Source organism: Pygocentrus nattereri, chromosome 24 (genome assembly GCF_015220715.1).
Source record: "Pygocentrus nattereri isolate fPygNat1 chromosome 24, fPygNat1.pri, whole genome shotgun sequence".
Lineage (NCBI taxonomy): Eukaryota > Metazoa > Chordata > Actinopteri > Characiformes > Serrasalmidae > Pygocentrus > Pygocentrus nattereri.
The window spans coordinates 14,999,926-15,072,014 of NC_051234.1; the positions used below are offsets into that span (position 1 = coordinate 14,999,926).

The 72,089-nt window shown below is 40.4% G+C and overlaps 1 protein-coding gene across 4 annotated transcripts; it reads left to right on the forward strand.

Annotated features, from left to right (window-relative positions):
* The first annotated feature begins 4,503 nt into the window (after positions 1–4,503).
* On the forward strand, positions 4,504–54,710 carry LOC108414855 (receptor activity-modifying protein 3-like). Of its 4 annotated transcripts, none has more exons than XM_017687761.2 (5): positions 4,504–4,811; positions 11,916–11,975; positions 31,756–31,785; positions 34,311–34,467; positions 52,646–54,710. In XM_017687761.2, the coding sequence occupies exons 1-5, from the start codon at positions 4,760–4,762 to the stop codon at positions 52,899–52,901; spliced, it is 555 nt and encodes a 184-aa protein (XP_017543250.1). In that variant the 5' UTR covers positions 4,504–4,759; the 3' UTR covers positions 52,902–54,710. The 4 variants fall into 4 exon arrangements, with proteins under 4 accessions (XP_017543250.1, XP_037390077.1, XP_017543251.1 ...); XM_037534180.1 differs by lacking the exon at positions 11,916–11,975 and adding an exon at positions 31,892–32,078; XM_037534181.1 differs by lacking the exon at positions 4,504–4,811 and adding an exon at positions 31,892–32,078 and having other exon boundaries at positions 11,937–11,975.
* The last annotated feature ends 17,379 nt before the right edge of the window (positions 54,711–72,089 follow it).

The following is a 72,089-nucleotide window of genomic DNA, read 5'->3' on the forward strand; positions in this document are numbered from 1 at the left end:
TCTACCACAGTGCACAGTGTCTCTGGCGTAGTTGGGATAACAGTTCTCCACTGATCTTGCCCTCATAAGGATGATCAAAAACCAACTTAAATTCCTTAACGAATTAATTATAAGACATGCGATGTAGGCTCATCATGGGGAAGCACCCCATTCCAGAGCTTTATCAGCTAACTGGGATACAACAAACAAAATCTTAGTGCTTAATCTCGGTGCTTAAAGAATTATATATAAAAAAAATAAAATAAAAAATGCAGGTAAAAAGGTAAAAATCCTTGACATTTATTAGGGTTGCCTCCAAAATTGGGTTTACTAACAGGGAATGCGGACATTGAATCTTCTGTGGTGGTGGGATGAGTGGAGCTCGTAGTTGGTTCAGCAAAGCTCATCTTCTGTAGTTGGCCCATCAGTCCTTTCACGCTAGCCACCAGTTGAGCCAACAGAGCTTGTTGATCCGATTGTTGGTGGGCTAGTGACTCCAGGGACTGAGTCACTCCAGACAAAATGTGTTGATGCCCGCCTAGCAGTTGTCCTTGTTCAGTGAGAGCCTTTTTTTCTTTTGTGTGTGTGTGTGTGTATATGTGTGTGTGTGTGTGTGTGCAAGAGGTACCTCAAGCACTGTAAATACCTTCATCTGTTATAGCAAAAAGAATTTCAATCAATCAATCAACCTTTATTTTGACTCGGAAGTACATTGAGGGCAACCCTCATTTTCAATGTAGCCGAGCATTTACAAAAACAGGGATTGACATGACAAAAAAAACAATAACTACAATTAATCGTTTTAAATTAAAAGAACATATAAAATAACAGTGAATAAAAGATAAAAGTAGGTAAAAAATAGAACTTGAGATTTTAAATGGTAAGAAATTAAGATCAAAAATAGATAAGAAATTAGTAAAGTAATAGTACAATATCACAAATGAAAAAAAAAGTAATCATAAAAACTTAAAATAAAATGAGAGGAAATAAATAAATAGATAAAAAAACTAAGGAGAACTAATACAAAAATAAAAGTTACGAATAAATATAATTAAGTAAATTATATATATATATATATATATATATATATATATATATATAAAATTTAGAAATCAAAGTTAGGGCCCACCTTCCTTGATAAGCCAAACATTGCAATATTGTGTCTTGGTTCTAGAGACACTTGCCAAACCCTCTACACCCGAATCTGAAACACTTTAATAACATCATAAACCACTGAACTAAGCAAAAAATGGAATTTCACTGTGGGTAGTGAGAACTGCCCAATGCATCACAGGTGCCCAGTTACCAGCCATTGACAACATTTTACATAAGCGCTGCCTTGAGTGCGAGGAACATCATCAAGGATGTTTCTCATCCAAACCATGGACTTTTCACCTCCTCCCATCTGGCAGGCATTACAGAAGTCTCCGGTCCCGCACCAGCAGGTTCAGGAAATTATATAATATATATATTATTAACGTATATTATATTATCTATTATATTATCTACACACACACACACACACACTATCTATATCTAACATGTATGTGTGTGTGTATATATATATATATATATATATATATATATATATATATATATATATATATACATACATACACACTTTTTTTTAACTGTCCCACGATACTGTTCCTCTGCACTTTATGTGTAAATAATATTGTATTTTGTAAATCTGGTTAGATGCAAACTGCATTTCATTGGCTCTGTACCTGTATTATGTACAATGACAATGTATTATCTAATTCAATCTAATTAGCCTTAAAATGACTGCATTAAAATTTCCATTACAATATTGGTCAGAAAAATCACAATTGGCTATTATAACCAAACCCTTTTAGCTGTACAACAAGCATACCCATCATGAAAACTCAAATGACCAAACTATTACATTTAAACAAAATAGTTAGGGTAAAAACTGTGGGTAAACAAATGTATGTATAATTGAGCACAAATATAGCTGAAAACAAGAATGATGGATAATAAAGACTGTGTAAGCACAGGGCAGGCTATAGTCCATCCAGTGCCCAAGTCACTTCATCTGGTAGGAAGCCAAGACCAGTTGCACAGATTCAGTCAGGTTTGTTGGGGAAGGTGACATTTAAAATGTACAGTGCTCTGAATCTACAGGTGTAACAAGTTAAGGTAGAGTTGGTTAGGCAGATAGAATCAGCTTTCACAGTTGAGCCTCAACACAGTTAATATGCTTGAACATAATGTAATCTTTTGGATGGAATATTGTAATTATTTCAAGAATCTTGATTTTGTTTAAACAGACAGATGGATACATTAATAAACATATCAAAGCAATGCTTAATGAAAAAATCTTTTATTTTTTTATTACTCCAATAATGCTACTTTACATTATCACCCTTGTGGGATGTTAAGAGCAGATTGTTTTTATATATTGCTGCATTTCTAGTTCAAATACATTTTGTAAGACAGTCTAACATTTTACCTTTGTATATTCCAGTTTTACAGTGACTTAGTTCATAAAACATTTAGCCTGACCAGATACTCTTAATCTCATATTCAACTTAGATTATATTAATATATGTTAATATATTAACATGACAGGGCGGCACAGTGGCGTGGTGGGTAGCACTATCGCCTCACAGTGAGGAGGGCCTGGGTTCGATTCCCCGACCGGGCGGCCAGGGTCCTCTCTGTGTGGAGTTTGCATGTTCTCCCCGTGTCTACTGGGTTTCCTCCGGGTTCTCCGGTTTCCTCCCACAGTCCAAAGACATGCAGTCAGGCCGATTGGACATGCTAAATTACCCCTAGGTGTGTGAGTGACTGTCTGTCTGCCCTGCGATGGACTGGCGACCTGTCCAGGGTGTATTCTGCCTTCCGCCTGAAGACTGCTGGGATAGGCTCCAGCATCCCCCCGCGACCCTGACGGAGAAGCGGCTTGGAAAATGGGTGGATGGATGGATATTAACATGACATTTTCACGAAACACATCATGAGACAAGTTGGAACAGAAAGTAGTGGCATAATTAAAAACTTAATGAAAAACTATGAATCCAATGGTTTTGACACAATATTTCACATTGTGAAAATGAACTGCATTAAATCCAATACAACAGAACTAATTATACTCTCTTTGTAATCAACCATGCAACTAAGTAATGATTTAAGTACTAATGATGTTGATGACATATTCATAAAAGCATATTGTGACAAGATTTATCACGTCGAGACAATCATATTGCCCTGCTCTAATCTCAGCTACATCAGTTAATTAACCTGCTGCTAACAACCTTTCTTCCACCTCTCTCGTTCATGAGCCTGGATCATGTTAAACATGAAGTTGTTCAAATATCTGAATTTGCGCTGTTCTAGCTTTCCTACGTGCACAAATGTCATCTACACTTGTCTCCTCTTCTCGAGTATGCCCGAATGTTTCCTTGAACCAGACATGTTATATTAAATTTCTCAACAACAAAATGTGTCAGGAATTCGGGCTCAGTGTCACAAATTCAGGTTCAGAATCACCAATTCATTTTCAGGTTCTAGTGACACTGATTGAACTCCATAATGGTCAATAATGACAGAAAGAAATCAGCTTGCAATGGCTACATCTTACAAATGCAATAGTTTTCAGCACAGAAAATTTCTGCTTAATTATCATTACGTCTATCATTATTTAAGTATCCTGCTTAAATATGTATTGCAACATGCAAATCAGACTGAAAATTTCAGTTATTGCAGTGGGAGCTGCCGTTGTAAAATATCTTAAATGAGCTACTGTTATGCCAACATAACCACAAGAGAGCGCTCTAAGACAAATATACGCTGGCATGTGCAGGCTAGAGTGATGATCACCTTCTAATATGCTCTGACACATGCCATTCATCAAAAGAACACTGATCCAGTTCACCTGCATATGTATTTGGACTGTGGCCTAATGTTTGTCACCATTAATTATTTAGCTGCCATGTGGGAACCCAGAATTCTCATAGGAAGTTCAGTAATGCGGTTGATTGAAATCGAATATTATATGTATTATTAATGTAAATTTACGTTTATTCCAATCAGATCACCTGGAACAGATTCTGCAGAAGATGCATACATCACATAGCCTCAGGAAAATCTGTGCCTATTTTTTATTAATATTTAAATTAGACTTATGCTGAAGAGAAATATCACATAGTTTTCTACTCAACCTCTGGTATACGTCAATCGGTTATAATCCCAGCTTCAATATTTCGTCGCTTCCCCTAAGAACATGATACACTAGCACCTTGTATAAGAAAAATGTCATCCTTATACAAATCAACGTTAGTAGAAAATGGCAAATCCGTGTATGACAACGCTATCACAGTACTTGACGTCACACTGAAAAGATATGCGAATGCGCACATATTTTTACTAGCAACAAGGCAGAAGTTGTTTAATCTGTCATTTTCCTATTTTGGAAGTGAATGAGTTAGCGTGTGGGTGGGAGAGGGGTGTGGGGGAGTTGGGGGCGGTTGCAGAACAAGCAGAAACAGAAGTTAACCTACCAGAGGCCAGTGTTTGTCTCGCGTAAGCTTAGGGAGGACGCTTAACATCGGGTAATATTCGCAGCCTATCCACCACTTTTCCTCAGTGTCAGTGAATACTCTCAAACCTGGGCATTCGGTTGAGCCGGCGAAACTGGAACAAACTATCCTGTACGAGTTCTCATGACTGGGCATGACTTATGTTTCTCTTCAGATTTTTATCGTCAAGCTGAGATTTTATCCAGCGAATCCAACCTAGGACTCGTAATTTCTTCGAAATGGATGCTAATCATTTAAAACTACTGAATTTTTTTGCAGCGGGAATTTTAGGTAAGTAAAATAAGGTGCATTGTTTTGACAACACTGAGTATTCACACAGGTCTAATTTGGTGACTGGAAATGTCTTATCTTTACAGTTGCCTTATTCGTAATGAAAACGTTCATCAGTTTGTCTGTAATTAGGGTTTATGCTACTGCATTATTAAAGGCTAAAATAATTCGCTGAAAATATAAGTGAAAAAAAAACTTATTGCCTTTAGTGAACACATCTGGAGGTGAAGCCTGCAGCTCATCTAAGCTACGGGGCTCCAGTGAAGCAGGGGTAATTCAGTACTCGTAGCCAGCGAAACATCTTATTTTCGGCTTCATACACCTGTGTTGCGCAAATAATCTGCAGAAGTAAACGGAATAATAACTCGTAGGTGAATTAATACTACGTCAGCAAAGCCTGTTTAGAGAAGAATAGCAGTTTTTACCGTCCTATACCCATTAGCGGATGTTGCAGCTACGTTGACGTCACTTTCTATTCCAGCAGTTTAAGGAGACCGTTTGTGAATATAAGATAAGTGCACATACTCGTTCCTCAGAGACCTCACAGCAATAGCCTTTACTCACAATAACTAATATAATGGCTAATGTAAAATGATATGCGCAGGATATTTTTCTAACTAATAAATCAATAACACGGCACAAAAGATTAGAGCATGAATGTCTCTGGTATTATTACATTAATAATAATCGAAAAAGAAATATTTTTTTTTCATACACTGCTCAAAAAAATAAAGGGAACACTCAAATAACACATCCTAGATCTGAATGAATGAAATATTCGCATTGAATACTTTGTTCTGTAGACATTTGAATGTGCTGACAACAAAATCACACATAAATCATCAATGGAAATCAAATTTATTAACCAATGGAGGCCTGAGTTTGGAGTCACAAACAAAATTAAAGTGGAAAAACACACTACAGGCTGATCCAACTTTGATGTAATGTCCTTAAAACAAGTCAAAATGGCCTCCACGTGCCTGTATGACCTCCCTACAACGCCTGGGCATGCTCCTGATGAGGTGGCGGATGGTCTCCTGAGGGATCTCCTCCCAGACCTGGACTAAAGCATCCGCCAACTCCTGGACAGTCTGTGGTGCAACGTGGTGTTGGTGGATGGAGCGAGACATGATGTCCCAGATGTGCTCAATCGGATTCAGGTCTGGGGAATGGGAGGGCCAGTCCATAGCTTCAATGCCTTCATCTTGCAGGAACTGCTGACACACTCCAGTCACATGACGTCTAGCATTGTCCTGCATTAGGAGGAACCCAGGGCCAAGCGCACCAGCATATGGTCTTACAAGTGGTCTGAGGATCTCATCTCGGTACCTAATGGCAGTCAGGCTACCTCTGGTGAGCACATGGAGGGCTGTGTGGCCCTCCAAAGAAATGCCACCCCACACCATTACTGACCCACTGACAAACCGGTCATGCTGAAGGATGTTGCAGGCAGCAGATCGCTCTCCACGGCATCTCCAGACTCTGTCATGTCTGTCACATGTGCTCAGTGTGAACCTGCTTTCATCTGTGAAGAGCACAGGGCGCCAGAGGCGAATTTGCCAATCCTGGTGTTCTCTGGCAAATGCCAAGCGTCCTGCACGGTGTTGGTCTGTGAGAACAACCCCTATCTGTTGGCGTTGGGCCCTCATACCATCCTCATGTCAGTTTCTAACCGTTTGTGCAGACACATGCACATTTGTGGCCTGCTGGAGGTCATTTTGCAGGGCTCTGGCAGTGCTCCTCCTGTTCCTCCTTGCACAAAGGCGGAGGTAGCGGTCCTGCTGCTGGGTTGTTGCCCTCCTACGGCCTCCTCCACGTCTCCTGGTGTACTGGCCTGTCTCCTGGTAGTGCCTCCAGCCTCTGGACACTATGCTGACAGACACAGCAAACCTTCTTGCCACAGCTCGCATTGATGTGCCATCCTGGATGAGCTGCACTCCCTGAGCCACTTGTGTGGGTTGTAGAGTCCGTCTCATGCTACCACGAGTGTGAAAGCACCACCAACATTCTAAAGTGACCAAAATATCAGCCAGAAAGCAGAAAGGTACTGAGAAGTGGTCTGTGGTCCCCAACTGCAGAACCACTCCTTTATTGAGCGTGTCTTGCTAATTGCCAATAATTTCCACCTGTTGTCTATTCCATTTGCACAACAGCATGTGAAATTGATTGTCAATCAGTGTTGCTTCCTAAGTGGACAGTTTGATTTCACAGCAGTTTGATTTACTTGGAGTTATATTGTGTTGTTTAAGTGTTCCCTTTATTTTTTTTGAGCGGTGTATATATTTTTTTTAATTCTAAATATTTTATTATAGCTTTTCATGGGACAACACTATAGAAATGAAACTTGGATATAACTTAAAGTAGTCAGTATACAGCTTGTCTATCAGTATAGATTTACTGTTCTCTGAAAGTTACTCAACACACAGCCATTAATATCAAAATAGCTGGCAACACAAGTGAGTACACCTCACAGTGAACATGTTCAAATTGTGCTCAAAGTGTCAATATTTTGTGTGACCACCATCATTATCTAGCACTACCTTAACCCTCTTGGGCATGGAATTCACCAGAGCTGCACAGGAATCCTCTTCCTGCACAGATTAGATATTTCAGTCTTGCAAAGTTAGTTTGAGAGCTAGCTATTTATAGTAATTTTGAGTGTCAGTAACTCAGTGACTAGCCAGCTGTGGTCCTAAGTGAGATTGTTTTCAAACCAACCATTTTTTTCACTGAAAAGAAGAAGTCGATGTGGGCTGTGTGGGTGTGTGTGTGTGTGTGTGTGTGTGTGTGTGTGTGTGCGCCTTTACCAGTGTAAAATAAAAATGTAAGGCTAGGCTTTAGCTGTTTTTCATATCAGCTATGAAACATTCATATTCATATCATCATATGGAACAACAACAGTCTAGAGTTGTACAAGTAGCTCAAATATCATTTAAATATATTAAAATAAATAGCACTTGCAGGTATTTTTTAACTGTAAACAACACTATGGTTAATTCAGTCATGTAATTTACCACATATTAGGTTACTAAGTACCACTGACTGTCAGCATTCTAATATGAGCATTCTGATCACGGGTGTTAATGTACCTTGATAAATTATAGGCATTTCTGAGGACTGTGCTGTGGATATGTAGGGACATTTATTTGTCACTATTAACATCACCTAATAATGACTAAATCCCTTACAAAATTCCCAGTGACCTTTATTGGAGCAATTAAATCAACAGAGATCTTGAAAGTGGTATTATGTAATATAATCTCTGTTATTGTGCTGTTGTTACTGCCTAGTTATATCATTCAGAGTCCTATTCATCTTAGAAAGTTTTTCTGTTCATCTGCTAGCGTATTTGCTTGTTATATGAGGAAAAGATTTGTGTTTTATTGCATTATCTGTTTTTAAAGCTTTTATTGTTTGTATTGAAAATGTACGATTAGTCCAGTTTTCTTGCTCTTGTCCCTGCAAATCTCATAGCCTAATTGGCATTGTCCCGGGAATTGTATGAGTAAAAAAGAGAAACAAAATTAAAAGTCTTTGAAAGTTTAGCATGCTGCTTCTTTTTGAGGTATCGTTATCTAGCTTTCCTCAGGCAATACAGTAGATTATAGAGGAAAATAAGAGTATTCTTGAAGGCTTTCTCCAGATCCAGAAACAGCTTTCTTTAAGCACACTTTCAACAACAAGAACATTAAAAAGTAATCATAATAGGATGAGATTTTCAGTAGGGGTCTGGTAGCTTTGTGCCATTGAGTAGAACTGAATTAGAAAGGCGAGCTCATACCACATTTATCATTACAACTTTAAATTAGCATACAATCTGCATGCTTTGTGTGCATTGTTAAAGTCAATCAACAATTATAATGAATTTTGAAACTTTTTAGTTTATGTTCCTTGTCATAACAGATAAAAAGTAGAATTAAGATTTCAATTTGAGGCTCAGTAAAAAACATGAATGTTTTCCAAACTTATAAACTACTTGAGCAACTGCTATTTGAATTTATTCAAATATAATAATTGCAAATCCCTACACTTTTTAATCTACATACACATGAGGAAATGTGACAGACACTCTTAACATTAATGTAACTAAAGCTAACTGGCTAAGCTTTGGACATCTCATGAAGTAGTAAAGCTAGTAGGTTAGAGAGGGAAAATTTTAATTCAGATGCCTGATATTTATAAATTATTAAAGAAATTTTTCAGCATGGACAAACTAGGTTAATATTATTAACCTTCCTTGGTTTAAGGAAGTTGTGTTCAGTAGAGTTTGGCTGCAGACATGCACTCTCAGTAAGATGCACTCTTCTGCCACAATGGCAGAAACAGCTGAACGGCATGTTAATATTTGACCGCTTCTGCTTAGTGACCTGAGAGGAATCTTAAAACAGTATTATCATTATAGTTTTCTCAGTAACCATCATCACTTAATCCATTACATGACATAGCTAGAGAATTCTATTAAATATATTTTTAATGAGTTTCAGCAGGAGCCTGTTAAATTACCATATCCAATTCCATTTTTATCAGTATGACAAAGCTTAAATCCATTCAGTGTAACTAATGCAGGCCAGTAGTATGTGGTTCGCTGTTTTTGCTTATCAAACCTACAAAACATTGTCGTGGCAGAACATGCACTGATGTCAGTTACAGACTGGTGGCGTATGTCAAGCTGAGAGTGCATGTATACAGCCAGACCCTTCTTGCTGTGTCTGACTTTTTGTTACCCAGTTTAACAAACTTAGTTCACTTTGAGCTGGAAGACTTGGAAGCAGTGCTAGTACAAGAAATATAGTACAGCAAGTGTAAAGTTTTATTAACACAAAAAATAGCTGGATAGAAACATGTACACATTTCCATGTTACATTAAATGCACTTAATTTTTAAGATGGCTTACCATTACTAAGTGCTTTGTCTTCAGCAGTCTAACAATTTCAGAACATTTGTAGTGTATTTCTAGAGTTCAGTTTGGCTGCACAGATATAGTGTAATTAAGTGAACGACCAGTGAACGACCAGCGAACGACTACACTTGGTGGTTCTTTCCCGGATTGACTGAAGCCTGTTGAGAAATTGTAGTGAAAATTTTCGCTATAACTACACAAAAATTGTAAGCGCTACACCTACTAGCTACATTTAATAAAACTGTAGTGGCTACAGCTACTAGCTACTTATATTTAAATCAATCACCCTTTATTTTGACTTGGAAGTACATTGAGGGCAACCCTCATTTTCAATGTAGCCGAGCATTTACAAAAACAGGGATTGACATGACAAAGAAAATAATATCTATATTGAATAATTTTAAATTAAAAGAAAATGTAAAAATAACAGTGAAAAAAGATAAAAATAGATCAAAAATAATAATAAAAATAAAACTTGAGGTTTAATTGATAAGAGATTAAGATAATTAAGAGATTAATAAAATAAAAAATATAATAATAATAATGATAAAAAACAAATTAAAAAAAGTTAAAAAGTAATAAAGAACTAAGAGAAAAACTTAAACAAGAAATAAAATTTAAGATTAAATAAAACAGGTGCAAGCTGTCTGGAGGTGGTTCAATATTTGTGGCTAACCACAAAAAAGTAGTGTGCTACTTAGCTACTCCCCCTTCCCTGTATACATATATATCCATCCATCCATCCATTTTCTATGCCGCTTCTCCATCAGGGTCGCGGGGGGATGCTGGAGCCTATCCCAGCAGTCTCCGGGCGAAAGGCAGGATACACCCTGGACAGGTCGCCAGTCCATCGCAGGGCATACAGACACAGATCACACATTGTACACATTGATCAGGCCTAACATTATGACCACCTCCTTGTTTCTATGGTTGTTTCTATGGTTGTCTCCACTTACTATATAGGTGCACTGTGTAGTATCTATTCTGTAGTCCATCTGTTTCTCTGCATATTTTTCCCCCTTTTACCTTGTCCTCCAATTGTCAGGACCCCCATGGACCCTCATAGAGCAGGTTGTATTTGGGTGGTGGATCATTCTCAGTACTGCAGTAACATTGATGTGGTGGTAGTGTGTTAGTGTGTGTTGCCCTGGTCTGAGTAGATCAGACACAGAAGTATTGCTGGACTAAGGTGATCAGCTGGTCCAGATAGTGATAGGCAGGGGGCACCTGATCAAGGCAGATGAAGCAACAGCATTGGATTGCACAGGATGGGCAGTTGTTCAGCTCAGCAAAGAAACACAGACAGTTAGTTCTGTTACAAGAGATTGATTGCAGCTGAGACTACAGTAGGTCTAACTATTACAGCCTAACTAAACAAGAGAGCCAGAAGGTAAAGATGTATTGCCCCTATGCCCCACTGTCAACAAACTCGTGTGAATGCGTGAGAGCAGTGGCAACCAACACTCCCAGTTTAGCCTCATACTCTATGGTTTGGTAATTCTCTGGTTTGATAAAATTGGACTGTTACAGTCAAACTTTCTAGTTTGACTGTAGTCCAGCATTCAGGACTAATTGAAGCTTGTTAAGACTTTTGCTGGTACATCTAGACAGCAGGGCATTACAGCAATCCAACCTCGAGGTAATAAAGGCATGAACTAGCCTTCCTCCATCCTATAAATACAGTGCATTTCTTAATTTAGCAATATTGCGAAGGTGGAGGAAAGCTTGTAATATTGGTTACATTATCGAAGGACAGATCAGGATCAATTGTGACATCAAGGTTATTTACAGATGTACTAGATGCAACTGATAAGCTATTAGGATTAAGCATGAAATTAAACTGTTTATAGCAGCTTCTGGACCAAGAAAATAACATCTGTTTTATCAGAGTTGAGTAGTAGGAAATTACTCGACACCCAGTCTTTTATATCTTTTACAACATCTTGAATCTCACAAAGTTGAAGTTTACCATCTAGTTTGTTAAATATATACAGTTGTGTACCAGTGGAAATGGATGCCATGTTTACTGATAATGTGCTACGTTATGAGAAGTGAGAGCTTCAGTTTTGTGAGGGCTCTGCTGCCTGGAGCTTCTAAGAGCATGTCTGAGCCCTGCTGACTAGCCCTGCTCTCTTCTAATTTGCAGATGCATACCTCTAACTATAGCTATATATGCCATACTGACACTTTTGTTACTTCCGCAGCTGATTTGAGTCCTCTCCAGGTGTGTGATCCAATGAGGGAATCATATGTAGCCTCCAAAGGTTAGTGGTTATAAATTAACTAAGTATATTCAATTTAGCTAGTTAAATTTAGCTATTTAAACATGTAAAAAACAGTAAACATTAAATCATCAATATATGACACATATTCATCCATCCATCCATCCATCCATCATCTTCCGCTTCTCCGGGGTTCGGGTCGCGGGGGCAGCATCCTGAGCAATGAAGCCCAGACCTCCCTTTCCCCAGCCACTTCCACTAGCTCCCTGGGAGGGATTCCGAGGCGCTCCCAGGCCAGCTGGGCGATATAGTCACGCCAGCGTGTCCTGGGTCTTCCCCGGGGTCTCCTCCCCGGTGGACTTGCCTGTGACACCTCCCAAGGGAGGCGTCCAGGAGGCATCCTAACAAGATGCCCGAACCACCTCAACTGGCTCCTCTCGACGTGAAGAAGCAGCGGCTCTACTCCGAGTCCCTCTCGGATGACCGAACTTCTCACCCTATCTCTAAGGGAGAGTCCAGCCACCCTGCGGAGGAAACTCATTTCAGCCGCTTGTATTCGCGATCTCGTTCTTTCGGTCATTACCCAAAGCTCATGACCATAGGTGAGGGTGGGAACATAGATCGACCAGTAAATCGAGAGCCTTGCCTTATGGCTCAGCTCTTTCTTTACCACAACAGACCGGTAAAGAGCCCGCATCACTGCTGACCCAGCACCAATCCGCCTGTCAATCTCCCGCTCCCTTGTACCATCACTCGTGAACAAGACCCCGAGATACTTAAACTCCTCCACTTGAGGCAAGAGCTCATCCCCGACCCAGAGAGGGCTCTCCACCCTTTCCTGCGTGAGAACCATGGCCTCGGATTTGGAGGTACTGATCCTCATCCCGGCCGCTTCACACTCGGCTGCAAACCGATCCAGTGAAAGCTGAAGTTCACGGCCTGATGTCCCCAATAGGACCACATCATCTGCGAACAGCAGCGATGTGACCCTGAGGTCACCAAACCGGACACCCTCCATCCCCTGACTGCACCTAGAAATTCTATCCATAAAAATTATGAATAGAATCGGTGACAAAGGGCAGCCCTGACGGAGTCCAACTCTCACTGGGAAAAAGTCTGACTTACTGCCGGCCATGCGAACCAAGCTCCTGCTTTGTTTGTACAGGGCCTGAATGGCTCGTAGCAAAGAGCCATGTACCCCGTACTCCCGAAGCACCTCCCACAGAATACCCCGGGGAACACAGTCGAATGCCTTCTCCAAATCCACAAAGCACATGTGGACTGGTTGGGCAAACTCCCATGAACCCTCGAGAATCCTGGAGAGGGTAAAGAGTTGGTCCAGTGTTCCACGACCAGGGCGGAACCCGCACTGCTCCTCCTGGATCCGAGGTTCGACTATAAGCCGGACTCTCTTCTCCAGTACCCTTGCATAGACCTTACCAGGGAGGCTGAGGAGTGTGATTCCCCTGTAGTTGGAACACACCCTCCGGTCCCCCTTTTTAAAAAGAGGCACCACCACCCCAGTCTGCCAATCAAGTGGCACCACCCCCGATGTCCACGCAATGTTGAAAAGGCGTGTCAGCCAAGACAGCCCCACAACATCCAGAGCCTTGAGGAACTCGGGACGGATCTCATCCACCCCTGCAGCCCTGCCGCCAAGGAGCTTTTTAACTACCTTAGCGACTTCGGCCTCAGTAATGGACAAGCCTATTCCCGTGTCCCCAGACTCTGCCTCCACACTGGAGAACGTGTCGGTGGGATTGAGAAGGTCCTCAAAGTATTCCTTCCACCGCCCAATGACGTCTTCAGTCGAAGTCAGCAGCACACCATCTCCACTATATACAGTGCTAGTGGCATACTGCTTTCCCCTTCTGAGTCGCCTGACGGTTTGCCAGAATCTTTTCGGAGCCGACTTAAAGTCACTTTCCAAGGCCTCACCGAACTCTTCCCACACCCGGGTTTTTGCCTTGGCAACGACTGAAGCCGCAGATCACTTGGCCTGTCGATACCTGCCAGCTGCCTCTGGTGTCCTACAGGCCAACCATGTCCGGTAGGATTCCTTCTTCAGCTTGACGGCATCTCTCACCTGGGGTGTCCACCACCGGGTTCGAGGATTACCGCCCCGACAGGCACCAACTACCTTGCGACCACAGCTACAGTCAGCCGCTTCAACAATGGAGGAGCGGAACATGGCCCATTCTGAGTCAATGTCCCCCACCTCCCCCGATATCTGGTCAAAGTTCTGACGGAGGTGTGAGTTGAAGATCAATCTGACAGGTTCTTCTGCCAGACGTTCCCAGCAAACCCTCACTATACGTTTGGGTTTGCCTGGTCTGACTGGCATCTTCCCCCACCACCTGATCCAACTCACCACCAGGTGGTGATCAGTTGACAGCTCAGCTCCTCTCTTTACCCGAGTGTCCAGTACACATGGCCGCAAGTCCGCTGACACGACTACAAAGTCAATCATTGAACTGCGGCCTAGGGTGTCCTGGTGCCATGTGCACTTATGGACATCCTTGTGTTCAAACATGGTGTTCGTTATGGACAAACTGTGGTTTGCACAGAAGTCCAAAAACTGAACACCACTCGGGTTCAGATCAGAGAGGCCATTCCTCCCAATCACACCCCTCCAGGTCTTACTGTCATTGCCCACATGAGCGTTGAAGTCCCCCAGTAGGACAATCGAGTCTCCAGGAGGAGCACTTTCAAGCACCCCTTCCAAGGACTCTATGAAGGCTGGGTATTCTGAACTGCTGTTCGGTGCATAAGCACAGACAACAGTCAGGACCCGTTCCCCAACCCGAAGGCGTAGGGAAGCTACCCTCTCGTCCACCGGGGAAAACCCCAACATACAGGCGCCGAGTCGAGGGGCTATGAGAAAGCCCACACCTGCCCGCCGCCTCTCACACATATTCATATAAAAATAAATTCTTTCAACAATGCAAAGAATGGTTGCAATGCAACAAAGCATTGTGAAACAATGCAAAGCAAAATATTTATTTAGATGAACAAAATCAATATTTTACCTCAGCTTCAAAAACTATACAAATTAACTTCTGCCCTGTTATGCTTTTTACAGTTTTGTTAACATGATCAACTCTTTTTTAAGAGTGTATTGTCTCTACTTAAACAGATCCACTAAACCTGGCATCTATTTAAAATGTCCTGAGATCTAAATATAATTTTCAGTCATTCATTAGAGAATACCCCAGTGCAGAACTGATTCCTAGTTTCTTTCAGTAATAATTTTGAAATAAGTAAGCAATAATAAGCAAACAGAATGGAAACTTCATCTACATGCACAATCAACATTTTAACAGAAAACAAAAACATAAAACATTTATATTAAAAGTATTTTTAAAGTATATTAAACGACAAAAGCAGCACCCTGAATTAATCACAAGTCTCGTGAATTCTTCATCCTCTCATAGAAATAAATAAAATTTAAAAAGTAATATACTCAGGCATAAGCTATTCAAAAGAATTGTCATAGCTATACATCAATTTATTCACTAGATTTGATTCTATTTATACACAGAATAAACTGACAGTGATGTTTCAGAGCTGTCTTTTCTGCATAATATTTTGAATCTTCCACATAAATTCCAGCTCAATAGATAAAGCTGACAGTGGTTCAGGTGAAGGGAATGAGGTTAGGCCAGATTGACCCCCCCCAGGCCCCAGTCTTTCCTTCTGTCTAGAGGGACAAAAAAAAAACATGAGATCCTTAGATGAGTTCATGTGGCATTTAATCAACAGTCCTATGCTTCTTCCCTGTTCATGCTGTCTGACCTCTCAGTAGTAAAATATTAATGTGGTGTTTGTCAGTTAGTCATAACTGAAAGTGACATGAGAAAAATTGCACCTGTAAAATGGAAGAATTCCATTACAGACTCATGAATAGAAGCACATTTGTACATCAAGTAATAACTATGCTTATTAGTTTACTATTGTGGGTGGCACATTAATGTAATATCATCTCACCTCATCAAATCAGAGGTGGCCAAACATCCTCTTAGAGATCTACTATCTGGCAGAATTTAATTCCACACACCTGATCTACCCAGCTGATAAAATCAGGAAAATGTGAACATTAGAAGAAGGTATAGTGAGGTATATATACAAGAGTAGATCTATAGGATTAGGAATGGGCAGCCCTGTCTAGATGAAGATTCTTTGATAACATTCAAAATGTTGTCCAGACTACATTGTATCTGCAGTGTCAACTAGGTGATGTTTTGCGGACTTGTTTTCCACTTTCTCATTAAATCACCCTTTCTTTCATGGGTTGGTATTTTTTAATCACATACTCACTATATTTTGATATATGAAAGATATGAAAAGAATACTTTAAGCTATTTTTTAGACAATTTAATGCTCAGTTTTTACAATCTCAAAGACTGACTGTATTATCAGTTTGCAACTGAAATATTCAGTAACGTATAACGCAAGACTGTGCATACAATTTGTATGTGTCACGTTTATTCACATTTTGCGTTGTTTTTGAAATCTATTCATTTTTTGGGTCATCTAAAAGCATTCTGAAATTCTGTGGAAAACAGATGACAAGGAATCTTAACAGGGATACCATTTCTGCTGTTTATCTCAGTGTGACACTGATCAACAAGCTTAACTCCATGCTCCTCTTTTCTACCTACATTGGTTACTTCAGAATGGATCAGGTGGTTGCTAGGAGCATGCAAATTATTTCCTCAGTTCCACTTCAGAGACCTGTCGTTTTTGCAAATACAGTTAAATCACTGACAAAACCAAACAGCCTAGTTACTCAGCACAATTAGAAAAGACAGCAAATCTTTGTTTAACATATTACTTGGATAGCCCACTGTAGCTACTTGGTAGATGCTTATCTACATCACTTTAACTTTTCCATATCTATATCATAAATTTCAAACCAAGACATAAATTTAACTCTGATTAAGACTACTGCTAATAGTAGTCTTAATCTTAACGCTGTTGAAAATCAAATTCAAATCGACTTTTTACAATGTGTATCACAAAGCTTTAAAGAAATCTAGATCCAAACCCCTAGTGAGCTCTCCAGCAGGCAGAGAGTCCAGCAGGCAGCTTAGTTAGATAGGAAAAGGATGACTTTAGAGAAAGCTGTTGTAGTTTTCGTAATTCCAGGTACTAATAGGAAGCCAACACTCATTTCACGTTTAGGTACTGAAGAACAGGGCCATTTAGAGTTGTATATGTCAATAGCAGAATTTTAATATTAATACAGAGATTTGACTGGCAGACAATGTAGTGTTCGTAATACCAGTAAGGACTCTGGCCAACGATTCTGGGTTAAGTGGGATTGGGACACCAATTTTTTTTTCATAAAGGTACTTGAGGCAAATGAGAAGCTATAAATATTTTGTATAAAATCACATTATTTGTTTCTAGAAGCTTTTAGATCAAGACAAAGGACTTCTGTTTGTCTGTGTTGAATAGAAATTTGTTACTTGAGATCCATTCAGTTATTTAGTTAAAACTGTGTGTTACTGACATAACAATGCACATGGTGCCTTGTTTACAAAAATAATACCCAGTGCTAGCATATGTTATGAGAATAATAGACAGTTCCTAGAACAGAACTTCAGGGACACTGTGTTTTATTTTGTATGTACATTGGCTTCAAAGTACATTTAAAAAAACTGATAGCAGTAAGATAGAATCTGATCCAAGAATCTGCAAGGTTTTCTATCCTTTCCACACAATCCTGGTCTATAGTGTCAGATGCCACACAAAGATCAAGCAAGATCTGAAAAGATTTGTAGCTATTCTCAGGAGAATAGAAAACTGACTAAACACTTTGCGTTCAATGTTAAACTATTTGCAAGATAGTATAAAAGCAGAAAGAATCCTGCAACATTTGTAAAAGCATGTTGATTTGCCACTATGCAGGGATATGCTTCTTATTACATGAACTTTTGAAAAGCTGCCTCAGATGTTCCTTTTTCTGTTAGTATACACTTTGAGGAAATAGGAGGATCTTGTCCGGGAAAAACAGAAAGAATGACTGAGTACAATGACACGTCAATTGGCATCACCGCCCACCTTCCTTTGAACTTATCATGCTAGCTGATCATAACCTGTTGTCTTTGAAAGTATGTATATCCTGGTACAGGAAACTTCTAATTTTAGAAAGCACCACAACAACAGCTACCACCACTCCATAACAGAGGTACCTCAACTGAAAAAGTTAAATATAACGGATACTAGGTAATTGCGTTTACAGGAATTCACCTAAAACTTCAAAAAACACTGACAAAAAATAGAATGTATTCCTACACACAACGTATTGGGTCAAGTGAATCTTATGTATTTTTTTCTATTCTGTTTTTAGAGTATCAGAAGTCATGCAAACTTAGCTCATGCAAATTAAAACTAGTAAAAATGTATACATTAGATCAAAATTGAAAGCACTAATAATCTTAACCTGTATTATCTAAAAAATATAAATGTATATATATGTATAAATGTATAAATATATTAAAACAGATATTTTATTATTTTTTAATTTTACAGCTTTTACAAGTTAATGTACAAGTATTTATGTATTACAAGTAATAAAGCTTATGGCTAAAAACATTCAGGGACAGCATTCGACCAATGCATTGCAAACACTCGGTCCATCTGTATAAGGCTGTCTACGCACTAGAGGCTGACGCAGTATCAGAAACGCAGTCCCTCCATTGTATTTCAGTCAGGATGCTCCGTCAGAACTGTGCCTGTATGCAGAAAGAAGATGTGGACAGTAGAGGGAAGCCTCTTTACCTCTTCTGTTGGAATGGAAAAGCAATAATGTATCATATTGTTATGTTTATGGTAGCCATTTTTTCGTGAGACTCAACTGCTCGCTTGGTCAGGCTTGGCTGTTGTTATAGTGCCTTTTGCTCAGAATGCAGCTTGCACTTGTGTTATGTTATGAAATGTGTCATGACACATTTATAGAAATATTTTAAAACCCCGTCTGCGTAGCTTGAAGCATCTGGTTTCGTGTCTTTCCGTAAAGTATGTTTCGGGCCTAAAGAGAAAAACACAGTAACAAAAACCTTTGTTGGGAAAGTGAAATTTGATAAGTATGTTTGTTCACTGAATATAAATTGAATATCAAATCAAATCAAATTTATTTGTATAGCGCTTTTTACAACGGATGTTGTCACAAAGCAGCTTTACAGAATTTCAGAAAAGACAAAGTTTCAACAGTACTGTAAGAATGTACAGAATGTACAGAAACCCCCCAGTGGGCAAGCCAGGGGGCAACAGTGGCAAGGAAAAACTCCCTCAGAACTGAGGAAGAGACCTTGGGAGGAACCAGGCTCACCAGGGGGGACCCATCCTCCTCTGGTCAAACTACCTACAAGTGATTATACTACTAATATTAACAGCAGTAATATTGATATTAGGAATATCTAGGAGTCTATGAGAACATCAGCGTAGGGTGGACAGCTCATCCAAGGTAGTTGGTGGTAGCTGGGGCGTGGGCAGCTGGTCTGAAGTGGGTAGCAGGAGGGCTCGGCAGTCAGTTGTCCTTCAGTGTCCAGCCGGACATGTGGGCGGTTGTATACTCGGAAAAAAAAAGCAGGTAAATATAACACTGATCAGGCATAACAAATGACCACCTCCTCGTTTCTGCAGTCATTGTCCATTTTATCAGCTGCACTCACTATATTGGTGCACTTTGTAATTCAACAATTACAGACTGTAGTCCGTTTCTCTGGATACTTTGTTAGCCCCCTTTTACCCTGTTTTTCAGTGGCCAGGACCCCCATGGACCCTCACAGTGCTGGTATTAGTTGGGTGGTGGATCATTCTCAGCACTGCAGTAACACAGATGTGGTGGTGGTGTGTTGCACTGGTCTGAGTGGATCAGACACACCAGTGCTGCTGGAGTTTTTAAACACTGTGTGCACTCACTGTCCACACTATTAGACATTCCTATCTCGCCAGTCCACCTTGTAGATATATAGTCAGAAATGATAGCTCATCTGCTGCTGCACAGTTTGTGTTGGTCATCCTCTAGTCCTTCATCAGTGGTCACAGGATGCTACCCACAGGATGCTGTTTTTGGTTGGTGTACTATTCTCAGTCCAGCAGTGACACTGACGTCTTTAAAAACTCCAGCAGCACTGCTGTGTCTGATCCACTCAGACCAGCGCAACACACCACCACCACATCAGTGTTACTGCAGTGCTGAGAATGATCCACCATCCAAATAGTACCTGCTGTGAGGGTCCATGAGGGTCCTGATCACTGATGAACACGGTAAAAGGGGGCTCATAAAGTATGCAGAGAAACAGATAAACTACAGTCTGTAATTGTAGAACTACAAAGTGCACCTATATAGTAAGCAGAGCTGATAAAATGGACAATCAGAGTAGAAAGGGAAAGTGGAGATGGGAGGTGGTCATAATGTTACACCTGGTGTATATGGATATAATAGATAAATACAATGGAGTGTAATGGATTGTTAGGTAGCTGTAGATGTTAGATAGCAACACTCATTTAAGCATCAACATTTAAATTTACATTAGAAAATGAATATTTCTGTCAAATTGTTGGTGCAAGATAAACTGAGATTGAGAGGGGGGTGGATAAAAAAGGATCAAAAAAGAAAAAGGAGAGCCATAGATAGCTAACTGCACAGATATAGTGATCAAAACAAGGGAAGTGCAAAAAAAGAACTGCAGGAACATATAAAACTATGCCTGTCCAGGTTAAAATAAATATACAATAAATGTACTATTAGATACTGTGAGGAATAAATATAGTATAGTGCAGTAGAGATCTTGTATTTTGGTAGCTGTGCTCACATAGCATGATAGAAGGAATTAAATAAAAAAAAGATTTGAACACTTCACAACTTCACATTGAGGACATTGTTGTGTTGAATCCCTAGCAAGTTCTGTTTGGGGTGAGTAGGCCTACATAGTGAACAAAGAGTGAAACTAGAAATGTGCAGTTCCTGAAGAAAATGCAGAGTAATTGTGCAGCTTAAGCCTAACGGGGGGCAGTCGTGGGCTGGAGGTTAGGGATCTGGCCCTATAACCAGAAGGTTGCCGGTTCGATCCCCAGGGCTGACATTCCATGACTGAGGTGTCCTAGAGCAAGACACCTAACCCCCAACTGCTCCCCGGGCGCCGTGGATAGGGCTGCCCACCGCTCCGGGCAAGTGTGCTCACTTCCCCCTAGTGTGTGTGTGTTCACTAGTGTGTATGTGGTGTTTCACTTCACGGATGGGTTATCGAATTCACCGGGGATCGAACTGGCAACCTTCCGGTCACAGGGCCAGATCCCTAAACACCAGCCCACAACTGCCCCCTAAACCAGGAATCGAACCCGGGCCGTGGCGGTGAGAGCGCCGAATCCTAACCACTAGACCACCAGGGAAGGTGTCATGTTTGACAGATCAAACTTGCTGTTAGAAGCTCCGGGTGCCTCGGGGAGAGCTAGCACAGCCTCGACTCCGGCAGCAGAGCCTTCACAGCACGGCAATTGAGAGGCGCATTGACGGCATAGCCGCAAAGCTAAGGCTAAAGCTACTCCACGCAAGCACAGTTCATCTTCCGTTCATGTGTCAAACACTTTGCCCCACTCAGTGGCTAAATTTACATGCAAAGATTTTTACCAATCTGATTGAATACTTTCCGATTACAGATTCAGACTGAGGTTTTTATATGCATACTCTATTCAACAGCCTGATGGAAAATCTTCATTTACATGCACACTACAAGTAATCCAATACAAAATGACACGCATGCATAGAGAGTTTCCAGTTGGCGCGCTTGTGTTTTTATTTGCTTTAAAATGATGTCAGACTAAGACTCACATGTACTTATTAAGGAAGCGGTGAGAAGAAGATGTCGTGTGCTGAGATGCATAAGATGAACATCCGTCCAAACGTTGTCTTTTAAAGATCAGAGCATAAGCTTCATCGCCTCTGCAGACCAGTTTCTGCTCCCGCCATGTTGAACGTTATAAATATTTTGGAATGTAATCGGTTGGCTGTTACGAATTATTTACAGGATGGCCCAACTCGATCATTTGGATAGAAATTGTATTCCAAATGGCCTTAATCGGACTAGACTAATCCGATTGAGGCGTTTACATGGACGTAGTCTATTCCAATTGAGCTATTGATAGCTACAGGCCAGTCTCACTACTACCCTTTCTTTCCAAAACTATAGAAAGAGCAGTCTACAGTCAGGTCTCTGGATTCCTCTCCCAGAATGACCTCCTGGACCCAAATCAATCAGGTTTTAAAAAAGGGCACTCCACTGAAACGGCTCTTTTATCTGTGATTGAGGCACTAAAAACTGCCAGAGCTGCAGGACAGTCCTCAGTACTCATTCTGCTGGACCTCTCAGCCGCTTTTGACACAGTCAATCATGAATTTCTCCTATCTACTCTATCAAACATGGGTATCTTAGACAATGCGCTACTATGGTTCAGATCGTACCTCACTGGGCGCTCATTCAAGGTGTCGTGGCACCTCAGCCCACTCGCTATCCACTGGGGTTCCCCAGGGATCGGTACTGGGACCCCTTCTCTTTTCTATTTACACCACATCTCTAGGCCGGGTTATCCGCTCACATGGCTTCTCGTACCATTGCTATGCTGACGACACCCAGCTCTATCTGTCATTCCCGCCTGATGACCCGTTGATCTCTGTGCGGATATCGCAGTGCCTCTCGGAGATGGTGGAACAAGCTACCTTCCACTGTCAGAGCAGGGGCATCCCTCGCTATTTTTAAGAAACTCCTGAAGACAGAGCTCTTCAGGGAGCACTTGCTCTAATCACCTCTTGCAAATCTAACCACTACCAACCTCATCTCCTTCTTGCCCTCCTTCCCTTCTCTACCCCACTATTACCCTTTGGCCTCCTTTAAGGCCAAATGTTTGTTCTATGTACCTCATTATTTGTAAGTCGCTTTGGATAAAAGCGTCTGCTAAATGTAATGTAATGTAATGTAATATTAGTCAGATGTTATTAACGGATTATTAGCTGCATGTGAGATGCCCTCTGAGACACCAGTTGAAGGAGCTCTGGTTATAGGTGATTATTTTACGGAGTGTGAGCTTCTCCATTAGGGGCGCCATTAGCAGTTAGCAGGACATTAGAGGGAACCTGAAGCTGCTAACTAGCCCTGGATATTCAAGGATAGTCATTCATGTAGATACTAATGACATTCATCTGCGGCAGTTAGGAATAACTAAGATAACATTAAAGAGGTGTGGAAATTAGCCCAGATGATATCAGATGCTGAAATATGCTCTGGCCTCATGCCAGTTTGACGTGGTGCCAAAATCTACAGCAGGTTATGGTTGCTGAACTGCTTGTCATCCAAGTGGTGCTCAGAAAACAATGTGGGATTTGTAGATATTTTGTCTACTTTTGAGGGTAAGCCTTGTCTTTTGAGTCAGGACGGTATCCACCCCTCGCGAAAGGGTGCGGCTCTCATTTTATGTAACATAGTGTAGCTCGTACTCTGGCAAAAAAAAAAAAACTGGCAAAAATGTGTTGGGTCTTTCGTCTGGTCAGAGGAAAGAAGACAAGGAAAATTGGTGGTGGAATGAGGAAGTCCAGGAGAGTATTCAGAAGAAGAAGGCAGTTAAGAAAAAGTGGGATAACCAGAGAGATGAAGGAAGTAGGCAGGAGTACTGGAGGATAGTCACATAGCGAAAAGAATGGTGGCAAAGGCAAAGGCTCAGGCCTATGATGAGCTGTATGAGAGGCTGGACAGTAAAGAAGGAGTAAAGGACTTGTATTGTTTGGCTACACAGAGAGATAGAGCTGGAAAGGATGTACAGCAGGTTAGGCTGATAAAGGATAGAGAGGGAAATGTACTATTGAGTGAATAGAGAATGTTGAGTAGATGGAAGGAGTACTTTGAAGAACTAATCAATGAGGAAAATGAGAGAGAGAGGAGGACAACGGGGGAGAGATAGTGGATCAGGAAGTGCAGAGAATTAGTAAGGTGGAAGTGAGGGCAGCTTTAAAAAGGATGAAGAATGGAAAGGCAGTTGGTCCAGATGACATACCAGTGGAGGTATGGATATGTTTAGGAGAGAAGGCAGTGGACTTTTTAACCAGGTTGTTTAACAAAATCCTGGAGAGTGAGAGGATGCCTGATGAGTGGAGAAGCAGTGTATTGGTCCCCATTTTTAAGAACAAGGGTGATGTGCAGAGCTGCAGTAACTACAGAGGTATGAAGTTGATTAGCCACACCATGAAGGTATGGGAAAGAGTTGTTGAAGCAAGGCTAAGGCGAGAGGTTCAGATCAGTGAGCAGCAGTTTGGTTTCATGCCCAGAAAGAGTACCACAGATGCAATTTTTGCATTGAGAGTGTTGGTAGAGAAGTACAGAGAAGGTCAGAAGGAGCTACATTGTGTCTTTGTGGATCTAGAGAAGGCATATGATAGGGTGCCAAGAGAGGAACTGCGGTACTGTATGAGGAAGTCAGGTGTAGCTGAAAAGTATGTTAGGGTGGTGCAGGACATGTATGAGGATATAGTGAGACAGTGGTGAGGTGTGCAGTTGGAGTGACAAATGGTTTCAAGGTGAAGGTAGGGTTACATCAGGGATCAGCTTTGAGCCCCTTCTTGTTTGCAATGGTGATGGAAAGGTTGACAGATGAGGTCAGGCAGGAGGCTCCACGGACCATGATGTTTGCAGATGACATTGTAATCTGTGGTGAGAGTAGAGAGCAGGTGGAAGAGAATCTGGAGAGGTATAGGTTTGCACTGCAGAGGAGAGGAATGAAGGTCAGTAGAGACAAGATGGTATACATGTGTGTGAATGAGAGGGAGGCAGGTGGAAATGTGAAGATGCATGGAGTAGAGGTTGTAAAGGTGGATGACTTCAAATATCTTGGGTCAACCATCCAGAGCAATGGACAGTGTAGAAAAGAGGTGAAGAAGAGGGTGCAGGCAGGATGGAGCAGGTGTCAGGGCTGATGTGTGACAGAAGGATAGCAGCAAGAGTGAAAGGGAAGGTCTACAAGACAGTAGTGCGTCCTGCTATGATGTATGGTTTGGAGACTGTGGCTCTGTCTAAAAGACAGGAGGCTGAGCTGGAGGTGGCGGAGATGAAGATGCTGAGATTTTCGTTGGGAGTGACAAGGATGGACAAGATTAGAAATGAACAGATCAGAGGAACAGTGAAGGTGGAGCACTTTGGAGATAAAGCCAGAGAGGCCAGGTTGAGATGGTTTGGACATGTGTTGAGGAGGAATAGTGGACATATTGGTCAAAGAATTTTGGGAGATGGAGCTGTCGGGTAGTGAATGTAGTGAAGGTGGACATGGAGATGGTTGGTGTAAAAGTAGAGGAGGCAGATGATGCGCTGTGGCGACCTCTAAAGGGAGCAGCCGAAAGAAGAAGAGTGTAACTCCTACTCTCTCAGATATCCAGGACAGTTAGTTACTGACAAACCAGGGCCAAGGCCAGGCAGCAGAAAAACAGGCTGTGAGCATAGGTTCCACTCAATTTAGAGTATGTCTCTTCCCTGAATAAAACTAAGAATCAAGAATCCTCGAAAAATTGCTCTACTAACTTGATTATAATCAGACCAATTATACCAATTTGCAGTGACAGCGCCATCCTTCATCCATCCATCCATTTTCTAAGCCGCTTCTCCGTCAGGGTCGTGGGGGGTGCTGGAGCCACAGACTACAGTTATGCGCATAACCCTCATTTAAGTGGCTGGGTGGAGGTATAGCAACCATCCATACTAAAGCTTTAAGCATGGGCCAGAAAGTAGGATACAAATTTTCTTCTATTGAAGTTCTTTTTCTTAATATAAGTGATTGAGGAACAAATAAGAATTCACTAATTACAATCTATAGGCCGCCAGGGCTGTATTATAAGTCCTCATGGGAACTGTCAGACTTTCTATCAGGATATAACGTTTTCAAGTAAAGAAATCATTTTAATATCCACTTGGACAAACCTCGAGATGCACAAAGGCATTTATATCTATCTTAGACACTGTAGGTTTCACTCAAAATATAAAGGGGCCCACTAATTATTGCAGCCACACTTTAGACTTAATTCTGACCTTTGGTGTAAAAATAGATAACCTAGCCAATCTTCCCCAGAGCACAGCAGTCTCCGATCATTACTTAATTTCATATGAGATTCATTTTAGTGGTAATGTACGTTCATCACCATGCTCTCAATCTAAACCTACCGAATTATATGTAATGACCAAGTGCTTAGAGGATACTTTCTCATATACTCTAGATAATGTTTTTCCATTAAACAGTAAAATAATAAGGCAGAAAAAGCTCACCCCATGGTAGAATGACCATACTTACAGTGGGGCAAAAAAGTATTTAGTCAAGTTCTCCTACTTAGAAAGATGAGAGAGGTCTGTAATTTTCATCATAGATACTGTAGCTCTCTTCACAACAACACGAACATAGTTCGGTTCTTTAGAACAGGCGTTTATTTCTTGGGCACGTCTTGTCACTCATATATATATATATATATATATATATATATATATATATATATATATATATATCTCCAGTCACGCCATGAGAACTGTATATTTAAATGAATATAGTACAAAAATACATCAATAAACTGTACAATACACAGTTCGTAAACAAATAAAAAATAGAGCTTAGCATTAGCATGATACAAAACATTCCACGAGTAGAACAAATACCTCGTTGGCCGCTTGTCATGAAAAGAGGTTCTTGAGTCTTTGAGAATATTCCGAAAGTCTCTTAGACAGTCTGTTTTAGCTTCTACCTTCAAGATTAAGACTTTAAAACACAGTATAACAGAGCCTCATGAGAGACATTCGCTAGTCTGCAGTCTATGAGAAAAAAACAAAAAACCCTTAATTCTAAGTGCAGCAGCGCATTCTGGTGAGATATATTTACTCTACCTCAAATCACATCATATATACATTTTAACCTTACGTTAAACAGATTATTCATTTATTTATCACAAGAAATTATGGAATAGGTTATGAACCAACTATTAATTATGTATCATGAACATAGAACATTTACGCAACACTTACACTCCCACCAAAATCACTCATTAACTCGGGATGTGGGATTTTATTTTAAACAAAGATTATTAAAGGAAATCAACAACATTAATGTAACCTTATGTACATGTCTTAGCTGGCATCAAGCAGGGATACTACTTTGTGAACAGGCCTTTCAAGATTAAGTGAAAGAGTACCTTTCCCTTATCAAGTGTAGTGTCACTGACTAGTAGCTTCAGCTTTCGCACCAGGCCATCAGGGCTAGGATGAACTTCTACAACCCTGGCAAGTTTCCATTCATTTCTTGGAGCGTTGTCATCTTGAAAAATCACAATGTCATCTACTTGTGGGTTTTGTGATGTTCTTTGCCATTTCTCTCTTTGCTGGAGGTTTAACAGGTACTCTCGTCTCCATCTTTGCCAGAACTCATTGGCTAAGAACAACACCCTTCTCCATCTTTTGCGCAGATATAGATCTTGGTAACACTTTATTTGAAGGCTACCTACATAAGGGCTTTATGATGCATTCATAAGCACTGAATAATGTGTTTATGAAGCACTACTTGAACATTTATTAAGTGCTTATGTTGGTTCTCGCAACCTGACATAAGATGTTTTATGAAATAAATGACATTGTACTGACATAATAAGAATAAACGTTGAACAAATTTATAGCACTAAACATATTTAAAACTGTACATATACATACTGCACTATACATAATTGCATCAATCATCTTATCCATGCCATGGAGCGAAGAGGGGGTGGTTTCCAGGCATATTTAGCCTGATATCAGTACAATGATCTTAAGAATGCTGACATAAATAGTTATGTATAGTGTTTTAAATATATTTTGTATTATATTCTTATTATGTCAGTACAATGTCATTTATTTCATAAAACATCTTATGTCAGGTTGCGAGAACCGACATAAGCACTTAATAAATGTTCAAGTAGTGCTTCATAAACACATTATTCAGTGCTTATGAATGCGTCATGAAGTTCTTATGTAAGTAGCCTTCAAATAAAGTGTTACCGAGATCTTCCTTGCAGAACTGTCCAGGAGAGGGTAGAATAATTGATGATTTCATGGTTAGTATGATTTCATGGTTGGGGGTGAGTGGTTCTGGACCAGTGGAATCATGAAGGTGCTCAACACTCAGTGGCCTGCTGTTTATTATGGCCATTGTATCGTAAAGAAATGTCCTTAAAGGTGTCGAGTCTGCTTGCGGACTTGTCAAGCCTGGCAGTCAGGATGCTTCAAATCGTTCGAATTTGGCGCTCCCAGTTCCACCCATATGGCTTGCGGAGGGGACATTCATTACAAATTCACAACTGAATGCTCTTTGGCGCTCTTGATCCATTCCCTTGAGCAACTCAGAAAACTCTATCCTAGCGCCCATGAAATTTGTTCCCTGGTCGCACCTTAATTGGCACACAGGTCCTCTGATAGCTACAAATGTTCGAAGTGCATTCATGAAGGCATCTGTTGTCAAGTTGTCTATTGTTTCTATATCTCTGGAACACAGGCAGGTGAACAGCAATCCATATCATTTTAATTCCTTTCTTTCCTCCTTTACTATGAAGGGCCCAAAACAATCAAGACCGCAATAAGTAAAAGGAGGAGATGTTTCGGTTCTCTCTTCTGGCAGATCTGCCATTTGTTGGACCTGAGTAGTTCTTCTGTACCTTCTACATTTTACGCATTTATAAATGTGTGAAGAGCCGCATTTCCACAACCTAAAATCCATATTCCATTTGCACGTAGCTCATTCATGGTCATGCTTTCCTTGGTGGCATACTAGGTTCGTGATAATGCTTGACGAGCAGGGCAGACATATGAGATTTCTTTGGAAGAATTGCGGGATATTTTATGTCATGGTGCAAGGCTGACTTGGATAGCCGTCCTCCAACCCTAAGGACGCTGTTCTTGTCCAAGAAGGGACTTAACTTGGATAACTTGTTATGCCTGCTCAGGATGTCCCTTTTCTGGAGCTTGATTTTCTGTATGTCCTCAGCAAAAGCCTCTTCTTGCACCAGCCTGATTATGACTATTTCTGCTTCTCTTCTTCAAGGCTGAGTGCTTCATTCGTTCTTGGCTGAAGTCTCTTTAGTTCTCTGGCAAACCTCTTGAGCCTGGTGACAGCTGGAAGTCTGGAAGATTAGGTTCATCCGTCTTAAAAGGAAGTGGGAGTTCATAGTGGCCATCTTCTTTATGCCTTATGCCTTCTTTTACTTTAGACAAGAAGAGAAGGTCTTCTTGAGAGACTGGGTTGTTTTCTGAGGTGTGATCTGTAAAATCGGATTCGAGAGCCTTGATTATGTCTGTCGGGATGATCTCTTTGACATGAGTTTTGCACACAAAGTGTACTTCTCTCCTTAGCTCAACTGATGGTTGTACAGGTGTTACTTGTCTGACTATGGTTCTATGACTAGTTCCCATTGCATCACAGTAGTGACCGATTAGAAGGCCTTCTTCGCAATCCAATGATGGTGGAATCTTGTCTGCCAGTTGTTCTAAGTGAGGCCATTTTCGAGCTGTTTCTGAAGTTGGAATGTGCAGCCCGTTTGCTGGAATGAATTCTCGTGTGAAAACTGATGGCAATGGAATCCTTTTCTCTGAATTGTATCCTCTCACTTGTAGATTCATAAGTTTCTGACAGGGTATGACCGTTGACCTTGTAGACATTGTGGAAAACTTCAAACGGACACTCTCTTTCTTGTGTTGAGGTCTTGGGCCACTTCACCTAAGATAAATGTGGTATCGCTCTGTGTGTCTAAAAGTGTATAGACTAGGACTTCTTATTCTGGCTGTTTTATGGATGAGACCCAGACGGGTATGACTGAAGACGTTTGTGTGCTTAGGCCATCTTGCGAGACTGTGTTGGAATCTCTTTGGTTTCTACTTTGTCCTTCGAATTGTCATCTCTCTTAGGAGGTATAGACCTTTGATGTCCCTTGAACTTGTCATCGTGCAAACATGTCGGGTGTCTTTTCTGACACTTTCCACATGTGCTCTTGTTATCACACCTTCTTGAATGATGAACAGTCTTCAAACATCCAAAGCAAAGCTTCTCTGCACGTACAAACTTGACATGATCCTGAACTGTCCTTTCACTGAACCTTCTGCAGAGTTGCATTCATTTTTCCCCAAGATCTTGTATTGTCTTCTCCAGCACATCCAAAAGATTCTCAATGGGGTACAGTTTTGGACTCTGTGGTGGCCAGTCCATATGTGAAAATAATCCATAATCCATGGAAAATAATCCATGAGACAATGCTACCTGAACCACTCTTTCACAATTTGAGCCCAATGAATCCTGGCATCTTGGAATATGCCCATGGCATCAGGGAAGAAAAAATACATTGATGGAATAACCTGGTTGTTCACTATATTCAGGTAGTCATTCTTTGGTCACATAACCTGACCAACTGTAGCAACCTCAGATTATAGCACTGACCACACAGGCTTGTATGGTAGGCACTAGGCATGACTTCAGCCACCTTTCTACTTAACCTGATGCGCCCATCACTCTGGAACAGACCACATGACCTTCTTCCATTTTTTTTTATTGCTCCAGAGTCCAGTCTTTATACTCCTTAGCAAATTGAAGCCATTTTTGCCAGTTAGCCTTACTAATAAGTGGTTTTCTTAAGGCTATACAGCTGATTAGGGCCAATCCCTTGAGTTCCCTTCATATTGTGTATGAGGAAATGCTTTTACCTTCACTATTAAACATATCCGTGAGTTCTACTGTTGTTTTTCTATGATTTGATTTCACCAAATGTTTAAGTGGTCGCTGATCACGATCATTCAAGATGTTTTTCCAACCACATTCCTTCCTCGAAGATGATGTTTTCCCACTATCCTTCCATTTTTCAATAATGCGTTGGACAGTTCTTAAACCGATTTGAGTAGTTTCAGCAATGTCCTTAGATGTTTTCTCTGCTTGATTCATGCCAATACTTTGACCCTTCTGAAACAAATTAACATCATTTCCACAACCACAGGATGTGTCTTTCAACATGGTTGTTTAACAAATGAGAAGCTACTCACTGCATGAGTTAGGGTTAAATAACTTGTTGCCAGTTGAAACATAATCACCCATGCAGTAATTATCCAATGGGAGGCTCTTACCTATTTGCTTAGTTAAATCCAGGTGGTGATCTTTTCTTTTGGCCAGGTAGTGTATATTTTAGGGTAATCTGAGCTAGCTGGTGAATTATCAAAAAAGACATTTATCAGGGTTGCCATCAAATTTGTCTGGCTTACTCACTGGAAACAGAGCAATCGAAGTTTCAGCTTGAATTGGAGGACTGACGGAGCTCACAGTTATTTTAAAGTTGTTACATAATATTGCTTTAAAGTTAACCATGAACGCAAAGTATTTGACTGATTTTCTGCATGTTAAAGACCTTTTACTCTCATCCTTTGCCTTTGGCACTCAAGAAAAGTTCAAAAGCTTCATTTTCTTCATTACCGTTTACATAGATCACTGATCTATCTAATCAGTATATCCATTAGACAGACAGCTAGGAGAGAAAGGTGCAGTGATGAGGCTTGAATGGCACTTTATGCATTTTAACAAATTAAATACCTTTAGACTAGAGTGAGACTTGTCAGTATTCAGAAAGACAATACATTGACCTTCTAACACAGAAGCCCTTCAAACACAGAATTTTGATGGTTCACTTAACTGTGAGCACATAAAAGGAATTTAGGTAATATAATATCATTGTTGAAAACTGTGCTAAATATCGTTGTGCCTAACTGTTGTGCTCTCTACTTATGTCTTTTAACAGTGAACACCTTGATGATGAGTATGCTATCAGGTAGGTCAAAATGTATTTTCCTCTGCTTAGGCATTGAATAAATAAATTCCTACTATTTTACAAATGATTACCACATTTAACAATACCCACTATTATGTATGTTTAGAACTCTGCATAGTTGGAGTCTACTGGTATACTTACTAGGACTGCCTTGTAAGAACACTGCATGGAGATACCTGAGCATCACATCTATATGAGCTTGTTGAAAAACCTATTCCAAAAGGGCTTGGCTCGCAACCAAGATTTCAACCATCCCACAGATGCAGAGAGGTTGAGTTCAGGGCTCTGTGCAGGCCAGTGTATCTCCTTCACTCTAAAATCGTCACACCATGTTTTTATGGCCTACCATGTTGAAACAGGAAAGTGCCTGCTGCCAACTGTTGCCCAAAGTTGGAAGCATATATAATAACCTTCCATTTCATTAAATACTCCTAATATCCTTTTTCTAGACTCATTGTCCATTTTATCAGGTCTATTTACCATATATGTGCACTTTGTAGTTCTATCATTACAGATTGTAGTACATCTGTTTTGCTGCATGATTTGTTAGCCCCCTTAATTCTAGGTTAAGTTCTTAAATTCTTAAGAGCAGGTATTTTTTGGGTGGTGTATTATTCTTAGCACTCCAGTGACACTGACATGGTGTTACTGGAGTTATGCTTCAGGTCAAATTGACCAATTTCAGAGTTTAACAAAGTAATACTTTAGTGATGCTCTATATTCTGCAGTGTCTGCAGTGACATATTTGTTTCTAGCAGTATCTGAGCTCAGGACTGTCTCTTTCTCTAAGCTATTGGTAACTAGCAAAGATACTTTCTCTAGATTGACAAAGCACTTCTTGTAAGTCGCTCTGGATAAGAGCGTCTGCTAAATGCTGTAAATGTAAATGTAAAATATTCTCTATTAAGCTATATTTAGTACTTATATATTGATTTTTTATATAAATTGATTTTTTCAGTGACATATCCATGAAACCCTTTCTGCTGGGCTTAATTAGTGTAATGAAAATGTAAAGGGAAAATGACTAGTTTTATGTGTTTGCAACCTCCCCTGCATGTTAATATTACATAATGTCCTATATAGTCATACTAACATTGTGCATCTGTACTCTCTCAGAAGTTGAAAAGATAAGCAATATGAACAAAAAAATGATAGCCCAGAAGGCTCTAGAACACATCCTTAACCAGGATAGGGAAGATGAGGAAGTGCCTAAAAGTGAAAATCTTTAGATCAGTTCTGCTCATGATAAATTGTCAGATGACAAAAATATTGTCCTACAGCCATTAACTCCAAGAGAGACGTTCACATAACAAAATAGCATCAAAACAAGCATTGAGTCAGTTTGACCCAGAAACATTGCTGTTCCTTTTAGGTGAACGTAACAGGAGGGATAAACACTATGTCCACTCACTGTCCACCCTATAGACATACCTATCTTGTTGGTCTAACTTGTAGATGTAGAGTCAGGGACAATACCGCATTGGTTGCTGTGCAGTTAGTCATCCCTTAGTCCTTCATCAGTCATCACAGAATGCTGTTGGCTAGAAGTTTTAGGTTGGTGGACTACTCTTAGTACAGCAGTGGCACTGAGATGTTTAAAGACTCTAGCACCACCACATCATTGTGACTACAGATCTAGGAATGTTGCACCAGTCAAATAATACCTGCTCTGTGGTGGCCCTGCAGAGTCATGACCACTGAAGAACAAGGTAAAAGGGGACTACCAGAGTATGCAGAAAAAAACTGATGAGCTTCAGTGCACTTATATAGTAAGTGGAGCTGATGAAGTGGACAAAGAATGTAGAGACAAGGTGGTACAAAGTGGCTGGTCTGTGTAATTTTCTGAAATGTCATTGTAGCATTAGCAATACCATTTAATGAAACCAAACCTTAAAAACAGCCCCAGACCAGTGTTGACACTGTGCATTCTGTTAGGTAGTGTTCTCCTGGGATCTGCCAAACCCAGATTCGTCCATCAGACTGCCAGATAGCCAAGTGTGATTCATCACTCCAAAGAAAACATTTCCACTGCTCTAGAATCCCATAGTTGCATGCTCTGTACCACTCCATCTGGTGTAGCTTCTCAGCCAATGAATCCCATTTTATGCAGCTCCTGAAGCACAATTCTTGTGCTGAAGTCAATTTGGAACTCTTGTAAGTGAAGCAACAGGGAAAAATGTGATTTTGTGCACTACATGCCTTAGCACAGTCTGTGAGTTTGTGTGGTTTAGCACTTTGTGGCTGAGCTGTTGTTGTTTATGGACATTTCCACTTCACAATAATAGCACTTACAGTTGACTAAAGCTCAGCGGAAATTTCACAAACTGACTTGTGGCAAAGCTAGTATCCTATGACAGTTCACGAACATAAAGGAAACATATTGTAAACACATTTTCAGAAAGAAAACACAATATTATTTACATCAGAGACACCGGTATTTAAATGTTACTTTAAATGTAACAGAAATGGCCTTTGCTTGTACCTTGCTTGTGCCTGTTGACCTCATCACTCTATTTTCTCCACAGCAACAGAGGAAATTAAGCTTTTCATGCACAAGCCATGGATTCTGGAGTGTAATAAGACAGTTCTTCAGCTGGAGATGGAGAAGTGTGGTGAACGTTTTAAGACTGATATGGAGGAGGTGGACCCGCAGAACTGGTGCAATTTGACACACTTTATTGGGTAAATGTCATTGTAACCATTTTTATATTTTTACAGTATGCTAGAATGTTGCTAAAATAAAGTGAAACTACAGAGGTAATACAGCAAGGACACTGCATCACTTACAGAGCATTAGATACATATTAGATAGAAATTTGTTAAATCTTATCATTTACTGCAGCAGTATATGAGGCTTTGGAACAATCAACACTATGCTCTTTAGCACTCTGTGGCCCTGCTCTATGAGCTTGTGTAGTCTACTGCTTCATGGGTTGTTGCTTATAGACACTTCCATTTCGCAATAATAGCACTTACAGTTGACTGGGGTGGATCTTTCACAGCAGAAATTTCACAAGCTGACTTGTAGCAAAGGTACCATCATAGGACAGTGCCATTTTAAAGTCACTGAGCTTTTCAGTACAGCCTATTCTGTCAGTGTTTATCTTTTGTGATTGTATTACTTTGTGCTTGATTTTATACACCTGTTAGCAATAAGTGTGGTTGAAACATCTGAACATAATTACTAGGAGGGGTGTCCACATACTTTTGTCCATATCGTGTAGCATAGCGTAACAATTGTTATTGTGTGAGAACTGTGTATATATATATATATATATATATATATATATATATATATATATATATATATATATATATATAATTTACTGCTTATTGCTGCTGTCTGAACAAAACCTCAAAACCTTGTATCTCCAGAATAATAACTTTACATGAGAAGGAAAACACATACTTACTTTGTCCTTGTAACCAGACAATTTCAGTTTTTTTGGTCCATTCATCATGAAATCTATACACAATTTAAAGGGCAACAGGCATTTTCAAATCATGGCAAAAACTGAACAACAGCAAAAAATGAATAAGGTTTTATTCAGACAACAGTGATACATTAAAATAGCAATAATAAGGTTTAGACTACAATACAGCAAAATCACTATGGTTATTTGTTAATGAAACCCATCCTTTTAAAAGTAGCTTTTGTGTTTGTGTGTGTACCTGGTAAGCTGCCAAAGCCAAGTTGCATTAAGATAATTAATGATAAATCAGCTGCATTAACTCAAACTTACATGTCAATTTGATTGGCTCTTGTCAATACCAGAATTAAAGACACGAGCATGCTAATCACAGTCATGGTGTGTTTATGAATAGTTCTTATCTACCGTGCTGCACATTTTGTGTTGTGTAGTGCTGTTACTACCAATCTCGCCAATTATCTTGTCTTTTTTCATGCACAATCTGTATTAGTCATCTTCTATACCAGGGGTACCCAATCCTGGTTCTTGAGATCTATACCCTCCAGAGTTTAGCTCCAGGTGTAATCAAACACACAGAATCTTGGTAATGAAGGCCATCAGGGGCATATGAACATTAGATCCAGGTGTGTTGGATCTGAACTTTCCAATGTGATAGATCTCCATCGCAAGGATTGGGCATCCCCTTATAGTCTTTCATTAGCACTCTGACCATTAGACAACCACTGGCTGGCTAACAAACTATTCTCAATAAAATAGTTTAAAAATCTCATAAATTCTGCTGCAACAGCCAAAATCAATAACATAAAAGTAACAAAAGTACTAACTGTTGTAATAATGCCCTGCTAGATGTGTTTGTGTAGTGGTTTCTGCACCTTTTATCAACAGTCTGTCTGGTTGATGCTCAGCTCCCTTGCATAAGTTTTTTCTGAGTAAAAGAGAGCAGAGATGTTGCTGTTTCAGTCATATGTGTGTATCTATATTGCTTGTCATAATAATGTTATCATGTTGTTTTATTACCCACTTTTGTCTGGGACCATGTAGATACATACTCCTCATAGTCATTACTAATCGATATTACCCACTTAGCTAAATTACTAGGTCTGGCCTCAGCTGCACTTTTCTCCACGTATGTCCATAAATAATACCAAATCAATTAGAAACTCATTCATTGACAGTTCATTGTCCTTGGAGCTCATTAAGAAAGGCTATTAGGAGTGTGCCTTTTGCACAAATGGGGCTGCAAATTAAATAAACTTAACACAAAAACAGATGTTTTGAGTTCAATTAAATTTGGGTTTATTTGTATAGCACTTTTTACAATGATGTTGTCACAAAACAGCTTTACAGAAGTTTGAAAATATACAGTTACAACATATATCCCCAGGGAGCAAGCAAGAGGCGATGGTGGCAAGGGAAAACTCTCTCAGACTGAAGGAAGAAACCTTGGGAGGAACCAAAACTAACAAGGGAGACCCATTCTCATCTACATTACATTTTGCTGACGCTCTTATCCAGAGCAACGTACAATTTGATCATTTTACACAAGAAGGCCAAGGTGGTGTTAGGAGTCTTGCCCAAGGACCCTAATTGGTATAGTGTAGGGTGCTTGCCCTGGGATTGAACCCCAGTCTGCAGCATAGAAGGCAAAGGTGTTAACCACTACACTAACCAAGCACCTCTAGCCAAATAGTTTTTACAATTTAATAAACTAAATACCAAATAAAAGCTAAGAGGATCTCTGTTTGAAGTCTGGATGGTAAAGCTTTAAAAACTGCACTGGTAGAGGCAGTCTCTAACTGAGGTAGTCTCTGACTGAGTCTTTATGAAAAGTAGGAGTGAGCTGAAACAGTCTCAATGCTGGTACATCTGGATGTAACAGTGATGTAATTGAGGGTGTTGCAGTTGGCACAAATGAACAAGAGAGCGGGTTGGTGATAGGTGAGGAGGAGGCCCTGATGGTCAGTATTCCAACAGCGTTCAGCAGGACAGGAGTGCAGTCATTATCTCAGGAAGAGTAAAGAGAAAAAATTAGTTCTGCTCATAAGTATGACTGTAGGTGGTTCAATAGCACCAGCATCTCAGTTTACCATAAGCCTCTGTGTCCATGAACCCCTGTATCTCCTGCCTTTATCTAAAGGAGAAGGCTAATTATCAAAAGCTAAACTAAACAAATATGTTTTCAGTCTAGAATCTAGGTTGAGACTGTGTCAGTCCCGGACATTAACTGGGAGATTATTCCACAATTTGGGGGTTTTCTAAGAAAAAGCTGTTCCCCCCATTGAAGTCTTCTGAATTTTAGGAACCTGTAGAAAACCAGAATCATGTGATCAGGAGTAAATGTGGCGGTTCATATTGGGAAATAAGGTCTTGCAGGTACTCCAGTGTGAGACCGTGCAAAGCTTTATACGTAAATAAAAGAATTTCATAAGTAATATGGAATTTGACAGGAAGCCAGTGTAATGCTGATAAAACTGGGCTGATGTGATCAAATTTTCTGGTTTTAGTTAGTACTCTAGCTGCAGCATTCTGAACTAATTGAAGTTTATTCAGGTTCCTGCTTGAGCATCCTGACAACAATGCATTACAGTAGTCTAGCCTTGAAGTTATAAAAGCATGCACCAGTTTTTCAGTGTCATGTAGGGATAACGCATTTCTTAACTTTGAAATGTTTCGTGGGTGAAGAAATGCTGTCCTTGTAATATTACTTATGTTTTTATTAGACGTCAGATCTGAATGAATTGTCACACCAAGATGTTTAGCTACTGAACCAGGTACTACAGAGAAGTCAGCAAGATTTAACATTAAATCTGAACATTTATTATGAGCAGCCTTTGGACCAAGAAGGAAAACTTCTGTTTTATCTAGGTTTAAAAGAAGTTCTGCAGCATCCAGTGTCTTATATCTTTTACACAATCTTCTATTTTATTTCATCTGGATTTATCATCTGGTTTGGCTGAAATGTACAGTTGTGTATCATCAGCACAGCAGTGGAAACTAATTCCATGTCTATTTATAACTAAGCCTAATGGTAACATGTATAATGTGAATAACAGACGACCTAAAACAGAACCTTGTGGAACTCCATATTTCACTTTTGTATAATTAGATGATACATTACTTAATTTTATGGACTGAAACCGATCAGTAAGGTGGGATGTGAACCAGGATAATGCTATTCCTGTGATTCCAACCATGATTTCTAATCTGTCCAAGAGAATGGCGTGATCTATAGTGTCAAAAGCTGCACTTAGATTGAGTAGTACCAGCAGAGATACCTGGCCTTGATCAGAGGCAAGAAGAAGATCTAGACAACTAGAGCTGTCTCTGTGCTGTGGTGGGGCCTAAAACCAGATTTAAATTTTCGTATATGTTGTTCTTATGTAGATATTGAAACAGAACTATCTCAATATAGTTGTACTTAGGTTACACGTGGGGTGAACACTGTCCTGACCTATGAGACCAGACTTCCCCTCAAACACCAGTTGGACATCCATCAGTGTAGCGCCCAAAGCCTGCTGTAAGCTTCAGCACCCTGTCATCTTGGAATAGGGCCAGAGCATATTATGGCATCAGACATCGTAATGGCTATTTTGACCACCTCTTTAATATTACTCTTAGTGACGTCAGACTGCCACATACAAATATCATTGCCACCTACATGAACCACTATCCTCGAATATCTATTCTTTGCTAATAGCATAAGGTTGCTGCTAATGTCTGGCACCCTGGCTCCTGGTAAGCAGATAACTCTAGCTGCTGGTGCCCCTAAAGGAGTAGCTAGTTTCATGTGTTACACAAGAGAGCTTCCTATAACCAGAGCACCTCTGACAGGCTCATCGGTGGGTGTTTCACCGAGTGGAGAAAATCTGTTTGACATGTGAATACCTGGAGTATGGTGTGCTAGTGTTAGCTTTAGCATTAGCTTTAGCTTTGTTACTTTGCCGCCGGGATGTCACCCATTTGCCCTGCTATGGGGGCTCTAATGCCGGAGTCGCTGGAGCACTAACTCTCCTTGAGGCACCCGGGGTAGATAACACTGAACTCTGCTCTCCAACCCTGATTAAACTTCAGATGTGCACCTCTAACTGATTCACCTTCTCCACCAGAGTAAAAATTAACTGGCATTTCTCACAAACTGAACCACTATTGTTATCACTAGTGGTGGAAAAAGGATTATCACTATACATGCCACAATCCACAAAAGTAAAGACAGCCATAGTAGAGGATAGAGGTACTTACTTTTTCAGTGGATTTAAATATTACCACCAGCTTTTGTTGGAAAGCTACACTGTAGTCTCCACTCTCTGTAGTAGGTAACCCTGTGGAAATAGCCTGTAAGGGTCTACGGATGGTTAATATACAATAAAAACAGAGAAAACAGATTAAACAAACAGATTAAGCAAACACAGAAGCAGTATGTTTCTTGCAAACACTCAGAATGAATAGTAGCAGATCAAAGAGAAACCGATCACAGGATCCTCAATCAATCCTCAATGTGAAGTCTCATGTATAATTCCTTCCTGCCCTACATAGACAAGAAATAAATAAACATTATTCTCTATTAATTATTCTCATCTAAGATGGAGGAAATGCACACAAAGAAGACTTCAAACAAGGTAAAAGCAATAAGATAGACTAAAATACATGAACACAGAAAAATTTATTTTAGCTTAAGTACATAGCAAAAATGACCATTTTGACTTTGCTGTTTAACTACTCATAGAGAAAACTGTGAAATGTATAAATTAATACATGAGTCCAAACTAAGCTGATGGCCACTCTAGTGTAACTTATGCAGTTAGTTTCCTTATTCTTTGCTCTATCCCACTTGATTTTGCACAGTTTAAGTGGCATCTAATAGCAAATATAAAAATATAATGGTCATTGCAGTTAAGATAGATAGATAGATAGATAGATAGATAGATAGATAGATAGATAGATAGATAGATAGATGCTCATAAAACTGACATGACTAATATAGATGTTTACTAATGTAATTTAACTAGTGCTCATTGAAAGCAAATAAGTGATACTTTTTTTTTTTTACATGACTAATATAGATGTTTACTAATGTAATTTAACTAGTGCTCATTGAAAGCAAATGTATGTGTGTTGGTGTTTACACCTATATGTATATCACAACATGCATTATTTATTAACAAATTAGAGATAAACATGAAGTTCGGTTACATTTTGAAGCCAAAATGTGTTTTACTTAGAGACTGAATGACATGTAACTTCCAGTTCTTCCATTAAGAAATCTGAAGGTCTGCTCATAAGGACTTTAAGTTCAAGGCTGTGTTTGTGTGTTTTTTATGGATTAGATACAAAGTTACAGTAACTACAGTTAACTGGTGCCATCAGTAACTTATTACTTATATTAATTATTAGTAACTTACACTGCACACCCTTACGTATTTTTCATCTTCGCTGGAGACTTTAACCTCATGTCAGTGCTACCTAAATTCCACCAGCACCTTTATATTGCAAATCATGGAGTAAACATTGTTGGAATAAACAATATTAGACAGTTTACACCAATGTGTAACAAGGGTATTACATGACAAGGCAGCTTTCAGCACAGCAAAAGCCAACCTGTCCCTAGCTATCAGAAAGGCAAAGCACAATTATGCACAGATTATCCATGGAGACTTTTTAGATACTAGAGACACATGGCATATGTGGCAGGGTATTCAGACCCTCTCTGACTACAGAGTGACATCACATGTCTGTGATTGTGATGCCTTGCTCCCAAATGCAATGAACAATATCTATGCTCGGTTTAAAGCACCAAACAACCAGTCAACAAAGAAAACCAACCCTCCTCCAACTGACCATGTACTTAAGCTATCCACAGTAGATGTTAGGGCTACCCTTTTCAAAGTTAACCCCTGGAAGACTGCTGGCCTGGACAACATACCTGGCCGGGTGCTCAGGGATGTGCTGACCACCTCATGGATGTACTGACATTTTAACATTTCTCTGAATATTTCATCTTCAACATTTCTCCAAGCAGTTGTCCTGGAGTGTTTCAAAGCAACTACCATCATCCTATGCTGAAAAAAACTACTGTGTCTTGCCTCAGTGATTTCCAACCCGTGGCGCTCACACCAGTCATCATGAAGTGCTTCGAGGTTTTGGTGATGAAACACATGAAGAGCAGTCTTTCTTCCACACTGGATCCATTTCAGTTCCACGTATCACCCTAATCAGTCTACAGAGGATACTGTATTCTCTGCCATTCATCACTGTCTGACTCACCTGCACAGAAAAGACAAGAGGGGTTAAAATGTTCCTCATAGACTTGAACAACAGAGTCACACCACGTCAACTTATTGAAAGCTGAGCTTGCTGGGCCTGACGACCTCCTCATACAACTGGTGTGCACATCACTTTGGTGTGCACATCACTGATGACCTCACCTGGACACTCAACACCACCCGCCTAGCCAAGAAAGCCCAGTGGTTCTGTGAAGGATGAAGATAGCATACCTCCCCTTACATCCTCAATACTTTCTACAGGGGGGCAATAGAGAACATCCTGACCTGCTATCTCATTATCTGGTATGAGAACCACCCTGTCTTAGGTGGTGAGATTACTGAACGCACTGATGCATACAACATTCAACATGCAACTCCAACATTCACCATTACACACCGCATTACCATCACGCTTGTACTTTAAATTCTTTAAAAACAGCCCTATTTCCAAAAAAGATGAGATGCTGTGCAAAATATAAACAAAAACAGAATGCACTGATGTGCAAATCGTTTAATCCCTACATTTAATTGAAAGTAGTACAAAGACAGCATATAAAATGTTGAAACTGACAAATTATATAATTTTTTGAAACATATATGCCCATTTTGAATTTGATGCCAGCAGTATTTAAAAAAAAAAGTTCTGACAGGGGCATGTTTACCACCATGTTGCATCACCCCTCCTTTTAATAATACAGGAACTGAGGAGACCAGTTGCTGTAGGTTTGAAAGTGAAAGGTTTTCCCATTGTTGCTTGATATCGGGTCTCCTGTGTCATATTTTTCATTTCATAATGCGCCAAATTTTTTGAGTGGGTGACAGATCTGGACTGCAGGCACACTAGCTAAAGCATCTGCACTTTTTTAATACAGAGCCATGCTGTTGTAATACGTACAGAATGTTTGGTATTGTCATGCTGAAATAAGCAAGGCCTTCCCTGAAAAAGACTTTGTCTGGATGATGGCATATGTTGCCACAAAACCTGTATATATTGTTAAGCATTTATGGTACCTGTGCCATGTGTGCAATTTTCTATTTTGTACTGGTTTCTTCTTTGCCCGGTAGAGTTTTAACTTGCATTTGTGGATGCAGTGACAAACTGCGTTCATAGACAATAGTATTCGGAAATGTTCATGAACCCATGCAGTGAGTTTCACTACAGAATCTTGTCTGTTTTAGAGCAGTGCTGCCCGAGGGCCTGAATATAACAAGCAGTCAATATTGGTTTTTCGGCTTTGTTTCTTGCATTCACATCTCTTTATATTTTAATTAAAATGATGTACCACAGATAATAAAATTCCCAATTTGTTTGGTATTTTACTTTGAAAATCATTCTTTTTGAATTGCTGCACTATTTGCCTACAGAGTCTTTCACGGTGTGATTAAATCCTCTCCGTGTTCTTTTCAAGGCCTCTCTGGGATGCTCTTTTTATACCTAATAAAGTTATTGACTTACGAGTCTTGTTGCCCCTGTCCCAACGTTTTTGAAACATATTGCTGGTATCAAATTCAAAATGGTCATATATTCAAATGAAACGTACTTCTAGTTATACCTGTAATATTTGTAACTCTGCACATGGTACATTTATGCATATGTTCTGGGAATATTCTAAAGTAGCATATCTAACAGTAGATATATTATCTAAAGTGCTTGATTTCAGTATTTCACTGTCACCATATTTATGTCTTTTAAATTTGTGTATTCCTAAAAATGTATGTCATCATCCTGCCTTCCCCTCCCACTTAACGTTCGACACCCTTGTTATAAAACATAATGAAAAATGCAATAAAAAGTTGATCATAAAAAAGGGCATATATTTAAAAAAGAATAATAGAATTTCTCAGTTTGACATATTTTTTGTGTACTACTTTCAATTAAGTATAGGTTGTAAATGATTTGCAGATCATTAGATTCCATTTTTATTTAACTTTTGCCTAACTTAACTTTTTTGGAAACAGGGTTGTATTTTAATTTTTGCTATGAGAAGTATATGTATATGTTGTATACGCTGTTGTGTGTTGCACCATGGGGCCTGAAGAACACTATTTCATTCCAATGTATGTAAGTTATTTGGAGGAATGACCATAAAAACTCATTTACTTGATTTGACCAGTGCTTACAGCAAGTGTGCAGTTTAACTAAGACCCAGTAGGTTAAGGAATATTAATAACCTGTGAATACCTATGTTTAAATTGGTACTTATGCACCTACAGATTAGAGTCATGAACAGTGGTGTCTCTGGCACAGAAAGGCTGGTGGGGCACAAAAACTCACGTTCGTCAAGGAAACTACACACAAATCCTATCCAAAGCTAAATGCACTCCATAAAGGAAATCACAAATTGAAATAACATGGTGCAGGAGTTAGTGGAAGTGGAGAATATGAGTGATATGATAACAACATTAGACCTCACAAAATCAAAGTTATACAGCTTCGCATTACAAATTCAATGTTATCTTGCACTTGTAGTATACGATTATTGTGGGCTGCAACTGCATATCAAAGGAACATATCAGATCTGGGAAACATGCTTTCCAGGTGTTAGGAATAACACGCCTTGTAATAAAGCAGAGTGACCGGTGGGTGATGTTCGCTGCTCGAAAGGGAAAGACGCATGGCGATCTTTCATCTGGGCAAACTTGTCAAAAACGTTTCTTTCAAAGTCTAACCAATCCATGAATCAGTTTAAGTGATAGCATAGCAAGGGCAGGCCAGGAAAGCAGAAGAGTGTTTTTAAGTCTAGACTTGCAATTAGCACAATTATCCATATGTTTCTCTTGAACTACTCTGGATTGAAGGAGGAGTTTTTGTCCTTTCCAGACTGAATGATGTTGAAATCCTCTGTTAGAAATTCAGCTTTCAGGAATCAGAAGTCAGGAGACCTTCAGCGTAGACTTGATTTTATTGACACACAGGAAATGTGGGCACAGCTTAGTGGATCGCAGTCAGTCTATCACAGCCAGTCTGACTAGGGATATATTAGGAGAACCTTATAAACACTGGAGGTTGTGGGAGGAGGATAAAGGTGTGGAAAAGGAGTTTTAGGGGGGGTAAGCAAGGGGGATGAGGGTGATAAGAAGAGGGGGTAAAGCAAGGGAATGCGAGGGGGATGAGGGTGATAGGAAGAGGGGGTTAAACAGGGGGATGGTGATTACCCTATCAAAAGGACAGAGGTGCCGACTCCCTGCAAGGATGGCGAACATCAACACTCCTTGATGGTTGCCACCCTGGAGGGTTATATTGCTGACCATATGGTCAGCAATCAAAGGGCCAAACCAACAATGCAGGGAGTTGACCACCTTAGATCAGCAGATAGAAGCTTAATTTCTCTCAATTCCCCCTTTGATTCTCCTTAATGGAGAATCACAAAATTATGTTATGACTACAAGTCTTTATTAGTGCAGAAGTGCCAAAAACATATGGTGTCTTCAGGTAGAGCTGGTCTATGATGGATGCAGGTCAGGGAGCTTGGATGATTTGCTTCTGCATGATGGAACGTCAGGTCTTCTGTGGGCATGCGTGTGCAATCCCATGCATTTGAACCATAGATCATGGTTATGATCATGCACAGTGTTTGGATTTGTGATGTATTCATGTTGTCCTGGTGAACTTGACAGCGTCTGTTGCTTGGTAGGTCGTCCTCAAGGTCTCGTCCTCGTCTCCAATCAGCTGCGCAGATTTTCTTGAGATGCACGTTTCTTGAAGAAGTCCATGCAGTGTTCTGAGTGGATGGGGACACCGTCTCCGCTGTGTGGTTCTATAGAATACACAAAAGGAACATACGCAGTGAACTGTTCATCAGCAAAATTTGAAGATTTTCATTCAGTGATTGTCATGCAGCTCCCCACTATCTGTCCCTCAGAAAAGGCTGTTATGGTGATACACAGTGTTGTGGAGTCTTCGCCTCAAGGGTAACCCCCATGATAATAGAAATCATAGTTCTTCCTTGAGGCTCTGTACATCACCCACCTCCTCTTTTACTGGCCCTTAAAGTCACTTTTGAGGAGCAGGCACAACCTTACAATGAGAAACATGAATCCATGTTTTCTTTCCTTCAAATTTCACTGCTGAGTTAGTAATCAAAAGAACCTGATATGGGCCATCCCATCTGGGTTCTAGAGATTGTCTGTCATGTTTCCTCACCATGACCCATTGACCTGGAATTATTGTATGGCCACCTTCAGCTGGTTTGCTCCAAGCGCTATTGACCTGACTCTGAGCTGCCTGTACTGCTTGTGTTAGTGTTTGGCAATAATTAAGAAGTGCATCTGACAGTAAATGCACATCTGCTTTGCGGAGATCAATCACCCCTGGAACCAGCATTGGTCTACCTGTCACAACTTCATAAGGACTAAGCCCAACCGTTTTGTTGCCAGTTGCCCTTATACTGCAAAGTACCGCTGGCAAGGCTGCAGGCCATTTGACACCCTGACTGTGGAGTTTAGTCAGTCGTTCCTTGATGACACGGTTTACACGCTCTACCTGTCCTGAAGCTTGTGGTCTGTATGGACAGTGAAGTTTCCAGTTCACCTTCAGAAGTTTACAGACAGCCTGCACTACCTGTCCAGTGAAGTGAGTGCCTTGATCTGACTCAATTTGCTCAGGAAGACCCCACCTAGGAATAAAATCCTGCACTAACATTTTAGCAGTGTGTGCAGCAGTGCCCTTGGAAGTTGGATAACATTCAATCCAGCGAGAAAATTTATCCACTATGACCAAAACATCTTGTTTTCCCTCGCATTTAGGCAGTGTGATGTAATCTACCTGTAAATGGCGAAATGGACCTGGAGGCGCTACTGTTTTAGTAGCCGGACTGCGCATCTGAGGAACAACATTGACTTGGTTACAAGCAACACAATTTTGAACAACTGCTTTAGCCTGTTCCCTGAACTTAGGATTCCACCAGGAATGTGAAAACTGATTTACCATCTTTTCCACTCCAATGTGACCTAAAGAATGTATCTGTGTAGCTAAGTAAGGGAGTAGTGACTCAGGTGCAACTAATTTTCCCCCTTTGGTCCAGACACCATCTGGAGCAATTTTTGCACCTGAGTCCAGCCATGTCCAGAGTTCCCAGTTTGGGGAATCGGACTGTAGCTTGTGAATAGAAGAAATGTCATTAGTATTACACTCTGTATTAGTGAGGGATGCAATACTAGCTGGTGGTAAAAAATATGCCCTTTTAGCCACTTCATCTGCAATTCTATTGCCTTGTGCTTCAACAGAATTACCACCTGTGTGCGCTTTGACTTTCACGACGGCTAGATCTGCGGGTAACTTGACAGCTTCCAAAAGACCATGTACTAAGTCAGCATTTTTAACTGGAGTGCCAGCAGCTGTGAAAAAACCTCTATGACTCCACAGATGTGCAAAGTCATGCACAACACCGAAGGTATATCTTGAATCAGTAAAAATTGTGGCACATTTACCTGATGCAAGTTTACATGCTTCAGTTAGGGCCACCAACTCAGCCTGCTGGGCTGAGTAGGAAGGAGGAAGACTACCACTGGCCAAAGTTTGAAGACTGTCAGTCACCGCCCATCCAGATCTACGCTGACCATCAGTGTAAGTTGAGGAACCATCAGTAAAAAGAATCAAATCTGGATTATCAAGAGGGACATCTTTAACAACAGGATGAGAACTGGATAATTCAATGCAATCATGATCACCCCCTTCCTCATAAGCATCAGTCAATGAGGACATCATAAAGGAGGAAGGGTTGTTCATTGGTGCGTTCTGAATCACCACATTAGGAGCTGTCAAAACAGCAAGCCAGTTGCCCCATCTAGAAGCTGTCACTGACAACACGCGGCCATTGTTGAGTAAGGCTGACACAGAATGAGGACATTTGACTGTGACTATTTGCTCTAGCGTCCGTGGCGCAAATGCTAACAGTGCCAGATATGTAGCCTGTACTGCTCTTAAACATGGACCCATACCATGAGCCACCGTGTCTAATTTAGCTGAATGATAAGCTACTGGACGCTGCATACCACCATGTTCCTGAGTCAGACAGGACGTCATAAAACCACAATCTTCATGCACAAAGACAGTGAAAGGCTTGTTTGAATCACAAAGGCCAAGAGCTGGTGCAGAAATCAAGGCTGATTTCAACTTTGCAAAAGCAGTGGTTGTGTTATCTGTGTGTACAAGAGGGTCATGTTGTCCAGGTTTACCTTTAAGCAGATCGTATAGTGGTTGTGAAATTGCAGCATAAGAATCTATCCAAGGTCTGCAGTAGTTGCAGAGGCCTAAGAAAGCTCGCAACTTGTGTACTGTGGTTGGCAACGACAGTGCATTAATTGCTGAGCTTCTAGCAGGCAAAATTCCTCTAGAACCCTGGGTAACCCATTGCCCCAAATATTGTACACCAGGACAACACAACTGAGCTTTGTCACGACTGGCCTTGTGTCCCTTGCTAACCAAAAATTCAAGAAGCGCCTTCAAGTCTTTGTCATGCGTTTCCTCAGTCTCACTACTCAACAAGACATCATCAACATACTGAATAACAACAGAGGACTGCAAAATGTGCTCAGCCTGGGAGAGGTGTTTTCTGAGTGCTTGATGGTAAATAGTTGGACTGTTATGAAAACCCTGAGGCAGCCGTGTCCATTGGTATTGCACATCCCCCACAGTGAAAGCAAGCCAAGGCTGGCTTTGTGATGCTAATGGAACAGACCAAAAACCATTAGCCATATCAACCACAGAAAAAACACTGTGTGTTGTAGGGATACCATCAAAGATGGTGGATGGGTCAGCCACCAATGGAGTTAGCTTGTCAATATGCTGATTAGCCACCCTATAATCTACTGTTAGCCGCCAAGTTCCATTAGCTTTGCGAACTGGCCATACAGGACTGTTGGATACACTGTGTGTTTTGACCAAGATACCTCTTTTCTCAAGCTGATCTATGATTGGTCTAATACCCTGTAAGGCCTCTTTGTTGATAGGATACAACTGGTTCCATTTCTAAAAGGCCACAGTCATCCTTATCATCTGACCAAATAGGGTGATTAGCCAAATCAGATTGTTTCAAAGAGGCAATGTTCCAAACACATGAATCAGCATTAATAGACAAAGAACAGTTCAATTTTCTCAGAAAATCCATCCCAAGAATATTCTCAACCTTTCCCACCCAAAATTGCCATGAAATGGTTTTAGGTCCTAGATTAACATCTATGGGTGTAGATAAAGTTAAGGATATTCCGGCATTACCCAGTCCCTCAGCAGTGATGTGTCTGTCTGTTAATGATACTCCTAAAGATGCACAAACAATATCAGAAAGTGTAGTAACCTGAGCCCCTGTGTCTACAAGAAATGAAAAATCCTGTCCCCTAATTTGTACATCAGCAAAAAGGCGATTCTCTAAAACTCTACTGATGGCACACAGATGGGCAGAAGTGGCTGGGCAAATTAGTTTAAAGCCGGGGCAGACGGAGACGTTGACACCTCTGTATATCCCTGCACTGCCTTAATTAACATAGAGAGTTGGTCATGTGAAAGACCCTGGAAAGACTTCCCTATTGTATCATCCTGCGGAAATCCCTCAGAGGATCTTCCAGCAGTGTTTTCCCTCATCTTTGGATACCTTCTAGAATTGTCTGCCTGTTTCTTATGACAATCCCTTGCAAAATGACCAGTTCTATGACAATAATGGCACTCCTTTTTCTGGTTAGTGACCCTGTGATTGGCACTTGAGTTGAAGCCTTTGTCTGTTAGGACATGTACAGATGCTGAAACATGGCTTGGCTCCAGATCAAGATCCAATCTGTCCAGTTCACTTTTAAGCTCACCCCATTTAACCTTACGCCAGTTTGGAACAGCTGTCACTAGAGCCTGTCTAAGGTCTGGTTGCAGTGAGTCAACCAGTTGTCCAAAGTGTGGACCCTCAGTGGTGCAATCAATACTATCGTTGTTGTAAGTATCAATGCCACAATGACGAAGAAAAACTCTTTCAAACCGGTCACAATATTCTGCAGCTGATTCTCCTTTTCTCTGTTTACAGTTACTTATCTGCCCCCAATCAGTGGTCTTACGACATTTGTGGCTAATCCACTCTTTGAAAGCTTCCCACCCTTTATTAATGTCTTGGCCATTATCACCCAAACCATCTAACACTTTACTGGCAAGCTTCCTGCTATCAGTCATGTTAAGAACTTGGCTTGCTATTGCCACAGCGTCATTGGGATGCAATGAATAAAGGTTTTTCTTTTTCTCAATAAGGTCAATGAAGTCAAGGCCCATTACCCTTGGATGTTTAAATTCCTTGGACAGTCTATCCAATGTGGCGGCATCCAAAGGAATGTGGCCAATCTGTACCCTTGTTTCCTTGACTTCACCACCCCTATTGAGGACCTCAGCAGATCTGATTGTTACAGGTCTCATTTGAAATACTTTACTCTGAGTAGATTCAGAATCTTCATCAGAGAGTGAGCAGAATGCGCCCATGTCCGGGTACAGCCCATGCAACATTGGAGGATTTTCATCCTCTGTGTAGCATGGCTGACCTGGTTGACCGTGGCACTTAGGTTTGCAGTTAGCATGTAACTGTTCAACCTCAGTCAGTGATTGTTGAAGCTTTTTGCATGTTCTTTGGGCATTCAGTGAAGCTGTTTTGTGCTTTTTACTTTCAGTAGTCAACTCTAGGATCTTCCCCTCAGCCTCTGCTAACTTATCCTCCATATGCCTAAGTTTATACCCCCAGTATTGTTCCAGCACAAAAAGACATTCCTTCACAGAATCATGCTTAATCCCATAGCCCAAAGCTGTTTTGCATTCTGTAGGAGACCACAATCTATCAGTAGGAAAACCTTTGGAAGAAAAGTACTCTGACCTTTTTTTCTTATTAACATGTTTTTTGACTATGTTCTCCATTACCATTTCAAATTCAGAGTCAGTCCACTGCGGCATTTCAGTCCCACCCCTAACTAGTGTGCTCTTTTTATAGTTAAGAGGTTTCCAGGAATCTTTAAAATTTTTCTGAGCATTTTGGCCTTTGGAAATTATGGTGAGGTGACTAGTGACGAGACAATCAACTAAACAAACAAGCAAACAAACAAACAAGTATACTTCCCTTGAAACAAAGGGTATAACAGCCACAAAAAACACTAGGTTTCTTTATCAGTGACAACAGGTAAAACTTCCCTTGAAACAAAGGGTATAACAGCCACAAAAAACACTAGGTTTCTTTATCAGTGACAACAGGTAAAACTTCCCTTGAAACAAAGGGTATAACAGCCACAAAAAACACTAGGTTTCTTTATCAGTGACAAATAAACTTCCCTTGAAACAAAGGGTATAACAGCCACAAAAAAACTAGGTTTCTTTATCAGTGACAACCGGTAAAACTTCTCTTGAAACAAAGGGTATAACAGCCACAAAAAACACTAGGTTTCTTTATCAGTGACAAATAAACTTTACTGACTTCTCCGTGTTATAAAACCAGAATTTCTCTTTGGTTCGAAATGGCGTTTACTCACCAAGCAGGTTTCAGTATGCCATCCGGGTCACGGCACCAAGTTGTTAGAAATTCAGCTTTCAGGAATCAGAAGTCAGGAGACCTTCAGCGTAGACTTGATTTTATTGACACACAGGAAATGTGGGCACAGCTTAGTCTATCGCAGGATCGCAGTCAGTCTATCACAGCCAGTCTGACTAGGGATATATTAGGAGAACCTTATAAACACTGGAGGTTGTGGGAGGAGGATAAAGGTGTGGAAAAGGAGTTTTAGGGGGGGTAAGCAAGGGGGATGAGGGTGATAAGAAGAGGGGGGTTAAGCAAGGGAATGCGAGGGGGATGAGGGTGATAGGAAGAGGGGGTTAAACAGGGGGATGGTGATTACCCTATCAAAAGGACAGAGGTGCCGACTCCCTGCAAGGATGGCGAACATCAACACTCCTTGATGGTTGCCACCCTGAAGGGTTATATTGCTGACCATATGGTCAGCAATCAAAGGGCCAAACCAACAATGCAGGGAGTTGACCACCTTAGATCAGCAGATAGAAGCTTAATTTCTCTCACCTCTTACTGGTGTGGTCACAAATGTTTAGTCTCTAATTTCTGCTCTAATGGCAGGGTGTATAATTTAACTGTTAATTACATTTTTGACTTGAGTCATTATATTGTCTTGCTATTAGGAGTGACTATCACAACTGATGAGGAACTATGGCTAGCTGAGTAGTGAGTATGGCTAGCTGAGTAGCCCGTACTGTAAACTATGTTACTAAATGTCAAAATGTATGTAAATGTATTATTTTTATTGGCTGCTCTCAACATGGGGCTAATGTGATCGGACCCCACAGCTGGATATTGAAAGCATGTTGAGCACATTTTCTAACTGCTCACTTGGTTAGACAAACGCCAATGGCCTGGCCCCATGCTCACCAAACGAAGACTGCCAGGGGAAATAGGTAGCCTACTACCTTCTACTGACATTTACACAATGAGTACAGGAAACCCTACCATTGACATATGTAATAAATGTGCAACAATGTTAGGTACTAATATATATATTAGTTATTATACTGAATTGATCATGTCATGCACTGCTCCACAGCAACATCTGGTGGGGTGTGGAGTTGCCACTAGTCATGAATGAAATTTTGTTAATTCCACATCACCAGCTGTATTTATTACTAGTAGTGTCCTGCAATTTCTATTTAAATCTGTCGATTTCTATTTTTGTACACCAGTTGAACACAGCAGCTAGCCTTTCCATTCTGTAAACGTTTCATAGTATAACACTGGTATTTCTGATATTTTTAAACCCACTCTCAACAAGCTCCACCAACGACCAAAGTATGTGTTTTGTTTGAAAACAAAAATTTTAATTACATTACATAAAACATAAAATGTCCAATAACTTTTGCACAGGCCACATTTGATCTTTATTTATGTTAAAATCAGCAAGTACACAGCAATTGTCCATTAAATTGTAAAGAAGTGTATTCTCTGTAGAAAATGCTTACTTTTTATCATTTAGAAAATCAAAGTTGTTTTGAACCAGGGGTGCTCTGTCTGAGTGAAACAAATTCCAAATATGTGTGTATATATTTATTTTTTGCTTGGTTTATGACAATTAGAATAATTTATTTAATGAAGAAGTGTTTAAATTAATTTATATGATGTCCCTCTGAAACTGTCTCCTAATATTTTCTGCTCCCAACAGTGAGTACCACTTCTTCTCAGCCTGCACAGAGGACAACGCAGTGAAGATTGGCTGCTTTTGGCCTAACCCTGTGGTAGAGCACTATATTATCCGCATCCACAAACAATTCTTTTCCAACTGCACCTTGAAATCTGCGGTCTGGGGTGATCCATCTGAAGATACTCTCATAATCCTTATCCTTGTTCCAGTCTTCCTCACACTAACCATGGTCGCATTGGTAGTATGGTGCAGTAAGCGAAGTGATATACTGGCTTAGCACTGAAGACCAAGGTCCAGAAGGAAAGGCCATGAGCAAATAACACATTTTGGCACAGGAGTGTTATCATTCCTTTTAATCAGGACATTAATAAATGCAATTGAGAACTTAACACATTGGTAAAAATATTTACTTTTGTGACATTTCCCTTGAGGATACCATCTATCATTACTGTGTGACGATGACACTGTTTGAGCTCTCATTTTAGTTCTTTGTGAGACTTTGCCTTTGGGAGCTATGAACAGAAGTCAGGGATATTGTTACCAAGGATATTGACTACACATGGACATTTCAACTGTATGTAAAGCTTTTTCTCCCTTTCCACCATCAGTGTATTTTTAGAGATTCCTACATTAAGCTTGACTTCCTGAGTCCTGGTTTGATTTCCTGTGGATGCTGTCATTTACTGTGCCACTGTAGGTGCTTCAATGAGGGACTCCAGTTTTCTCCACTGTGGTTTGAGATGTGAATTTAAATAATTGTTATTTGATTTAACAGCTGATGCTATCTCTCATTTGTAGATAAAGTTTACATTTTAGGAGCTGATATTTGGGTCTAAAGAATTAATATAATTATGCACTGTACTGAAATATAAAGTTAATAGCCTAGAATTAGGACATTTGTCAAAAGTACACCTCTAGAGTATTGCAAGTTCATGTAAAGTCCAGTTTCATAATATTTTAAATATGTCAGGTGAACTGTCATGTATATAATGTGTTATATTGTTCTTACCAGATTTAGAACCTGGTGTCTGAGCAGAATTGTTATATTAAATGTGAGGAAACTGACAAAAACTGAATGAATCCACCAGATAATTGGTCAGTGACAAAGAACAAGACCAATAATAAACAACAGCAATAACACAGTCACAGATTGCAGAAAGACATGAAATGTAATACAGTAAAGTAATAGCTGAAATCTAGCTATAAATCTACTACATGTGTTGGGAAAGACATTGTTAACAATATATTTCATTGGATTGTGAGCACAATAATCACTTTAGGACAAACAAATAAAATATGACAGGAGGCATTATTTATATGATGAGGAAAGGCTTTGCATTGTGACTGGCTTAAAGATACAAACTGAAGACAATGACATATTCTGAAATGTCATACCCTCAATGACTGTCATATGAAGCAGTGGTCCTTCAAGCTAGGCTCCAGGAAGGATATAAAACTTGTTCCCAGAGAAGGCAAAGAATTAGAGGAAATGGGCTGGCTATGATTTTTACCAAAGAAGGCACAGGAACTGTAGAGAGTGCAGTTTTTCTCAAATGTGCATTGTTGTGGCTGATGATGGAATGTCATTGCCATTATTATAAGGCATTTGTCATGAGATAGTCTTTTCTGTTTTTAATATGTATTAAGGATACAACCTGAATATACTTTAATATTCTCTGTGTGTTTTACTGTTATTGCTTTGCCTTTGTGTTTATGTGTCTGAAAATCTTGGAGTGTGTATATAATATATTTTGTCTTTTGTCTTTAACACAATTACAGTAGATTTATTTTATTTTTTTTTGTTTTCCATTTTTCTCTATATGATTCTTACTAGCATGATACTTTTCTTTTTCCTACTCTAACATGCAGGCAATCCAAACAGGACGTCAACCCCCCCTGGCCTTCCTCCCCTCTCCTTTTCATTTCAAAACTGATATATGGCACATACACATATTCACTCAGACAGGCCATTACCTAAGGCCTTACAAGACCTGTGCTGTAATCAAATTCATGAGGGATTTTTTGTACTTGACATCAGTGTTCACTCAGAAAGGGTTGAAATAAATCATATTTTATGATCAGTAAAGCTGCATGGTGAACAGAATACTTTCAGTCAGGGTCTGGTTTCCAAAAAAAACAGTACATCCTAAGGTCAGCTTAACTGTTAGAGTGTTCAGTATTATATTACTATCTTAAAATAATTACTTTGCTTAAAAATGCCTTACAGTTGGCAAATGTGACATGACAAAAGAACAGAGATATTAAATGGAAGTTTTTTAAATCACTCTTTTCTGAGTGCAGAGAGCCTCAAGCATTGACTTCCTGTTTATTCATTGAATCCCATGCAGCAGAGTGCAAGTTTAACCTAAAACAAAGACACAACTTAAACAGTCTCATGCCTGACTATGATGAATGAAAAACTTTCTGATGAATGCAAATGCTGCATATAATAACGTGCTCATCTGTGCTGACCTGAAGAATTGTAGTTTTCAGAAGTACTACAAAATTCATTGCAAAATGGAAACCTTAAAATTATCACCTTAATGGAGAGAATGAACAGATCTTCCTATGAAAAGCACATTCCAATAAAAAACAATATTCAAAGTGATCACTTTTATGTATTACTCAGTGATAAAATGTCTGCATCATGTTTTGTGCAGTACAAAAGTGATTTAATTTTAACCTAGTTGCAATTCTATGATTATCTGCCTGCTGTTTCAGCTGTGATATGATGTAGTGATGTGATAATTAATGTAGTATTGCCTTCATTAGCATAAGTTTGTATTAGTATAAGAGCATTAATTACCATAATTAATAGCGTAAAACCATTTCACATTGTGTAAACATTTTATCTACTTTTTGCAGACATAAAACATGAAATGTCTACTGATTTTAAAACATTAAACCCAGTTATAAATTTGACTTAAAGCTTCATCTGAAAGCTTACAGTGACTCTCTGACTCTATTGTGTCCATCACAAAAAAAAAAACAACCATAAAAGGTCTGCTGCCTTTGGTGTACAAGTTTGGCTAGCCACAGACAGTTGGAACAGACTCACAAATAAATGCTTTAACAGGGAACAGACATGGTTCACTTGATGAAAATAAACAGCACAATACGATGTAATGATGTGATATAAAAAATAAATAGTCCTAAATAACTATGAGGAGTAAAACCTGATGATTGATTATGTGAAAATGCCAGCTTAACAATTGGATGGTTCCTAGTCACAAAGTTGTGTTGACCACTCTTAACTGTTGACCACGTTATAACTGAAGGATTTTAAAATTTCATTTTCATTCTTTTCCATTTTTTTTGTAAACAGGTTGGGAGACAGGTCACAGGTCATTGACTCTACATTGTCAGTTATAAAAGAAGACTAGATGCAATTTACTGTAAATGAACAGAAAATATGTCTGATCTTTTAGAATTCTTGCACTGCTATTTGTAGTCACAGCACAGGAAAATAATTTGTGAATAATTTATCAATACAAATTAGTCACTTAGTATACAGGCTCTGACAGTCCTGACCAAATGTTCCACACGAAGAAGTTATGTCAGAGCAATGCTTTAAGATATCCATTTATTCACTATTTTAAATGACTATACAGTTATTTTCATAATTTCATCTCAAATATTAGACTAAACAGCCTAAAAATGAATGTAATAACAATGTCCACAAAGTAACTTAAAATATAAGTTTCCAAATTTCCTATATGTTAATATTCAGAATTGTAATCACTTTTTTCCTCCTCAAGTGTGTTACACATACAAGGAATATTTCTTGGTGAGATATATAGCAAACTAAACTGACCAAACCCACAGACTGGTATTTTAGGGTATAATAAAATAAAAATGCAATAAATGGAATAAAGCATAATAAAGAGCCATGTGAAAAGAGCAAAAAAGATTAATATCTGAACATATGCAGATATGAATATTTATATGCAGGTCTGAGTGGACAAAACTATTATATACAAAATATTACAGAAGGATATATCACATTTGTATAGTTAATAAGCATTATGTTAAGAGGAGTTACTGTAATACAATGAGGAGGTTTTAGGGTTAGTTCAAATTTAAAGTACAAGGTGTCCACTATGGTTAATGAGCGCTACAGCCATCACTTATTTCCTTCGGTGGTGTTTGGGGTTCAGGACCCCACCTTTCTGCTGGCTCTCACAGCTGTCTTTGGGGCTCAGGGGACAGGCTCAGGGCACTTCTTCAGCAAATAGCAGCAGAGGAGCTACCGCCCCCTCAGGAGCAATGTCCAGTGGACAGCTTCATGCAGTCATGCCTGTCAGTGTCTTTAGTGTCCCAGATGCTTGAGAGACTTTAAACTGCTCCACACAAATATTTATACCTGCACTACCAATAGCATCCTGACATGCAGGCTCTCCAGAGGGTTAGCTGTGTATCATTTGAATGGAGCTCCCAGACTGGCAATCTACAGTATCTACTAAAAGCGGTGCTGGTAAAAATTAGGGAAGATAGAAAGACCCTCAGCTATCCTAACAATGGACTTTGCTCACTATTGGCACTATTTGCACATAGGAGAATGCCACACCCTCGCTATCATTAAACTGTTGCAGAAAGACACCAGCGAGAGTGCAGCTGATGAGTGCTGGAACCCCGCCTCTGACTGGTGGCTTTGTACCTGACTCCAGCAGAGGAGCAGTGATGGAACAAAAATGGTGCCACATCATTTCAGAAACATCATACAGTGCTCTTTAGGGTGAGACTTTTTTTTTCACTAAGAAGTCTTCCAGTAGTGGGAAATGCCCTGACTCTCCTGATGCTTATTGGAAATAATGCAGGAGCATCCAGGACCAGCAGGAGGAAGAGGAAGCAAATGTTCACCTGACAAGTATAACTGAAAATTAAAAAGCTGGAGCTGAAAATTTTGAGAAAGACATAAGTGTAAAGTATGGTACTTATAATATGCTAACTTTGTAAAATGTAATTTGTAAAATGTAATGTGATTTATTCCAGATCACAAATAAAATTTTCTTTTTTATTTTAAATTAATTCAATAAGTTAAATACATATCAAACCATAAATACATATGTTCACTTAAACCTCTTGACATTTATTAATTTAAATGTATATTCCTCTTCTTATTAAAAATGCACTCTAAATTCTAAAGTTCTGGACACTATAGTTTCGTAGAGGATAAATCAATATCCTTCACAGCCTTAAAAGATTTTTACCAGTGTTATCATACACATCACGGCAAAATGCACAGGCTTTGTCACAGGTTCATTGTTGGGGTGAATAAGAGATGCTGCAGATTCAAAATAGACTCTAAGTGATTAAGTGCAGGTTCTCTTAAGAGTATATAGTAATAGTAATTAGATAACCTTATTGTTATCTCTCATACTTCTTATTGGAGATAATGGCGTCACTATTGGAGATAATGGCGTCACTACGAGCGACTGAGAGCGCGTCACTACGAGCGACTGATAGTGCGTCACTGCGGCGACGTTTTTTGTGCTATCAGCTTCTAAATCGACAAAAAGTGGTGAGTGGTTGAAATATCATGGCTTCGGCTGGTTGTTTCGTCTGCGCAGAGTGTGGCATGTTTAGCCTAATGCCCTTTTCTGCCTCTAGCGCTATCGATAGTGGCTGTGTTTGTGCTAAGTGCCAGCTAGTTAGCTGTTTGGTGGAGAGGGTAGACCAGTTAGAAGTGCGCATCCGGGGGTTATTAAGGGATAGGCAGCCAGATGAAGCATTAGCAGCTCCGGGTGCCCTAGGGAGAGTTAGCACCCCCTCGACTCCGGCGTTAGAGCCCTCACAGCGGGGCGAATGGGTGACGACTCGGCGGTCTAGCCGGAAAGCTAAGGTTAATGCTAACGCTGAGGCCAAAGCTAGCCCACCAGACACCACGCTCCTCCGATTCGTGTGTCAAACAGGTTTGACAGTGAAGCACCCACTGTGAAGCCTGTTAAAAGTACTCTGGTCATAGGAGACTTGATTGTTCGACATGTGAAGGTAGCTACTCCTTTAGGGGCTCCAGCGTTACAGTTAGATGTTTATCGGGAGCCAGAGCGCCGGACATTAGTGGCAACCTTAGACTCTTAGCTGATAAAGAGATATTCAAGGATAGTCATTCATGTAGGGGCCAATGATATCCATCTGCGGCAGTCTGAGGTAACTAAGGCTAATATTAGAGAGGTGATTAAACAGGCCCAGACGATGTCCAATGCCGTAATCTGCTCTGGCCCCATCCCAATGCGGCGTGGCGCTGAGGCCTACAGCAGGCTTACGGCGTTAAACTGCTGGATGTCCAAGTGGTGTTCTGAAAATAAAGTGGGCTTTATAGATAATTGGTTGCGTTTTGAGGGCAAGCCTGGTCTTATAGGTAGGGATGGTGTCCACCCCACGCGGGAGGGTGCTGCCTTCCTTACGTGCAGCATAGCACATAGTCTTTTAGTTAGTCGGCAGAGTAGTGTAAACAGCTGCTGACAGTCCAGAGCCGGGACCAGGCCGCAGACAGACAGGCTAAACTGACCGAGGCTAAACCGATCTTGATGTTAGCATATTGTCTAATTACAGGCGTAATTACAGGCATATTGTCTAATAACTTACCGTTTATATCAAAGATCTTAGAAAAAGCTGTGGCCCAACAACTTAGTTCATATCTACACAAGAACCATATATATGAAAAATTTCAATCTGGATTCAGCACTGAGACAGCTCTAGTTAAGATAACTAATGATCTTCTTCTTGCCTCTGATCAAGGCTACATATCTCTCTTAGTGCTACTTGACCTTAGCATGGCTTTCGATACAATAGACCACAACATTCTCCTAGAAAGGATAGAAAACATGGTTGGAGTCACAGGGACAGCCGTATCATGGTTCAGATCTTACCTATCAGAATGTTATCAGTTTTTAGTTCCACAGGGGTCTATTTTAGGACCATTATTATTTACACTATACATGTTGCCGTTAGGCACAGTTATAAGTAACCATGGCATAAACTTTCATTGTTATGTAGACGATACTCAACTGTACATATCAGCCAAGCCTGATGACAAATCCATCCATCCATCCATCCATCCATCCATTCATCCATCCATCATCTTCCACTTCTCCAGGGTTCGGGTCGCGGGGGCAGCCTGCTAAGCAATAAGGCCCAGACCTCCCTTTCCCCAGCCACTTCCACTAGCTCACTGGGGGGATTCCAAGGCGTTCCCAGGCCAGCTGGGCGATATAGTCACACCAGCGTGTCCTGGGTCTTCTCCGGGGTCTCTTCCCAGGTGGACTTGCCTGTGACACCTCCCAAGGGAGGTGTCCAAGAGGCATCCTAACCAGATCCTAACCATCTCAGCTGGCTCCTCTCGACGTGGAGAAGCAGCGGCTCTACTCCCGGATGACCGAACTTCTCACCCTATCTCTAAGGGAGAGTCCAGACACCCTGTGGAGGAAACTCATTTCGGCCGCTTGTATTCGCGATCTTGTTCTTTCAGTCATTACCCAAAGCTCATGACCATAGGTGAGGGTGGGAACGTAGATCGACCAGTAAATCGAGAGCCTTGCCTTATGGCTCAGCTCTTTCTTTACCACAACAGACCGGTAAAGAGCAAACTCTTTGTACAGGGCCTGAATGGCTCGTAGCAAAGAGCCATGTACCCTGTACTCCTGAAGCACCTCCCACAGAATACCCTAGGGAACACAGTCGAATGCCTTCTCCAAATCCACAAAGCACATGTGGACTGGTTGGGCAAACTCCCATGAACCCTCCAGAATCCTGGAGAGGGTAAAGAGTTGGTCCAGTGTTCCACGACCAGGGCGGAACCCACACTGCTCCTCCTGAATCCGAGGTTCGACTATAAGCCGGACTGTCTTCTCCAGTACCCCTGCATAGACCTTACCAGGGAGGCTGTGGAGTGTGATTCCCCTGACAAATACAGGTTAAAGAAAATGGAGGACTGTGTAAAAGACGTGAAAGGCTGGATGTCACATAACTTCCTCCTATTAAACAGTAACAAAACAGAGGTTCTCCTTCTGGGTCCAAAATTAGCAAGAAGTAAATTACCAGATTTAATCTTAAATCTCGCTGACTTTCCAGCCACACCTGGCTCAGCAGCAAAAAATCTTTATAATAGTTATAATAGATTCAGATTTATCATTCGATCAACACATAGGCAGCATCACTAGGACAGTTTTTCTACATCTTCGCAACATTGCCAAGATAAAAAATGCCCTATCCCTGCGTGATGCAGAAACACTAGTACATGCTTTTATTACTTCTAGGCTAGACTACTGTAACACGCTACTGTCAGGATGCAACTAGTCTAAAACACCACAGCCAGGGTCCTAACTAAAACTAGAAAATTTGACCATATTAGTCCAATGCTATCATCACAACATTGGCTGCTTATTAAATTCCGTATTGATTATAAAATCCTTTTATTGACTTATAAAGCCCTACATGGTCTTGCTCCCGAGTACTTACAAGACCTTATTTCTCATTATGAGCCATCACGACCACTCAGATCACAGAGTGCTGGCTTATTAATAGTCCCCAGAATTCAGAAGGTTTCAGCTGGGGGAAGAGCTTTTTCGTATAAAGCCCCCAAACTCTGGAATGATCTTCCAGAAACTGTTCGGGACTCAGACACAGTCTCAATCTTTAAGACTAGGCTGAAAACTTGTTCAGTTTTGCTTTTGGTAGGTAATGTTACCCCTTAGATAAAGGCAGCAGATCCAGGGGTCCTTGGACACAGGTGTTGGGTACATGATGTACTTTTGAACACAAGAACTTAAAAAGCTGTGAGTGCCCAGAGTTAATTATGTTTGCAGACAGCCCGTCACAGTTCCTCCTATGGTGCACATGTCTGGCTGCAAGCAGACATGAACATGAGATATGAATAAAACTGTAAGACTGTAGCTGTTTCCTGTTTCCATGACATATATGCTAATGTAACTTACTGTGAATAAAAGAACGGCATGGGCAGAGCAAACTCAGAGCGCACCTCAGTGTGGCACTGGGTGGCTCTCCCTGCAGGTAAAACTAGGACTCACGACTCGTCTCCTTTCTTCTGCACTCAACTTGGGTCTGAACCTGACAACAGGGACAAAGGTGTCAGAAGTATTCACATTCATTACTCAGGTAGAAGTATAGATACTAGGGTTTAAAAATACTTCTGTAGAAGTTGAAGTATCAACTCAAGTACAAGTGTAAAAGTACTGCTTTCAAAACTACTTAAAGTATAAAAGTAATGTAAGGGAAAAAAAAGCCATTAAGGACAAAAGCTTAGATCGCACCACAGGGGTCTATAGTGCACTAGCCCACTTCCCCAAAAACCCCATTCTTCTAAAAGGCATAATGACTATAATGTTATATTAAAATGTTAATGTTGAAAAATGGGCACATATGCCCATTGAAAATGAATGTACTTTAGTACAATGCAAATATTAAAGAACCATATACAGTATGTATACTACTGATCATTAACGTGTTCATGGAGCGGAACATATGACTAGTTGCCTATAAGTATTGCAGTGATGCAGTCAAACTTCAAAGGCATGTTATCAATAACCTTTATTGGAATGTAAATGTACATCCAAGCTTAGTTGCAGGAATCTGTGAGGGTAACTGATAACAAAACTAAGACAAGAAAATTGGTGTACCCAGGGCAGGTTTAGTAAAAATTACACTTGTATGGTTGTCTATATACAGTAGACGTTAGTGCTGTCAAAATGAATGATTAATCTTAGTGATTAATAAAAAAATAATTATAAACCTCAATCCTGATTGATGCCTTCCTCATATGTATTATGCTCAATTCTATAGCTAATGGCAACAAGGTCCAACTTTCAACATCAGCATCTACATCAGTCAAGCACAGAACGTGCAACAAAAAGTTACCAATAGGCTTTGTTCAGCTGCAAAAGCAGCTGGTTCTCAAAGTTCTTTGAGCCAGTGTGTGCTCTTTTTGGCCTGAAGATCAGCCCTGCAACAGTAAACAGTCTTTCACAGGCTGCTGAAGCAGGGAGTGCCGTATTAAGCTTAAGTGATAACTGGCACACAGCTAGGAAGGACTTCAGTACCTCTACTGTGTCTCTTGGGCACCCCAGGTACGCATCCAACTGCTGGGTCGTTTCAAGAGGGCTGGTCTTCTTCAAGGAGGAAAAGAAGTCCTCTTCCTCAGATGATTGGGAGCCCTCACTGATGTGATTCTCGGCCTGACAGTCCCAGTGGCTTCTGATATAGTCAAGGCCTGTGGAATAAAAAAACAAAAATCAGTACAATTTACATTATATGACAGTACTGTAATTATGTATTGGATAGTGGGGTGTGTGAGATTAAATGACATTTCATACTCATTTCACTGTCTCCATAGAAATTATACGTATTAAGGGGAAGTTGAGAAGTGAGACACTTACCAAGTTTGAGGATATTTTCGTCACTTGTCCAGCAGGTCTTAAATTTGGGAACTAAAATGGCTGCGGCTATCAGCTCTGGATCTGTAAGCATCTCTCCGAAGCGTTTTTCAAGGCCTGAAATCAAAGTGCAGCAATCAAAGGCTCACAGAACTTGGAGGCAATGTTAAGTTGCAGGAGCTTGGTCCTTAGTAGAGTTATGGTGGGGACCAACCATCCCATCTGCACACTGGTTTCACTTTGAAGAACATCAAGTGCCTTTGCAACTGGGCTCATTGTCTTCGCATATTCTGCAAGAAATGCAAATTCCACTGGAGTAAACCTGTACAAAGAAGAAAAGACAAACAACATGGAACACTTAGCCTACATGATGTAGCATCTTCAACTGGAGGAACTCATAATTAAAAAGGAAAAATATTGTCATCTGAGACATTTAGAAATGTAGTTGTGTTTCTACAAATCACATCCATAGTAAATATGGGGACTGCATACGTGTTCTACAGCATTCAAAGTATAAAACTGTGACTTCATCTACTGTTAATCACTTCATTAACTGAAAGGCAGAAAAAAACTCTTACTTGGGTGTATCTAGTTTACTGCAGACAGCTGCAAGGGCTCCTTCGCCTTGTTCTCTTGTTATTCTCATTATTCTTTCTACGGCTGAGAAGAGTGAATTCCACCTTGTAGCAACAGGCCTTAAGAGTTGGAGTTTGCAGTGGTCTTCAATTACTTCAGATGCAGTGGTTGATCTTGAACTTTTGTTCCACAGGCTAGAGCATTTGGCAAATGTGGACCTTGACACACGCTTGTACAATGGGTTGACCTCTGCTTTCAAAGCATCAACTGTGGACACTTAACTGAGAAGGTGGCAGGCGCAGCGATGGTGCTTGGGTAGCTGGTATTCCAAGTAGTCATCTTCATCCAACAGGGCTCCGGCATCAACAAATTCAACACCCTCAATGCTTTCCTCTTCATCGTCATCATCATTTTGGCCACAATCCTCCTCTTCTCCATCACTCTCTCCTACAGGTTTAGGATTGTTGTTCTCATCAATCTGCCCATAAATTCTGAGCAGCACAAGGCAGCACAAGATCTCTGCAAGGTCTGGGTGTTAAACCAGTGTGCAGTGACGCCAATGAAACTGCGACGGTGTGCCGTCCAGCAGTCTGTTGTTGTTGCTATGAACTCAATTTCACTAAGGGCAGCTTTCAGTTTTCTTCTCATTTCAATAGAGGCCTTTGTGACTTTGTTTACAACAGTATTGCGTGTCATGACATTTGTATTTGGCCGAAGATGTTGCACAAGATCAATGAAGCCCTGTTGCTGGACAACGTGTGGCGGGTGCAAGCCTTGGACAACGAACTTGAGGACAACTTTATTCACACTTGCCTGGGACACTCTTTGAGTCTCCCACAGCTTGGTTTGTTTTGAGGGTGGGGCCAAAGTACCTTCAGTGGATGACTTCCTTTTGAGGGATGCTGAAGTAAGTTGCGTGTACCTCTCTAGACGAGTGGGGTGTTTCTTCTGCGGAGAAAACAAATGCACAGACACAGATTGAGATTTGTATTTTTTATCTCAAACTACAAGCTCAGACTATCTAGGACTTCCTCTGTATTATGTCATAATACATGCTTGAAGATCATGAATGAAGATCAGACTACCAAGTTAGGGAGCAGTTTCACTGGTCTTTGCAATTATGTTGAGCAGACCATAATATTGCCACAAAAAGCTGTTTTAGGACCACAAGCAACTGCTGGTATGGCTGAAACGTAGCATTATTGATTACATAGTCCAAATTTAATTCATTTTAAACTGCATTTGGCTGATAGTTGGTAGTTGGGCCTATTACCTCTTTACAAGAAGCCATGGGGCCTGCCCCAAACAGGCGCATGCACTCTCATACACAGACAGGATCATGCCTATCCTTAGTACATGCTTTATCAACCAGCTGTAGACTATAGCTTTGCACAATTAACTTACAAATATTGCAAATAGCAATAATATAAGCTCAGATAACATTTGGCTGAAGTCGAATATCAAATCTCACAAAGAGCCCAACAAATGAACTTGCAATGTTGAATTATAGCGTACTGCTAGCAAGCAACTATAGCATGTGTTGGCATGAATCTAGCTATAGCAAAAATAGCAAACTTACCATTAGTACATCACTAGGTTACTACAATATTTTGTCAATAATTGACTGATAAGAAATGTTCAACTTACCTCAATATGCTTTTTCAAATTAGACGGCGAGTTTTTGAAAGCCATTAGCTCGTGGTACTTGGGTGCGCAGAGCTTGCAGCGCATTCGAAAGGAGTTGTTTTTGCATCCAACCATTTCGAAAAATTCTTCCAGGTACGGCCAGGGATGTACAAGGGTTGGTTGGTCTTCCTGGCTACCAACCTCCTCGCTGGTGCTTGGTTGGGACAATTCGCTCGAATTCTCTTGAATCTCTGCCACGGACATCTTTATACTAAGCTATGTACGTCTGCTACGTCCTCGCTGGAGTGTGACGTGACCTGTGCAGGTGCAATGGATCACGTACAAACCAATAGGGTGTCGGAATATTATATGTTTATACTTCTCATCCAACCACAATCAAATTCACTCTACCCGGATGGCGCGATTAGTCAGGATAGGGTTTTTTTTAAACGATGACATGCCGGAATGAAAAAAGTCAAAATGAAATGGCAGTAACGAGGCTATTTTTAAAATGTAAGGAGTAGAAAGTACAGATAATGGAGTGAAAATGTAAGGAGTAGAAGTAAAAAGTCATCTAAAAAATAATTACTCCAGTAAAGTATAAATAACCAAAATTTCTACTTAAGTAAGGTAACGAAGTATTTGTACTTCGTTACTTGACACCTCTGCACAGGGAATTATAGTAAACTGAGACATTGGTGCTGTCGTCCCTCTGCTCGCACGCGGTCACTCAAGTTTGTGGACGGTGGAGCAGAGGCTGTGTCCTTCTGGTTCTCTCCTTTTAGCTAAGCTGTCATAGTCAGATCTGCCGGAGTCATTAGCCACACATCCCCTATTTATGTACAAACGGATAGAATAAAACTAATTCCATCTCCCTGCTTTCTTTCTGAGTATACAATCGCCCATATGTCCGGCTGGACACTGAAGGACCACTGACTGCCGAGCCCTCCTGCTACCCACTTCAGACCAGCTGCCACCACCTGCCTTGGACTAGCTGCCCACCCTACACTGATGTTCTCATAGACTGCTAGCTATTCCTAATACCAATATTACTGCTATTATTATTAGTAGTATAATCACTTGGTAGGTAGTTTGACCAGAGGAGGATGGGTCCCCCCTGGTGAGCCTGGTTCCTCCCAAGGTTTCTTCCTCAGTTCTGGGAGGGAGTTTTTCCTTGCCACTCTTGCCCCTGGCTTGTCCACTGGGGGGTTTTTGTACATTCTTACAGTCCTGTTAAAACTTAGTCTATTCCGAAATTCTGTAAAGCTGCTTTGTGACAACATCCATTGTAAAAAGCGCTATACAAATAAATTTGATTTGATTTGATTCTTCTTCTTCCACACTTTTCTGTGATTAATACAGTCTGAACCGCTTAACATACAGACTCCGTTCAAACTGTATTTCAAAGGTCTCAGTGCTATGACTTGTGCTATGTAATTTTGGAGTCGATCAGATTGGTAGTTTTTAATAAAATTAAGTTTAAAAATTAAAAACCTCCCATAAGAATGACACACACAAGATTACACCAAAATAATCCTCAATAAATAATCTCACACCATATGCAGTTAAGCGATAGAGTAAACACTTCATGAGTTATGACTGTTCAGAGGGTGCAACTCAAACAAGGCTTCTTCACTAAGAGCTGCATAATAACAGAGTGACAGTTAATTTGAATGACTCTCCCCCCCTTCCCCCTCAAACACATACATCTCTCCCTCTCACGCACACACCACACAGACACATACCTAAGGAGGTAAACACAAACACACACACACACACTTGCAGCTCTTTTCAAGCACTCTTGCAGTTCCTTCAGGGAATGCACATCTAGTTAATATTATATCAAATCAAATCAAATCAAATTTATTTATATAGCGCTTTTTACAACTGATGTTGTCACAAAGCAGCTTTACAAAAATGGGAATCACAGCACAGAGAATCAGACAAAACACTGAACATAATATACAGAATATACAGAACCCCCGTGAGCGCTGAGGCAAGGAAAAACTCCCTCAGAGCTGGAGGAGGAAGAAACCTCGGGAGGACCAAGACTCACATCTAAAGGGGGGACCATCCTACCACTGGTCAGACAACTTATAAGTTAAACATTGAAAAGTCAATTTTACATCCACGCAGTTCTAATATATTCAGGTGTGTATAATCAACAGTGGAAACAATTAGAGTTCATATAGATTTGGATGTGATCTGTAGTGGAGAAGCTGCGTTCCAGAAACTTCCATCAGTCTGGTCAATCAGGGGGACAGGGGGACTTGAGGGTGGGACATCCATCAGTATTGGGCCGGACCGGTGGACAGTCAGTAACTCGGAGGAAGGAAAGATTTAGGAATTAGTTTAGACTGTATTTATGAAGAACAGAAAATGTAAAAAATTATCAGAGTGTGACTAATGACTCCGGCAGGTCTGAATATGACAGCCTAACTAAAGGGAGAGAGCCAGAAGGTAACATAGACACGGAGGCTCCCTGAGACACTGGCATTCACCCACTCCACCGTCCACAAACCTGAGTGACTGCATGTAGTGAGTGACAGCAGCACCAGCATCTCAGTTTACCCACAATTCACTATGTCCATGAACCCCTGGATCTGCAGCCTTATCTAAAGGGAATTAACATTAACTACCAAAAGCTAAACTAAACAAGTAAGTTTTTAGTCTAGACTTAAAGATTGAGACTGTGTCTGAGTCCCGAACATTATCGGGGAGATTATTCCAGAGTTGGGGCGCTTTATAAGAGAAAGCTCTTCCTCCTGCAGAGCTTCTCTGAATTTTGGGAACTACTAGGAAGCCAGCACCCTGTGATCTAAGTAATCGTGGTGGTTCATAATAGGAGATAAGGTCTCTCAGATACTCAGGAGCGAGCCCATGTAGGGCTTTATACGTTAACAGGAGAATTTTATAGTCTATGCGGAATTTGACTGGAAGCCAGTGAAGAGCTGATAGGACTGGACTAATATGGTCAAATTTTCTAGTTTTAGTAAGGACCCTGGCTGCAGCATTTTGAACTAGCTGAAGTTTATTTAAGTTACTGCTAGAACATCCTGACAGTAGCGCATTACAGTAGTCTAGCCTTGACGTAATGAAGGCATGTACTAATTTTTCTGCGTCATGTAAGGATAAAGCATTTCTTAGCTTGGCGATGTTACGGAGATGTAGAAAAGCTGTTTTAGTAACATTAGATATGTGTTTATCAAATGCTAGATCTGAATCTATGATAACGCCAAGATTTTTAGCTGTTGAACCAGGTGTGACTGAGAAGTCGGCCAGATTCAACATTAGGTGTGATAATTTATTTCTAGCAGCTTTAGGGCCTAATAGAAGAACTTCTGTTTTATCACTATTTAATAGAAGAAAGTTGTGTGACATCCATGATTTCACATCTTTTACGCAATCCTCCATTTTCTTTATTCTCTGTTTGTCATCAGGTTTGGCTGATATGAAGAGCTGCGTGTCGTCTGCATAACAATGAAAATTAACATTATGTTTTCTAATAACTTTGCCCAGGGGGAGCATGTATAACGTAAATAATAACGGTCCTAAGATAGAGCCTTGTGGAACTCCATATCTAACCTTTGTATAATTGGAGGGTATATTATTTACCCTCACAAACTGAAAACGATCGGTCAAGTATGATTTGAACCACGATAAGGCAGTTCCAGTTATACCGACCATTTTCTCTAATCTTTCTAGGAGGATATTATGATCTATTGTATCAAAAGCTGCGCTCAGATCAAGAAGTACCAGTAAAGAAACGCAGCCTTGGTCAGCGGCAAGAAGCAGATCATTTGTTATCTTAACTAGAGCTGTCTCAGTGCTATGATGAGGCCTAAATCCAGATTGGAATTTTTCATAGATCTGGTTTCTTTGCAGATAAGAGCCAAGTTGTTGGGCCACGGCCTTTTCTAAAATCTTAGAAATAAATGGTAAATTTGAAATAGGTCTATAGTTAGATAGTACACTAGGATCAAGATTTGGTTTCTTGATCAAAGGTTTAATTACTGCTAGTTTAAAGGCTTTGGGAACATACCCCAGGTTTAATGATGAGTTTACTATTGTTAATAGTGGTTTAATTATGTCTGGTAATACCTGTTTTAATAGTTTTGTGGGAACTGCATCAAGTGTACAGGTTGTGCAGTTTGATGAGGAGATAATTTTCTCCAGTTCTAAATGATGTAGTGGGTTAAAAACTTCCAACCTGACTTCGGTAGCTGGATTTTGTTCTATATCAGCCACACCAGATGACAGACAAGATGTGCTATTTATCTGTTGAATTTTGTCCCGAATATTTTCGATTTTATTATCAAAATAGTCCATAAAAGCATTGCTAGTGTGGATTGCTGGAATCTGAGGATCAGTACCTGCCTGATTTTTAGTCAGTTTAGAAATAACACTAAAGAGAACTCTAGGGTTGTTTTTATTAATCTCGATCTGAGAGGCCAGATACTCTGAGCGGGCTTTATTAATTTCTCTTCTATATTCAACAATACTGTCTTTCCAAGCAGAGTGGAATACTTCCAGTTTGGTTGATCGCCATTTTCGCTCAAAATTTCGTACTAATTGCTTTAAAGTACGAGTTTGGTCGTTATACCACAGCGCAAGTTTTTTCTGTCTCTCTTTTTTGTGTTTAAGTGGTGCTACACCATCTAAAGTAGACCGGAAGGTATTTTCTAAACAATCAGTTAGTTTGTCTAGTTCTGCTGGGTTACCTGGAGAGTACACTATGGTTGATAAATCAGGAAGGTTATCAGTAAATTGTTGAGCGGTAAAGGGCGTTATTGAACGTTTCATAGAGTAGCTGGGGGATGTACGTATATTATGACTAAGATGAAGTTTAAAAGAAATAAGATAATGATCTGAGATTACTGAGGTTTGAGAAAGAATATCTAGGTTATCTATGCTAACACCCAGGGTCAAAACCAGATCCAGAGTATGATTACAGTAATGCGTAGGTCCTGTTACATTTTGAGCAATACCAACTGAGTCTAGAATTGATGCAAAAGCCTTTTTTAATGAGTCATCAACTTTTTCAAAATGAATGTTGAAGTCTCCTACTATAATTACTTTATCACTACAAACTGCTAAATCTGCAGCGAAATCACTAAATTCTTTTAAAAATTCTACATAGGGTCCTGGTGGTCTGTAAATATTAATTAAAGAAAATGCATTCTGTTTTGTAATTGGATTAATTATATTGATGTAAAGAAGCTCAAAAGAAGTGAAATTATAGTGTTTCTGATTGACAGCTAGGGAATTTCTAAAAATTATGCAGACCCCGCCTCCTCTACCGGACGATCTGGGGTTGTGTATATAATTATAGCCTGCAGGGGTGGCTTCGTTTAATGCTAAATATTCATCGGGTCTAATCCAGGTTTCAGTGAGGCACAACACATCAAATTTCTGATCAGTTATGATTTCATTCACTATTACTGCTTTTGAATTTAGAGATCTTATGTTAAGTAAACCAATCTTTAGTTTTGAAGTGCTAGTGCTACAGTCTGGATATGATTGTTTAATATACGTTAGGTTATTTAGATTTACTGTTTGAGTTTTTTGACATTTATGTTTGACTCGGGGGACAGACACAGTCTGAATACATTGGTATCTAGGTAACGTCTCTTTGCAGCTCACAGACGGTCGGTTAAGCCTCTCTGTCTGCGGCCTGGTCCCGGCTCCGGTTTGTCAGCAGCTTCTAAGGCTACTGCTACTCTGCCGACTAACTAAGAGACTATGTGCTATGCTGCACGAAAGTAAGGCAGCACCATCCCGCGTGGGGTGGACACCATCCCTACCTAAAAGACCAGGCTTGCCCTCAAACATTAGCCAGTTGTCTATAAAGCCCACATGATTGTCCGTACACCACTTGGACATCCAGCGGTTCAGCGAAGAAAGCCTGCTGTAAGCTTCATCGCCACGCCTCATTGGGATGGGGCCAGAACAGATTACCTCTTCGGACAGCGTCTGGGCCTGTTTAACCACCTCTTTAATATTAGCCTTAGTTACTTCAGACTGCCGCAGACGAATATCATTGGCCCCTACATGAATAACTACCCTCGAATATCTCCTATTTGCTAACAGCCTAAGGTTGCCACTAATGTCCGGTGCTCTGGCTCCCGGTAAGCAGATAACTCTAGCCGCTGGTGCCCCTAAAGGAGTAGCTAATTTCACGTGCCGGACGATAGAATCTCCTATCACCAGAGTACCTTTAACAGGCTCCTCAGCGGGTGCTTCACTGAGCGGGGCAAACCTGTTTGACACGTGAACTGGGGGAGCATGGTGTACAGGTGGGCTGGCTGTGGCCTTTGCAGTAGCATTAGCCTTAGCCTTTCGACTATGCCGCCGAGACGTTACCCATTCGCCCTGCTGTGGGGGCTCTAAGGCCGGAGTCGAGGGGGTACTAGCTCTCCCTGGTGTACCCGGGGCTGCTAACAGTGACCCTTGCTGTCTATCCCTTATTAAACCCCGGATACGCAGCTCTAACTTGTCCACCTTCTCTACCAGGCAGTTAACTAGCTTGCACTTTGAACAAACACCACTATCATTATGACTATCGGTGGAGAAGGGGTCTAAACTAAACATGCCACACTCTGAACAAGAGAAAAACCCAGCAGTAGCCATGACAAAAAAGCACTCACCTTGTTTCAGTTGAAATTAGAAACTAACACAAACCAAACAGCAGCAGCAAACAGCTAATCCAGCAAACCTGTGGAAGAAGTCTGTAAAAGTGAGCTAAGAGTGGATTAATAGGTGGGTAGAGCAAAGTGGAGGCAGGCTAAAGGTGGATTAGTAAGTATGAAGGGTGAAAGAGGAAGAAAACAGGGGTAAATGTAGAAATTGAAGTAAATTAAAGAGAGCTAGCA

What these genes read in the sequence shown, in the direction of transcription:
- LOC108414855 (XM_017687761.2), top strand. Translation starts at nt 4,760, where the DNA reads ATGGATGCTAATCATTTAAAACTACTGAATTTTTTTGCAGCGGGAATT. An exon ending in ATCATATGTAGCCTCCAAAG is followed by an intron (nt 11,976 to 31,755) that starts GTTAGTGGTTAT and finishes GTCTTTTAACAG; the next exon opens with TGAACACCTTGATGATGAGT. An exon ending in GATGATGAGTATGCTATCAG is followed by an intron (nt 31,786 to 34,310) that starts GTAGGTCAAAAT and finishes TTTTCTCCACAG; the next exon opens with CAACAGAGGAAATTAAGCTT.